Below are 72089 nucleotides of genomic sequence, written 5' to 3'. Positions count from 1 at the left end.
ACATGGACGAAGGCTTTACGCCGAAGGTCCGAAAAAACACCTTCCCTTTGCTAGAATAGCAACATTCACTGACAAGCGGGGTCTTTCAATTTTCAACGCACTTGGCGTATAAATACGGCCATACCGCAAACTCATTTGATACGCTCTCTGGCCAACTGCTCCCACTCACTCAATTTTTAGCTCTTGTGCACTAAGATTTGCTAAGCTTTTAGTTTTGAAGCTTCGGCTTTGAAAATAGTTTTTTAGCATCTCCGAAGATGTCCGAAGATAAGAAGACTGCTGCTGAGACGAAGCTGAGCCTCGACGAAGAGAAAAATTTGGGGTTTCTTATAGCGATGTCAAAGACCAACACAGAAAAAATCACCAAGGAGATTCTGGAAGGTTTGTCTGAGGATACTGGTGACAGTGACAGCTATGATGTGGACAGTGGTGGTGAAGACTCCGAAGATCGTCCCTGGCGACCAAGCCATTCAGTTTATGGTAAATCAACTATCAAAGAAAATCATCTTGTCAATATGAGAGGAAGGTATTTCCGAGATTTGTCCATTGTGAGGGCGGACGAAGGGGAAAAAACTTGCCCACATCCCGAAGAGAATGAAGTCGTAGTGTACCGAAGCTTTTTGAAAGCTGGACTGCGATTTCCCTTGAGCAGCTTCGTTGTGGAGGTGCTGAAAATATTCGAAATCTATCTCCATCAACTTACCCCTGAGGCAATTATAAAGCTGAATATCTTCGTGTGGGCCGTGAGAAGCCAAGGTCTGAAGCCTGATGCAAAAAGCTTCTGTAATATACACGAATTATCATACGAGACAAAACCTTGGGGTAAGGAACAGTATCACAATAATTTTGGCTGCTACAGTTTCGTTTCTCGGTCCGGGTCAAGCTGCCCCGTGCCAACCTTTCGGAAGAGATGGCCCGGCGACTGGATGACAGAATGGTTTTATGTGAAAAATGATCTGACAATACGAGAAGATATTAAAGGTATAATTATGCGCCCTATTTGGCAAAGCTTCGGCCTTCGGAGGCCGAAGGTTGAAATGAATGAAGCTGCCGAAGAATGCCAGAGGGCCTTCAGCGCAGTCTGCTCTTTCATTGGAACGAGAGACTTAGTACAAGAGCATATTGCCTTCAGGGTATGGCCGCTCGCAGAGAAATGGGAAATGCCACAAGAAACCGTAAAAGAGGCCGACGAAGGTGGACTTATCAGGTTGAAGTACACTTTTAAATTTGGAGATAAATTCGTTGAGCCAGATGATGACTGGCTAAAAAGCATTGAAAATTTAAGTGATGAACTGCTTGGGGCTTATTCGAAGGCCGAAGACACTGCAATGTCAGCAGCCTTCGGAGGCCGAAAAAAGAAGAGGCTGAATCGGGTATTTGATGCAATCGGGTTTGTCTACCCTGACTATTGCTATCCCATTCGAAGGCAGAAGAGAAAAAACACAACCTCTGCAAAAGAAGAAGCTGCAATTGCTCCTAGCGAGCCAGAACCGAAAAGAAAAAAGATAAAGGTCCTCACACATCGGCCGCGCTATATTGAACCAGCTTCGGTGCCTGAGTTTACCGGAGAAACTTCTTCGGCCACCGAAGCTGAAAAACCAACCGAGCCAACCTTGCTGCCAGAAGTCGCAGAAACGGCCGAAGTGCCAACAAAGATAGAATTGGAACAATCAAAGATTTTGTTATCAGAAACGAAAGAGAAGGCCGAAGCGCCGTCCACAGAAAAAATGGAAGAGGTAAAAGAAGCAACTAAGGGATCCAAAACATCAGAAGTTTTGAGTCCTGCAGCAAACATTGAGACAGTAAAAAATCAAAAAGTGCCAGCAGTGACTCCGAAAAGAAAGAGAATGGCTAATGTGCTAGATGTACTGGAAACGATCAAATCTTCAAGCACACCTCCGAAGAAGGCTGCTGTCATTCCTGAAACAACAACTGAAATTTCTGGTTCTAAAGCTCCAGAGCAAGAGACTAAAGCCGAAGCTGGGCCCTCAGAGCCCGCAAAGATAAAATCCTTGGAAAGTGAGGCAGAAAAAATAACAAAGCCAACTTTTGTTGAAGAAACCGGTGTTATTGCCCCCGAAGCATCCCTCAAAGTTCGTGATTATATTGTTCGTCATGCTTCGGGGAAAAAACTATCAGAAAAAGAAGAGCAAGAGGCCCAGCACTATGCCCAAAAACTGAAATATCCAAAGGGGGCGTTAATATTCAATGGCAGTGGAGAAGAAGAATTCTTGTATTGTCTCCCCGACAGCAAGGAGATTTCTGTCTGTCGGGAGATGAGCAAGAGCTTCGGATTCCCAACTTTAGAAGACGGGCTCTCGGTGCTGTCGAAGAACGATCTGGCCGACAGCCTGGCTTACAATAGCTTAAAGGTGCGACAAATGAAATCCTTGTATTTTTTGTTGAGTCCAAAATTTTTCGTTTGTTTAAACCTATTGACGCACACATATTTCTCTTTGCAGGGCCTGATACTTAGCAATGCCCTCAGGGCACAGAAAGATGCTGAAGACGAAGGGTGTTCTATAGCCCTGAGCAACCTTCGTTCCGAAGTTATTGAACTGAGGAACGAAGGTCTCGAAAAAGATAAAATATTACACTCATTGATAAATAAAATAAAGGAAGACGAAGCTGCTTTTAAAGGTCAAGCTGAAGCTCAGAAGCGCGAAATTGAAGATCTTCGGAGACAACTGGCCAGAGCCAAGGAAGAACGCATACTTGAAGAAACAAAGCGAGAACTCAGCGACCAATGGGCAGATCACCTAGAAATAACTGTGGAAGAGCTTCGTTCGTCCAGAAAGAGATGCTATAACAAATCTATAGAGTGTGTTAAGAAGTTAAAAGCTAGCTTCGCCAGGGTCGGCGCCTTCTCAAGCGAAGAAAACTTTACGAGAGGCAATCCCGAAGGTCCCATCGAATGGATCGACCACGAAGCTGAGGCCTTCGAAGAAATTTTAAATAGCCGTGGAGATATATGTGCCTTCTCTGGTGCCAGAGGAATTGCCACCATCTTAGAGAAGAAGGGCTGCGAACATGTAAAAATTTTAGCACAATCCGAAGCTGCTTTGTCCTTTGAAGATGCAAGAGATCCTTCGGCCGAAGCTAGTATAATTGGTGGAAATTTTTTTACCGATATCTGGGATAATGGTGGCCGAGAAATGGCCGGAGAAATAATTCGAAGAAGTGAAAAGGGCATTCACGATGCTAGAGAAGTAGCTGAGGCTGCTGAAAAGAGCGCAGAAGCCGAAGGTCAATTAGGTATTAACTAATAGTTTTTATTGTGTTGTAATCTTAGGCTTTAAGATTTGTTTGCGATTTGTAATAGCAATGTAGCCGTATCCTGTCTTACTTCAGATCCTGCTAAAGCGTCTTCGGGCCCTCAGCCGAAAGGAGACGACGAAATTAAAAAGATGGCTGAAGATATTATGGACGAAGTCGTCAATCGGCTCCTGAACGAGGCTGCAGAAGTCGTTTTGAGAGAAGATTAAGTATTTTTGTAAAAAACTTCTGAAATGTAATATACTGTAACATTTTGTAACCCCAAATGTAATATACCTATTTTTGTTAGTCAATTCTTTACGATGCATGAAACTTTACACGTACCGCTTTTGAGTCTTTGACGAAAAAACACCTTCCCTTCTTTTCATGCTTCGTGAAGAAGAATTTTTCTTTGTCACAACAATATCCAATGTTCTGATGAATAATATCCAGGCTTCGTGAAGATATTTTCCGAAGCTACACTTCCGAAGATCAATGATGTATCTTTTTGTGACTATGATTTCTCCCTTTTTTCAAAGCGTTCTTCTGTAGATTAATAATGTGTCCACCTCTTGTGCCATATGCAAAATGATGTATGATGCTTATGCTATGCGAAATGATGCGATGATGTTATGTTATGTGAGATGACGTTTATTCCGAAGATACATACGCATCCCTGCAATAAAACACAATCTTTTATAAGCCTCCCTTAGGAGCTTCTTCGCTTTTTACTTCAGCGGAATCAGCGTTTATTTTTCGCTGTAAGCCTCCCTTAGGAGCTTCTTCGCCTTTTACTTTCAGCGGTATTCGCGTTGACTTTTCGCGCTTCGCCTTTTACTTAGGCGGTATCAGCGTTGACTTTTCGTTGTATGCTCTGCATTCCCTTTGGAACGACTTTGGAGCAGAAAACTTACACTGCGCTCCCTTTGGAACGACTTTTTTTGTGACTTCGGCAAACTTACTCTGCGTTCCTTAGAACGACTTTTTGTTGCTTCGAAGAATTTTCGATAGTTCGAAGGTCCTCTTTATTATCACAAGTCTTTGTCAATAGATGTGCTTTCACTCTGGCACAGTGCTATTGACTGTACGAGCTTCGGACTGCTCTCTGAAGTCCCTCTGGTGTGGAGCATACTGGCTCCCTTCTGGCTGCTGGCCTTGTTGCAACGGAGGTGGAGGCGGAAGCTGTTGCCAGGAAGCTTGAGGCTGACTCGCCGAAGCAACAGAAACTGCATGATGATTGCCCACATATTCTGGGATGTAGGGCGAATGATACGAAGCTGTATGCATGACCTGCTTCGGCTGAGCTTGTTGTGCTGCGGCTTCAGCTATTTCCTTTTGCTTCTGAATAGTAACATGGCACATCTTGGTAGTATGGCCTTTGTTCTCACCGCAGAATAAGCAAAAGATTCTTCTCGGTTGATCGCCAAATCTTCCTCCAAAGCCCCTGGCGCCTCTGCCTCTTGGAGCTGGTGGTCGGAAGGAGCTTTGCTGTTGCCCCGAAGCCTGTGAGGAACATTGTGGCCTTTGCTGTTGGCTTCCTCTATCATCATTTTGTGTAGAGTTATGAATTGATCTCACGTGCCTCGGGTAGAACCTCCCTCCGAAGCCCCTGGTCATTTCAGAAAACCTGAAAGCCTCCTCCCTTCTTTGGCGAAAATCATTATCGGCCCGAATGTACTCGTCCATCTTCTGGAGCAGCTTCTCCAAAGTTTGAGGAGGCTTCCTAGCGAAGTACTGAGCTGACGGTCCTGGCCGAAGCCCCTTGATCATGGCCTCAATGACAATTTCATTGGGCACCGTTGGTGCCTGTGCCCTCAAACGCAAGAACCTTCGGACATACGCCTGAAGGTATTCTTCGTGATCCTGGGTGCACTGGAACAGAGCCTGAGCAGTGACCGGCTTCGTCTGAAATCCTTGAAAGCTAGTTAACAACAAGTCCTTCAGCTTCTGCCATGAAGTGATCGTTCCTGGTCGAAGGGAGGAATACTAGGTTTGAGCAACACTCCTGACAGCCATAACGAAAGATTTGGCCATGACTGAAGCATTGCCACCATACGAAGATACTGTTGCTTCGTAGCTCATCAAAAACTGCTTCGGGTCTGAGTGGCCATCGAATACGGGAAGCTGGGGCGGCTTGTAGGACGGAGGCCAAGGTGTAGCCTGCAGCTCAGCGGACAGAGGAGAAGCATCATCAAAAACAAAATTCCCATGATGGAAATTGTCATACCAGTCATCTTCGTTGGGAAAACCCTCCTGATGAAGATCTTGGTGTTGAGGCCTTCGGTGCTGCTCATCCTGGGCAAGATGACGAACTTCTTCAGAGGCTTCGTCTATCTGCCTCTGCAGTTCAGCTAGCCTGGCCATCTTTTCTTTCTTCCTCTGTACTTGTTGATGAAGCATCTCCATATCTCTGATTTCTTGATCTATCTCGTCCTCTGGTGGTGTCGGGCTGACAGCCTTCCTTTTCTGGCTTCGGGCCTCCCGCAGGGAGACTGTCTCCTGATTGTGGTCCAGTGGTTGCAGAGCTGCAGCCCCAGTCGCTGAAGCCTTCTTCGGCGCCATAACGAAGGTTTATGATCGCCGAAGGTGTTCAAAAAAAACTCAGAGTGGAAGTGAGTTCACCGGAGGTGGGCGCCAATGTTGGGGACTTGTTCTCAAATGCTAGGAGTTAAGAACAAGGCAACATAGAAAATGTTAATTGCTAAAGTCCTTCGTCCTTCGAAGCATTATTTCCCTTAGGGTACAATGATTCTCGGACGAAGGTAATGAAGAGCGTACCTTCATAAATTTATTATACAGTGACGAAGGATAAAATGTAAAGAATATAAAAGGTAACATAAATAATTATATATTACTATCAGACATAGACATAAATATCTTTGAGTTATAAATGTACCTCCAACTGGAAGGAGATGACAATACAAGTGTGACGCAAAAAGCGAATGCCAAGTCAGCGTGAACAGTACGGGGGTACTGTTCTCTTATTTATAGGCACGGGACACAACCCATACAAAATTACATTCATGCCCTTTACACTTGATAATAATTCTATAGTAATCTGTCGAGGTTTAAATAGCCTTTTCATCTATAAGTCGATTTCACTTTTTGCTACCGCGCCGAAGCTTTCCTGCTCACACCTTCGGCTTTGTATCAACCTTCGTATTACTCTGGTCTACTGTGATGCTGACTTGAATCCGAAGATACCTGTTCACACATTATACTCCAGAAATACTGTTAAATCCTGTTTTTGAGGACCTTCGGATGCCGAAGGTCCCCAACAGAAATCTTGGGCAATTATACGAAAAAAAAAGATCAACTGATGACAGCAGCCTTCGGCACCCGGCCGAAACGAAGGTTAAACCGAGTAATGGATGCTTTGAAATTTGAATACCCAGACTACGAAAGGTTAAGCAAATGTGCCAAAGGGCCAAAACAAAAAAGGGTTGTCAGTGTTATGCAAAGACAAGCTGCCAGGATGATAAAAGAAGATGAGAATTTAGCAAAAAAGAAAAAATCCAGTCCTGAGCCGAAGGTGGCCGTGTCGAAGAAAAGAAAGGCTACAGCTCTGAAGCCAAAAGCTGATTTAGAAGAAGAAGTTCTCTCAACACCTTCTGCCACTGGCGTAGAAGAAATTTTAAAGGTAATGACTGAATCTCTATCTAATAAGCTAAGTCCGCTGGGACCGGAACTGATGAAGCTTTTACAGAAGAAGAAGAAGCCTTCGATTGCTGAGAAGCCCGCTGAACCAAAAAAGCGGAGGATTATTACTGTCATTGAGGCTATTGAAGAAACACCGCCATCGGCCTCAGCGCCGAAAATAGTAGCAGCCGAAGCCGGTCCTGCCGAAGCTTCTACTTCCGAAGCAGCAGCAGCTGAAGCCACAAATTTGGAAAACGTACTTACTGATATTGATGAAATGATTTTGAATATGGCTGAGGAAGAAACTGCTGCAGCTGCTGAGGAAACCCCGGCCGCAGTGCCTGAAGAAGGGGAGAAGATGCCTGGAAAAGAGAAGGAGATTGCCGAAGATGCTTCGGAAGAAGAAGATTTCAACTTTCAAAACATAATTGGGCAAGAATTGTCTAAGGCTGAAAAAGAAGAACTGAGGGACTATGCTATATCTTGCGGGTATCAGCCAGGGGCGCTGCTCTTCGGTGGTGTTGCCGAAGAGGGTTTAGGATGCCTTCAGGACCGAGTTGGGGCGAAGGTTGTCAGCACTTTATTGAAAAGTGTTGGTTTTCCGAAGCTCGAAGCCGATCTCAGCAGATATCAACGACAGCATATTGTCGGTAGCCTGTTTTATTCTAACTTTAAGGTAAAATTCTTCACTTAACTTTTTATTGTTTTGATATGAGGATGTTTTCTGATGAAAGTTATTTTGCTAGAGCCTACTACTAAGCAAAGCCTTGAGGATGCAACAAGACCTCGAGGACAAGAAAAACGAAGTTATAATTGAGGGCTTAGAGAAGAAGATTAAAGATCATGAAGCTGCCCTAGAAAAGAAAGACTTCGTGCTTCAAACGATGGAAGGTTCACTGGCAGAAGCTCAAGCCGAGATCACCAGATTGAACAGTGAACTTTCCCTACAGTCAACAAGCTTTGAGCAAGAGAAGAAAGATTTCAAAATAAAACTCGAAGTCGAAGCTGAAAAAAGTTCAACTCTACAGAAATCACTCAAGGATCTGCAGGAAAAATGCTTAGGCTTCGGCACCCGGTGCATTCAACGGTTGAAGCAGGTCTTTAATTCAGTTGGAGCCAGCTCCGAAAAGTTTAAACCTTCAGTTGAAGACCTGCTAGGCACATTTGATCATATCGAAGGTGAAGTTGATGCTCTTGACAAAGTTATAGCTGGACATGGTGACTTTTGTGCTCTACTAGCTTCTCGAGGCACAGCTGTCGCTTTCATGAAGGCTGGCTGTACACATGCAAATATTGTAAACAAACCAAACTTCATCCTGTCACCAGCAGACTTGGATGACATCCCCGGCCTGGCCCGAAGCATCGGAAACAGATTCGTTACTCAAATCTAGGCAAAGGGCGGGCGAAACTTGGCTGGTGACGTAGCTCGAAGTCACCTTAAACCGGTAATAAACTCATACCTTGTGCTTACCTTTTCCTTGAAACTTGAATTTACCTTATAATGCTTTGATATGTATAGGATGACGAAGCCGAGGAGCATTGAGCCGAAGCTTAGCAGACGATTCAAAGCTTAGCAGATGATGATGAAGCCGAAAACCTTGCTGTGAAAAAACTCTAGAAAACTCTTGTATTATCTTTTGTAAAGGATATTGTAATTTGAGAATCAGATACTACTATGTAAATTTGTCTATACCTTGTAATATATTTTTACCTTTCCGTCCATGTATGAACTGCTTTGATGTGGACGAAACTTGTATTTTTTGAGCCGAAGGCAAAAAACACCTTCCCTTCTTTTCGTACACAACGAAGCATAAATCTGCTTCTGAAGTCGTATTCTTAGAGCCGAAGCAACTGTCTATATCTGTATGATATGATGATGATGATCCTATGTATGTCTAAATGAATGTTTATGAATGAAATGTATGATGTAATGTATCGTGCCAATGAATGCCCAAACACACACATATGAAACCACATCCATAACCTTCATTCCCTTAGAAAGGACTGAAGTCTCTTTGCCGTTTATTTTTCGGCTGCACCACTTAGTTTTCGATGTAAGTTCTGCATCTCCTTAGGAACGTCTTTTGAACTTCTTCGCCTTCTATTTCGGCGGTATTCGTGTTGACTTTTTGCGCTTCGCCTTATATTTTGGCGGTATTTGGCTCTGCATTCCCTTAGGAACGACTTTTGAGCAGAAAACTTACACTACGCTCCCATAGGAACGGCTTTTTGTAGCTTCGTCGTGCTCTGCATCCCCTTAGGGACAACTTTCGAGCTTCTCCCTGTTTTTTTTTCTTTTCTCTGCACTCGATGGTGCATGCTCAGATTTTACATTTACATATTTTGGAGGATTTTGCTCTCGTAGAGCTGAATAAGAAAGGAAAAATTACAAACTATGGCCCCATTAAAAACCTTTCTCCCCCTTTGGAAAGGAAAAGGGTGCCATAGGAAAAATGTAAAACATTACATCAATTTATACATAATACCGTCGAAGCTCATCCGCATTCCAAGATCTAGGAATGTCGTTGTCGTCCATGTCCGTTAATCTGTAAGAACCGGGTCTTGACGAAGATACTACCAGAAAGGGTCCTTCCCACTTCAGCTGAAGCTTGCCTACTGTGTCAGGGTTGGCTACTCTCCGAAGCACCAAATGCCCAGGCTTAATGTCTTTCAACCGAACTTTTCTATCATGCCATTTTATTGTTTTGGCTTGATATTTGTTGATATTTTCCACAGCCTGAAGTCTAGTCCCTTCTATAGTATCCTTTGCCACTGAATAATTAGCTTCGTCTTCTACCAAAGCTACTGTTCTTATCAACCCCGCTTTAGCCTCTTCGGGGGTTATAGCTTCGTCACCAAACAATAACTTGAATGGTGTATAGCCTGTTGACCTTGATATAGATGTATTGTGGCTCCACACCACTTTAACCAACTCATCTGGCCACTTTCCTCTGGGCTGATTGAAGATTAACTTCATTATTCCTGTCATTATAATACCATTTGCCCTTTCAACTAGTCTGTTTGATTCCGGGTGCCTGACTGATGCAAAACGAATTTTTGTGCCGATCTGATCGCAGAAATCTTTGAAAGTTTCAGCATCAAACTGCGTTCCATTGTCTACAGTTATAGCCTTCGGCACACCGAAGCGACAAACTATATTCTGCCAGAAGAATTTTTGGACTGTAGCCGAAGTTATTGTAGCCAAAGGCTTTACTTCGATCCACTTAGAAAAATATTCTACCGCCACCACGACATATCTCAAGTTGCCCTACGCTGGTGGAAGTGGACCTAGTAGATCCAGGCCCCATCTTTGCAATGTCCAGGTTGGTTGTATCAGCTGAGTTAATGACGAAGGTTTCTTCTGATCTCTTGCACATTTTTGGCAATTTTCGCACTTTTGAACCAAATCTGCTGCATCCGAAGCTACCTTCGGCCAATAGAATCCTTGTTGGAAAACCTTTCCCAGAAGAGGTCTGGACCCAATATGGGATCCACACAATCCTGCATGTATCTCCTTCATCAGTTCTATACCTTCGGTTCTGGATAAGCACTTGAGAAGTGGGGAACAAACTCCATGTTTATATAACTCCCCTTCTATTATGACATATGGTCTTGTTCTTGCTTCCATTATTTTGTTATAAACCTCATCATCTGAGAGACAGTTACCTTGGAGGAAAGATATAATCTCAGTCCTCCAATCTTCACTATGGACAGGAGATATTGTGAGCACTGCCCTTTCGAGAAGTTCCACCGAAGGTGCTCTTATTGTCTCAAAAAATGCTTCCGAAGGTAGAGGAAGCCCATGTGCCGCTGACTTGGCTAGCAGATCAGCATGCTCATTTTCTCCCCGTGGAATATTCTTAACAGAAAATCCTTCGAAAGAAGCTTCAAGCCTTCGAACTGTGTCTAGGTATTTCTCAAGCTTCAGATCTCTTGCCTTGCAACTCTTGTCGACATGACCAGAAATAACTTGAGAGTCGGTTTTAAGGACTGCCCTTCTTATCCCCATTGCCTTTAACTTTCAAAGTCCCAAAAGTAAAGCTTCGTATTCAGCAATATTATTTGTACAGCTGAAATCAAGCCTTGTTGCATAGCATGTTCTGACTTTGGAAGGTGCAACTAGGACAGCAGCCGCACCTGCCCTGAACGTTCCCCAGGAACCATCGTAGAACACTGTCCAAGCTTCGACATCTTTATTTGCTTCTTCTTCCTGAGCCCCTGGCGTCCAGTCAGTGATGAAGTCTGCTAACACCTGGGACTGAATTGAGGATCTATGCACATAGTCAATACTGAATTCGTTAAGCTCTGCAGCCCACTTTCCAATCCTTCCAGTAGCTTCTCTGTTCCTCATAATATCCTTCGGAGGTTGTGATGAAGGAACGATTAAGTGGTATGCTTGAAAATAATGCCGAAGCTTCCTGGAGGCCATTAAGACAGCATACAACACCTTCTCCAATTCTGTATAGTTTTTCTTTGATAAACTTAGAACTTCGGAGATAAAGTATACTGGGGCTTTCTTTTTAATTTGTCCTTCAAGCTTCTCCTGTACAAGCGCCGCACTCACTGCAGAGTGCGAAGCTACCACATACAATAGTAATGGAGCCCCTGGCGCAGGTGGAGTTAATGTTGTTAGATCAATCAAGTATTGCTTCAGCTCTTCGGAGGCTTTCTATTGAGCTGGGCCCCATTGAAAAACTTTGGCTGACTTTAGTATTTCAAAGAATGGCAAGTTTCTTTCTGCTGGTCTAGATATAAATCTATTCAATGATGCCAGTCTTCCTGTCAGCCATTGGGCCCCTTCTTTGTGCTTGGCGGCTCCATCCGAAGCATAGCTTCGATCTTGCTTGGGTTAGCTTCAATCCCCTTCGTTGAAACTAGACAGCCGAGGAACTTACCCTTCTTCACTCCAAAGACACATTTTTCTGGATTTAATTTCAGGCCAGCTTGCCTGAAATTAGCAAATGTTTCTTGCAGATCAGTAATGTGATTTTCTTGCTTCGTGCTTTTTACTATGATATCATCAATGTATGTTAGCACATTTCTGCCTATCTGAGAATGAAGGACCTTGGCTATCATTCTGCTGAAGCTTCCTCCAGCATTCTTGAGCCCCTCAGGCATCCAAAGATAACAATAGGTGCCACTGGGAGTTATGAAGCTAGTCTTCGGCTTATCCTCCTTCTTCATTCATATTTGATGATATCCTGAGTAGCAATCCAGAAGACTCATAAGTTCTGAAGAAGCTGCTGCATCTACAAGAGAGTCTATTCTTGGTAATGGAAATTCGTCCTTTGGACAGGCCTTGATGAGATCCGTGAAGTCAATACACATTCTCCATTTGCCATTGGCCTTCTTCACCATAACAGTATTGGCTAGCCACTCTGGATATTTTACCTCTTTGATAACACCAGCACTGAGAAGTCTTTTTAATTCATTCCAAGCACCTTCGGCTTTATCATCAGACATTTTCTGAAGCCTTTGCTTTCTTGGCCTGAAGGATGGGTCGACATTGAGTGAATGTTCAATGACGTCTCTGTTGACACCATAGAGATCATTGGCCGACCAAGCAAAAACGTCTTTGTTGTTGAATAAAAACCTTATCAAAGTTTTCTCCTGCTCTTCAGATAGCTGAGACCCCAAAAGTACCTTCTGCTCTGCTATGTCTTCACATAGAAGCATGGGTTTCGGCTGATCAGTCGAAGCAGCCTTCTCTCTTCTGTACTTGTACTGTTCACAAGCTTTGACTCCATCTATATTGTGGATCGCTTTTGAGTCTGTCCAGGATCCTTCGACTTTTCTAGCGGCTTCCTGACTCCCATGAACAGCAATGGGCCCTTGTTCCGAAGGTATCTTCATGCATAGATATGCTAGATGAAGTATTGCTTCGAAAGCATTGAGTGTCCCACGACCAATGATTGCATTGTAGGGGTATTCCATATCAACAATGGCAAACACAACCTGTTCAGTCCTTGTATTGTGGACAAAGCCTAAGGTCACTGGCATCATGATTTTGTCAATTGCTGCAATCTGCCTTCCTCCGAAGCCACAAAGAGGGTGTGTAGCATCATGAATCTTGTCCTCTGGCTCTTGCATCTGTCTGAAGGCCTTAGCAAATATGATATCCGCTGCACTGCCTGTATCAACCAGAACATTATGGACCAGAAATCCCTTGATGACACAAGATATAACCATAGCATCATTATGAGGGTAATCCTTGAGTTGAAGGTCCTCCTGGGAGAAGGTGATTGGGATGTGGGACCATTTTGACTTGATGAAGGGTCCCTGCACCCCAACATGTTGCACCCTTCTCTGAGCCTCCTTCCTCTGCTTCTTGTTGGCCGGTTCTAAGCATGAACCGCCTGTTATCGGGAGCACCAGCTTCGTAGCCGAAGCAGCTTCAGCTTGATTGTTGAACGAAGCCATCAGCTCAACAGTGGAAGTGAGTTCACCGGAGGTGGGCGCCAATGTTGGGGACTTGTTCTCAAATGCTATGAGTTAAGAACAAGGCAACACAAAATATGAAATGTTAATGTCCTTCGTACTTCGAAGCATTATTTCCCTTAGGATATAACGATGTTTGGACGAAGGTCATGAAGGACGTACCTTCATCATCACGGTATACATTAATGAAAGACAAAGCATATGAAACATGGAAAATAACATGAATAATCATATAACATCATTTGTATATCTTTATTATATAATCATGAACAAATGAAGACAATACTTAACTACATTTGTACCTTCGGCTTGACAGAAGTCAAAAATCCAAACGTGGCGCACGAGAGAATACAAGACAGCGTCGACAGTACGGGGGTACTGTTCATCTATTTATAGGCACAGGACGCAGCCTGTGAGAAATTACATTCATGCCCTTTACAAATGGTTACAATCATAATACAAGTTATCATGGGTCGATTGGTCATTTCATCTTTAAGTCGGTGCATCTGGAAGTACGCTACGAAGCTCTCTGATTGGTAGCTTTGGCTTTGCTTCTGTGTCGATCTTCCGAAGGTGTTTCTTCTTATGGGACCTTCGGCGACGAAGCAGACCCCCAACAATCATCATAGTAGAAGGCTCTATTTGTGACACTAACAGATCTGAGCAAATGGAGGAAGGAGTTGAAATAGACTGGAAGCCAAGGGTGGCTAACTCCAACGAGGACTAGGCAAGTATTTCAGGCTCGGTCGAACCTCGGGATAAATCTTTGTGTATGTGTGCTCTGCTCTGTGTTGTGTGCTGTCTCTCTGTCTTAATTGCTTTTTATACTTGCACTTCAATACTTATTTGTGGTACAAGTTGTCTTTAAAGTGCAGGGTATTTTAAGACAGGAACTTCAATTTCGCTATGACCTACTCGAAGGGTCTTTCATTCTACTGCGATCTAGTCTTCGAGTAGAGTAAGAATTTCTAGTTTTTAAGTGTTATTTTTTATTTGCCTATTCACCCCCACCCACTAGGTGACATCAAGTTCCTGTTCCCGGGCAAAGGGAACTTTCAATTAGTATCAGAGCTAGGCCTCTCCAGTGTGGGCTTAGACGTCTAGAGATGACGATGTCGTCACAAGAGGTAACTCTAGAACTTCTTTTAGGCGATGGCTCTAATTATAAATCTTGGTATGTCTCTATTTATAATGCTTTCATGTATATTGACCCTGATTTGAGATAGATTTTTAGTAGAAGTATTTATTACTCTGATATTAGCAAAAAATCCTTCTAGGGAAGAACTAAAATGTTTATCTCTCAATCACCATGCTTGCAACATCTTGGTTGACTCTCTATCTAAAAATGCTTACTTTGCCAATATGACAAGTGATAATGATTTATTTGTTGATGCTCATGATCTGTGGAATAGAATTAAGTTAAAATATTTGAAGTCCATGTGCATTGCTTCTACTCCCTCTGTTGCTTGTGGTACTAACTTGTCCAAGGGAGAAAAACAAGAATAATGGCAACCAAACGATGAAACCACCTCACTAACAGGTTCGTCTCCCACTAGTTATAAATGTCTTGTTGTTAATGATGATAGTGGAGATGAAAGCAACGATGAGGAGGAATATGATGATAGCAAGGATGAATCTACATCATCAAAAGGTACATTTTCCCGTATTGCTGCCGCTAATCATGACGACTGGGAAATTAGGCCGAGGATGTGGGAGAAGAGGAGATTCGCAAGTTCTACACCCATCTCAACAAAGAAGACAAGGTGCTCTTGATTAAACTGTTGAGAAGGAACAACAAACAAGATGAGATGCTTCTTAGGCTGGAGGAGACTCTCATCAAAACCAACAATAGCCTAGAGAAGATGACCAAAGAACATGAGGAGCTAAGGTGCTCTCATGATGATTTGGTCCAACGGTATGATTCAGTTTTAATTGAGCAAAGAAATAATTATGATGCTTTATCTTGTATTGCTCAACTTAAAATTGAAAATGCCATGCTTAAGAGGCAAGTAGAATTGCTAAATCTTGAGAAACTTACTCTTAGAGAAAAATATGATATGTTGTCTTATTCTCATTATAATCTTTTGGATGCAGATATCATTCTTGATGTTTCTCATGAGACTATAATGCAAGTTTAAATTTGTGTGAAACCTCATTATTGCAAATGTGCGCATTTAGACAATATATCACCATATGCTAACCCTTGTTGCTCAAAAGAAAGCCAATCTTTGATTGAGCATCAAGCTGCAAGATCAGAAGAAAAGTTGCTCATAAATAAAGACAGGAACAAGAAAGCAAAGCAACTAAGGAGAAGACGCATTGCTCAACCTCCTCAAGATATCCACGGACACGTGGTGAAGAAGCTTGAGAAGGGAGAAACCACAGCAAGTGTCAAACTCCACAAAAAAAGAAGTTCCTAAAGCAATAAATGAAGCAATCAACATGAACAAGGAAAAAGGTAAAGCTTCAATTAGTCATGTTGTTTGCACTGATCATCTATCTATGTCCTCCAAGAGCAAAAAGGGAAGATGAAAAAGGAAATGCTTCAAGTGTAAAGAATTAGGCCACTTCATTGCGTCTTGTCCACACAAAGACAAGGATGAAAGGATGAGGAGATGCTTTGGAAGCAATGATAAGGGCCATGTGATCACTTCATGCCCGCTCATGAAGAATCAAAGACGTGCATTCCCCACGATGACCCTCACCAAACACAAGAGTGAACAACAAGCGTCATATCAAGCTAAGTGACGCTTCTGCTACAAGTGTGGTGAGCAAGGTCATCTATGAAAGGTATGTAAGAAAGGTAAGGTTCCTAAGCAAATAAATTCATCTCATTCTTATTCTCTTATGAGACCTAAATCATACACTTGTGCTAGACCATTGTTGAGATCACCTAGAACTAGCACAAATTCTATTTGGGTACCCAAGGCTCTTTTAGATGATCGTTATGGACCCATCCCAAAATGGGTACCAAATTGTGCCACCTAGACCATGCAGGTGCCTCTAGATGGATATAGACCTTAGGAGAGCTTAAGATGGTTAATTCAAACTCCATGCTTAAGTTATCAATTTTATTATCTATTTATTGACCCAAAGTTGAATTATTGTGCAACATTATTCCCATGTTCATATCAAGTTAATTAAGTTGTAGAGGTCCTTAATCATTATTGGTGAATCAAGCATACTTTGATGAGGATTTGCAACTTGCTCTCCAAAGGACGGTAACCTTGTATCTTAAGTGCATTATTTTCAATTGGTATTGCTCTTAAGTTGACTTGTCTCGCTTGACCTATCCTAGGAGTAATTATACCTTTAAGATTGCTTGTTGTATAATGTCATTCATTTGGTGTTCTTGCAATCCATGTTTTTCAATATAGTAATCATGCTTGTTGTAACACTATAAAAATCATTAAATAAAAATAATGCATTTTGTTTATTAATGGTATTTATGGTAATAAATTTTATTTTAAGTGTTTGTTATTTATTTATATTTTAAATGATTTTTGATTGCTCATAAGTGATTTTGGATATTGAATATCATTTCTTCTTAAATGAAAATCCTAGTAAATAAAAAATATAATGATAATTAGTTTAAAAATAAATGTTTTATTTAAAAATATTTTTTGGTTTAATTATTATGAATTTTAGGGATATTTAAAAATATGTTTTTGAAATTAGAAAAGAAAAAGAAAAAGAAAAGAAAAAAGAAAAAATAACTAACCTAAAGCCCACCAGGGCCCAACAAAGAGTCGGCCGCCCCCTACTACCCTAACCCTAGCCGCGCCGCCCCCTGCTCCCAGCTGAAGCCGCCGCCGCCGCCAGGCTCTGCCCTTTCCGCTCCCCTTTCTCTCCCACTCGCGCGGGCTCCACCCGACTCTCTCCTCCTCCCTGCCTCTCTGCTCCACGAGCGACGCCAGGAAGCCGCCCAACCGAGCAGCGCCTCAAGCCGCGCAGCCCTACATCCACGACCCGACGCAACCCGGCCTTCCCGACCCTGACCGACCGAGCAACGCCCGCGTCCGAGCCAACCGACGACCAGGACCGAAGACCTTGCGCGTTTTGCGTCCAGCGCGACCCCGATGGCCGCACCACCCGCGCCTGAAGCCCAAGCGACCCCACTGTCCGTTTTTTCGTTAAAGGAGCTTCATTGCGACCGTTTCTTCTCCCATTACTCCCTCCATTGATGGCCATGAAGCACCCGGTCACCCTCTCCTCTTCCTCCCTCTCCTCTATAAAAACCGCGACCACGGAGCTCTCCCTCTCACACCCGAGCTCACCACCATCTCTCATCGCCGCCGTCCGTGGAGCCTCGCCGGAGCTTGTACCTCGCCGTTCCCCGTCCGCCGTTCATCCCAAGGTTGAAGACAACCCCAAATTGTTGATGTATTTTCTAAATCATGTTTTGAATTAATTTATGGATCCTGTGAATTGTTGTTGTAATTGAGATGATTTGGCGATTCACGTGTATGATTTTAGAGATTTCGATGTATATGTGTAGCCAAAATCGAACCCCGCGACAATACTTTGAATATGTATGATTTTATAATTTTAAAAATGAATACCGTCACTATTCACTACCGCGGTGATTTTCATACTAGAAAATGTTTACATATTGAATTTCGCTTTAGTGTGTGTGGAACGATAATTGTTAGTAGTATTTTAAGTATAAACTTATTGACATGAAGAAATTGTAATAGGCACTAAGCCACATATTTCCGGTCAAATGAAGATATAGATTTTACTATTCATGATAAATGTATTCATAAGTATAGCACTTAAATTACTAAGAATTAGTAAGATATTTATCTATGTTATAACAACCATGAATATGTTATTAAAAGTACAATTAGTAATTTACATTAATTCTTAGAATATTAATGTTAGAAGAATTATAAGAAAATAATTTTTATTATACGTATAATTTCTATTTAGAAAAAAAGGAGAAAACAGAAAGAATAGAGTTTTCTAAAGATACTAAAATAATAGAATTGGTGTTCATATCTTTAAAATGATGACCTATCGGTTTGAACGTAGTTTTCTCAACAAATATAGATTTAGTGTTTTCCTAATAGAATGATAATCATTTATTATCCATTCACATAAAACTCATTTAGTCTCATATTTAAGTATCCATAATTACATGCTTTACAATAGAAACATATAATATAACTTTTATAATAATGATATAATGGCTTAATTAAGTGCTCACACCGTCAAAACTAAAATGGTAGTTTATACATAATTTCCTTTCTAATAAATTAGATCATTTGTTCCTACAATAGAATTAAAGATAATTAATAGATTAATTATCCTTTATCATAATTTATTAATCCAACCTATAGTCAATTTGTTCTTAACTAGATTTATGGCATGCTTAATGATTTCATAGAATTTAGTTCACATTATATACGAAACACTTAGATTTTCCTAAAGGAATAAAATAAAATAATAAGAGTTTAAGTTCTTTTATAACTTAAAATGTTACTTTATATATGGACTTCGAATATAATAATATAGGCTATGTGTTTTCTAATGAAATTAAAAGATACTTATTTGTTCATTATCTTTTGCATGAAAATTCACTTAAGGGCCTATAACCTAGCTTTTCATAAAATAAGTGTTTAATAATGATTATATTTCCATATAAAACCTATTTAGACTTATCTCTTAGTTTATCATAAGTGAATGTTTAACAATGATTTATAAGATGTTACATAATGCTTCCAAAATTAATAATGTGTTTTGTAGCCCATTAACCTTAGATATAACATATATCTTTTCTAAAAAGGTTAAAAAGGTTTAATATTGTTATAACGTGCTTTATCGTCTTATAAACCCTTAATCTTAGACATATCACACATGATGTTTTATAAAAGATTAATTTGGTGAACCTAATATTTGTAGATTTTAAATTAAGATATTTTCAAGCTCATGTCTTGTTTTATAAAGTATAGATCACATATTTTTTAAAAGAATACCTTTTTATTATAACACGTGCGTGTAATGTTTTTGAAAAGCGAACGCTCTTTTCGTTAGGCTTTCTTTTAGCTTTACGTATGGTGAATGTTCTATGTTATTGAGTGGTGTTTGTTCTTCTTGTTTGTTTGTGTGATATTTAGTGGTTGATCTAGTAGTTAAAAATCAAGATCTATTCCGATCCATGGAAGAAACTCAAGTTTTCAATAAGCAAGGCAAGTGGACTTATCCCTCTGGATACTCTGTTTGATCCCAAACAATACATTCAATGAAGTTTATTCTTGGATATATATATGCATAATTTGATGGGGTACTTATTCGGATACACTTAACCTTTTCTACCATATTCCTTGATCAAACTTGGGTATTATAATTTACCTTCGTAGCTATGCTATTGCTACAACCTTAAATTTATGCAGTCACTCCTGTTTATGATATTAATGTTCCAAATGGTAAGTTTACATTATTGTTGTTAACCCGATGGTTAAACAAGATTATTGCATATTAATTGGAACATGGAGTGACCACCCGGGAAAACAGTGCTACCATGAGGGTGGTATGGGATGCCCTTGGCTAAATAACTAGGGAAGTCTTATTGTTGGGTGCTAGTTGTGGTCGACCAAAACGGGGGCATCTGACAAGCGCTTATAGTTCTGGCTCAGGCAGATTGGATACGGGCATAGTTCCCAAAGCTTTACCCTGTAGTCTGGACTATAAGTTGGTTACGCTAGGTGTACCTTATGTAGTTGACCATTTCCAACATTTGCATAATGAGGACTCCAGGGAAAAGCCTCGTAGTGAGACCCTAGTCATTCACCTCAGAAGTGAATACGGGTCTAGCTAACTCGGGCTAGAAGGGAATCGTGACTCATGGGTAAAGATGTGCCACCTCTGCAGAGTGTAAAATTGATATATCAGTCGTGCTCACGGTTATGAGCAGCCTGGACTCCTCACATGATAATTAAACTTGAAGATGGAAATAAATCGAGATCCGATGATCTACCAATGGTTTGCTTAAGTGGTTTCACTTAAGTGTTTTTGGTATACTCTTGTACCTTTGTTTAATGGGAATACTTGGGATTCACACTTATTAGTAAGATAGGTGTTGTTAATAAAATGTTGACCAACTAAAATGCTTACTGCTCAATCTTAGCCTCACCTTGTTAAACTTGCATTAGTTTTTCCCCCACTTGCTGAGCCCCGACCATAAGTGAGCTCACCCTTGCTTAAATTTTGATCAGAAGTTTGCAGATGAAGTTATGATGCTAAGCTCCATGGATGCTAGTCTAGTGATACCCCCGATCATCTTCCTGTGGATGGATGTCCTTGTTTCGTTGTACTTTGATGAATAAAGGTTAAGACATTATGTCTGTTCGAAGTGTAATATGTTAATATAATCGTTATTTACGCTTTTATACATTGTTCTTTTGATATATCACACTTGTGATGTCAACATATGTGTGGAAATAGATCCTGGCACACATATGCGATGCACCCGGCTCTGCCCTTAGAAACGGGTGTGACACTTGCTTGATCATCGTTGTGTGCTTTCTAGTTTATATCACTTTCAAATTGGTAGGTTTTCATTTGATATATCTATCTGCCATGGTTAGCTCTCTTGGTATATATGGTTAAACCTGTACCTTTTTGTGTAAATCATGTTGTGTTGTTTTTGATGATTATGCATCAAATGATATTAACCTATGTGCAAGCATGATAGTTTTGTTTAGTCCATGTTCACATCATTTGTTTTTCTTGGTACTCTGTGTATACCAAAACAAGAAAACCATGTCGTGTCTCTAATGCACCCCCTTTAAGCTATGTCGAGGTCATGAGCGAAAGGAGCCCTCAATTGGTGACAATAGGTGCTCTCACTCCACATTACCTAAAAGAGTGGATCTCATAGTATTCAGGTAAAAGGCAAAGGTATGGAGTAGAGAACTATGTAAATCATTGAAAATCTTGAAGTTCCATTGATTATGATCGTAAGTGTTTCTTGCCTTTCAATTGGTACTATCTTGGCTTAGGTGCTTTATGCTTTAATATGTTGATTCCTTTCATTTGGTGTACTTAAGAAAATTTCTTCTTAATCATGGTATGCTTAGATATTTTGCTTTATATGTATGATCTTGCCTTTTTCAATTGGTATATGTGTTGCAATGATCATCATGTGTGTAGCATGCCTAGGTTGCCTTTAAAGTGTAATATCTCTTGAGGCATGTTTGTTTCCACTAGCCATAGGTTGAATAATATCATTTTTTAATTGGTATCTTTTTGTGATGCAATTGATATATTATGCCTAGACCAAGGTATGTTGTGATCCCCTCTATTTCTGATGATGCTAGAATGTGCAAAGAGCAAGTCATTCAAAGACTTAATGCACATCTTTAGGGGGAGCACACATAACTTATGCCTTTTAAGACTAACTGTTTCTTGAGTAATCCTATATAGTCTCAAGATGAAATAGGGAAGATGAGCAAGATATAGAGCAATCAGGACTTGAGTACCTCTGCAAGTCATGTAATTGGTATCTAAAGTTGTGAGTAATTGCATATTTTAAAATTGCTTGTGTTTCTATTGTTTTCTCCATGATGGTTTGTAATCCTAGATGTTTTTTTCAAATCATGGAGCCATTTTAGTGTTTCACCTGTGTAGTGGTAATCCTTCAATTGGTAACCTTGGTAGTTTGTTGCAATTGATGTCTTTTGTTGATCACTAGAATAGAGGTTTCTCTTGTGCCATTTATGCTATAACTTGTTCTAAGTCTAGTGTCTTACTAAAAAAAGATCAGGATAAAGGACCGGCCACAAGTGTGGAGGATCTCCTAGAGATAAATCTGTCAAGGTGGAAATCTTTAATTGATGACATAGGGAACTCCGCCAACTTAGATGAAAAGGACACCATCACATGGTAAAGGTACAAAAGAAGGTATTGACTTTTCTATATTGAGTATTTGTACCTTAATTTCCCTCCAATACTTGTGTTGCATATGTTTAGTGTGTAAGGGGAGTAATGTTAGTGTGTTGCATTTTCCATGCTTCATTCCCTGTTGTCCCTTGACATCATCCTATGTTCTTATTTAAATATGGTTTTGGTGTTTGATGTCAAAGGGGGAGAATTTGTGTATTAAATCTTACCTCGACCTAAGAGGAAAGCTTATCTTTAGGGTGAAGGTGTTTTGTGTAATAAAGGGCTCAAAGCTCAACCATGTGATGAGGATGAGCTAAGGTGGGGTTTCCCTGAGTTTCTTTTGATCTTAAGTGGGAGAATGCTTTAGTTTTGTTAATTATGCATATCATATGCTTCTTATTGTATTATATGGTGATAATGCATAATTAGTGCTTCTGTTGCTAATTGACACTTTAGTATTGATATCATCTTGTGTTTGGTGTGTAAATCGATCAATTGGTATCTATCATACTTGTTGTTTATCTTGTGAAAGATATTCATGTTTTCTGTTTAATTGGTGTTTAGTGGTATATTGATGGTATATAGTGGTAGGTTCATATCCCTGTGGTATATTTGTTTAATTGGTGTTTAACTTTGATTTTGTGCATTTGTATGTCATGCACATCACAGTTTGATTCTTAACACTTTGCACCCCGCGGATGCAAAGTTGTAGTAAAGCCTCGCACTTAGCCTAAGTATGTGCTATTTGGCATATGAGGCCAAAGTTAAGATTTTTCATGTAAGCACACATTTAGGGGGAGCATTCTCTAGCTTAGAATTCAAAGTTGTGCTTTAAATCTTAATCTTGTGTAAGATTTAATTGTGTTGCCATCAATCACCAAAAAGGGGATATTGAAAGCTCTATTGTATGTTTTGGTGGTTTGGATGACAACCCAATTAAAGGATCGACAGGTGTGTTAAGTGTTGGATAGGTGCTTAGTGTAAAGCTTGTAAAGTTCAACACAAGTGTTCAAGAATGAAGAAGAACATTGCTTAAGTGAAACTCAGTGTGTGTAACTCAGAGAGAACTTATGAATCCAAGGATAAAGGCAAGAAGAGCTTCGAGGTACCAAGTGCACGGGAGAAGGTCATGCAGTCCAAGGAACCCAAAGCCAGGGGTGAAGAAGACTTGCAAAGTCTAGGTTGATTGTATTGAGAATATATATGGTGCATCGAGGATCATAACTTAAGAACGTGACTTATAACCAATGAGGTAATACTATGGTTATGTGGTGTAAGTCACAAGGCTCAAGATGAAGCTCAAGAAGTGAACAAGGTCACTAGAAGGAGTAGTGTCAAAGCCAGAACCTAGAAGCAGCCCAAAAGAGCTAAGTTCACTTTGACCTTTAGTTTGTGTTGTTCCTGTGTTTGGATAATGTTCTATGTGACCTTTGCAGGGAGTTGGAGCTCATATATGTCAATCCAGATCAAGTCAAGCTGACTTGATGGTTTAGAGTCCAACATCGACCTCAAACATGCCAAAATGAGTAAAACGATGAAAAAGGTTAAGTATGTAAGGTGTGAGTGTTCAACTATGGTGCATACACCTTTTACTACATGTTTGGTACTATGATTTGCTCTCTAACTATTTCTTTAGAGAAAGTGCCATTTTGTGCTCTGTTTGAGGAGAAACAGAAAAGCTGGGAGAAGAACAGGAAAGAGGTAACTTTCTAGGACTAAGTCAATTGGATTATACTCTAAATGTGCTTGTCTATGTCTCAGGAAAATCCTCCCAAAAGTTGAAGTAAAATGGAGAAAGAATGGAGGAAAAAGCACTTAGTATGCTGTTGGCTGGCGCACAGGACAATGAATAGTAACTTGTCCAGTGCACAGGACAGTGAATAGTAACATGTCCGGTGCACATGTCAGTGAATAGTTACATGCCCGGTACACACAGTTCAGTGACTAGTAACATGTGTGGTGCACAGGGTAATGAATAGTAACATGTCTGGTGCACCGACGGCTAGCCCTTTTAGAGAAGGAAACTGCCAATCAGATCTGCAGGCGACCGTTATTGTGTGTTGTCCGATGGCGTAACGGACAGTCCGATGCACCCGCAGACAGGGTAGGTTGGGAGCTTCCAAATGAAGCTCCAACGACACCTAGGCCCCTTGGGACTATAAAAGGGACACCTAGGCGCCTCCATCAAGGGTACAAATGCAGCCAACAAGTCCATACATCATTGTGATCAATTTTCTCTCTCTTGTGTATCTCTCTAGTTTGTGTTGAGGTGCAGTTATAAGCCTATAGAGAGAGGGGAGGTGCTGCTGAGAGCAAGGGCAAGATCTTGAGCGTTGTTACTCTGCAGGGGTGATGTCAAGAATATTGTAAGCAGCCACGACATCGTTGTAACCATCATCAACATAGTGGAAGGCTCTATTTGTCAAATTGACAGATCTGAGCAAACAGAGGAAGGAGTTGAAATAGACTAGAAGCCAAGGTGTGGCTAACTCCAACGAGGACTAGGCAAGCCTTTCAGACTTGGCCGAACCTCGGGATAAATCTCTGTGTATGTGTGCTCTGCTCTGTGCTATGTGTTGTCTCTCTGTCTTAATTGTTTTTTATACTTGCACTTCAATACTTATCTATGGTACAAGCTGTCTTTGAAGTGCAGGGTATTTTGAGACAGGAACTTCAATTCTGCTATGACCTACTCGAAGGGTCTTTCATTCCATTGTGATCTAGTCTTCAGGTAGAGTAAAAATTTCTAGTTTTTAAGTGTTATTTTTTATTCACCTATTCACCCCCCTCGAGGCAACATCTAGATCATGTTCCTGTGTAAAGGGAACTTTCATGGAGGACAGGCTCAATCGAGCAGCCGAACAAAGCTCCCTGACTCGAGCATCACGGACGGTCCGATGCTCAAGAAGATGGTCCAGCTGACTCAGCTGGACAGTGTGCCCATGACCAGAGGCGTTGGCCTCCACTTAAAGCAAAAAAGGGGACACAGGGGCAAAACACAGTTCACATATGGTCGCCTAGTCAAAGTCGGCCCTACTTTTGATCAATTGTTCTCCAAATATGCTAGCAAGAAGGCCATTCTACGCGATCGGTCAATAAAGAAACACTGGTCACCCGCTAAAATAAAACGACCGAATAAAACGGCTCGAAAGGCGACGCAACGAGAATCGCCTATTCATCCAGTAATGTCAGTATACTTTCCACCCGCCTACTCATCGTCGATATATTGTCCTGTTCAAATGTTGAATGGTACGACGATGAACATGTGGTACATGCATAGTCTCTTTGCCTATTTAGGCTGGGGGCGGCTTCATTCTATACCTTTTGATCCATTGATCAGATGGTCATGCTGAGAAAGAATCAATCCAAAATGGTCTTTATGCGCTGAATAATCACCGTATTAGATTGAAAAGTCAATGACTTGCAACAGACTTGGTTCATACTTCGGAAACAAAGTAACTTGTGATAATGATTGTTTTCGATGTATGCTGATAGTGCATATGCTTTTGGTTTTTCAATCTTCACCAAAACTCAGGGATCATATGTTGAACACCAAAACAGATTGTGCGGACGGTCAGTGGTCCAGATTGTCTGTTGTAGCGGCGTGGACCGTTCACACGTGCGCAGAATCAGTTAAGGTTCCAAATTCCTTGCGAGATTTGTTAGCAAAATCTGCAGGATTAACTCGAGAACCGACTTGTAACGTGTCCAGACCTCCACCCTTTATACAGATGAAGGGGCACGGCCGATTGAACCCCATAATCGATCCAATCAAATCTACTTATCAAATTTATCTTATTTGTACTCTTCTTTCCATTCCTTAGGAGTAAGAGTAATCTAGCCCCAGTTTAGATCTAGTTTAGTCTTCCACAACCATCCCTCTTCTACTCTACACCGATTAGGGACGCCCCGGTGGCCTGCCGACCCTGGAGAAACCCTTGGAACCCTTCTCCTGATGAGATCTACTCGAACGCGAGTTCTAGGGTTCTTCACGTAGAAGAAGACCCTGCGCCATCATGGACAGTCCGGCTCCAGGCGCAGACCATCCAAAAACGTGCAAAGGAGGATCCGCTCCTGCGTCCAGGTCGTGGACCTTCTGGCCTAGGGTTGCGGACCGTCCGTGCCGCTGCAGAGTACACCGCTAGGTGGTTCATTCTAGTGTTTGACGCCTAGATCGGCACCAACAGATGAGTTTTGGAAAGTTTACGCTAATCAATTATATAGTTGTCTAGTCCATGCTCCCTACCGTTCCAGGTAATTATCTTTCAGGCAAGGCTTCTTGTTAAAAAAAATCTTCCGGTCAGGAGCCAAGTCAACCGGATCAATACACTATGTTCCTCAAAGCTTATTTTTGGCGCAAGGAATGCAGAGACGAAAAAAAAATCCCTGCATCAGGAACGGCTGCAGCCTGCAGGCGTATTATTACATAATAGCTCCAACATGAATGCACTCCAAACTGAGACATATACATATAATTTTATGATCAACCAGCCCTCAATCAGTTCTTAGGTCTAATCTCAAGGCCCTGAACAATAAGCCCTTTCTTCCAGTTGCCTCCAAACCTGGCCTCCTTCACACTGGCACGAACCACTAGGTCGTCGTCGCCTCCATGGTTGTACCAGTCTCCTAGCTCCACCTCCATCCAGCCATCAGGCCTCTCATGTGGGAGCCTAGGTGGAGCTCCTTCCTCGGTTACGCCGTTCTCTTCGTCGCCGACGTGGTAGCTCTGTAGTCTGATCCAGTGGGCCGTTGATGTGCCCCCCTCTCCGACGCTGACCGATGCCTCCTGAAGAGGAGAATCCAGGCCAAAGCAGTCATCGGCCATCTTGAATACCAGGTAGGCTGCATAGCGCGTGTCACCTGACAGCATCCTGCATGGCATGCAACCGGAGATGTCCAGCCAACAAACCGCTAACAGTTCAGCGCATGTCGAGAACCTGTATGATTTTAAAACGACACAATTCAGTTCATTTGATTTCATTTTCACTCCAGCCATGTTAGATTACGGGTGCCGATGCAAATATATGTCACCCACAGGGCATGAATACAACCTTGAGACTGTCCGTGCTGGCTGCTAATTCTACTGGAGATGCAGCGCCGTCTCACACGGTCACACCACACCCTCCAGTAGCATCGGGTGTGCCACCGCCTTGCCCCACGCCCCCACGGCCCCCACCGCCCCGTGCACCGTCATGGCACTACCGCCCAGGCCCGCCCGCGCCGCTAGATCGCACCGCCACCGAGCCCCTGCGCAGGCCGCGCCAACCCCGGCCGCCCCTTAGTTTTTAAACGTTAACGTATCATTTTAATTTGTAAAGTGCTAATTTATGTCGGACATGGCGAAAATTAGTTGATAAATGTAATTAGATGATTAATTGTTTAGATAAATTAGTGATTCAATTGAGTTTATTAGAGATTAAGGTAATCAGTTTATTAGATACTATTGCTTAGATTAGTAAACAATGCCTCGATTAGTATATATTGCTTAGATGCTTTAGTGAATTAGCAATTGTTCTTGGATAAGTAGTTATTAATTTAATTATGTAGTTTGTATTATTTATTTAATTTTTTTATTTAGTTTACTAAAATAATATATTGATTAGATGATTCTTTTGTGTGATTTAGAAAATTTTCCAATATTAGGCAATATTTTAATAAAATTTACAATTGTGATTTAGAATTTTTTTTTTATCTCAACGCTATGGTGGTCGTGGGGATGGGCTGGCTGAGGTCGCGTCACCGTGGTGGTTGCTACGGCCGAGAGAGAGAGGGTCCATCGTGCCCTCTAGGAGCTTATCATACATATATTAATATTCAAATTACACTCTACAAACAGTGTAATGTATAATACAAAACTATGTTTTTTAACTATATATATGGATGCAATGTACAACAGTTCACTCATATGATAACCAAAAACATTATTTTTATTATATATTACTAGAGAGCAGTTTGAATATGTGTATACGTATAGTAAACTAAAACTGCTCGAGATAGTCATTAGTGCAGCCACTCTTAGGGCTGATTTGGTGAACCGGGATCCCGGTAGGATTGGAGGGGATTGAGGGAGAAATTAGTTTATTTCTCCCTCAATCCCCTTCAATCCTCCCGTGATCCCCTTGTCACCAAATCAACCCTTAGGATCTCCACCTATGTTGCTAATGTGGCTACCGCGAACAAGGGTGGCAGACTGCACTGGAGACCCGGCCTAGTTCAGCAGCCACAACAACCTCCTTGGCTGCAGCAAAAGGCCCATGCTCGTGCAACCTAGGAGCATGAGCCCATCATGCTGCGTGGCAATGGTGGTGACCGAAGTGGAGTGGCTAGTGTCGTGCCCACGGTGGAATCTATTGGTATAAGCACCAAGATTTTGTTATGCATGAATTGCCAATTTTACTCTTTTTAGGATTTATCATTATCCATGTTACTAATTAACTGCTTAGTTTAGCTATAGATGAAGATGAACTGTTTATCATGTTGATGAACTGCATGCCTAGTTGGTATAAACTAATCTAAGTTGATAATGATGAACCACAAGAATTGTTAATAACTCCACCCCGTAATCAAGCTTACCCGTGAAGCTCTCCGCGAATGCCGCTGCTGGCGAGCTTGAACCCACCTCCGATGAACCGCGCAACCCATGCCTCTCTGTCGCCAAGGTTTGCACCCGGGAGGACTATCGCACGCGAAGACACGAACCTCCCCACTGATCCTTATCCTTGAGCTCCTGCGTCGTTCGCCACCCAAGCTGGTTCGCCGCCGTCGCCGTCCCGGATCTCTTACGCCCCCTCCGTTGTAGATGAACACATCCGGAGGAGTGCAAGCTCATGGCGAAGCTTCACGTGCGAACCCAACATCGTCTTGTCGTCAGTGTCACCTGTGCGACGCACGCCGGCAACCCCTTCTCCATCGCCTGCCATCCTTCGTCGTCGAGCACCTTCGCCACTCGATCGATACCGGTGTGCAGGCATGCAGCCAGATAGTTTCGCTATAATGTTCTTTTTATCGTATCTTCTTCGTTATAGCTCCATTTGGACCTATTCTATTTTGCATTGCGTCCGTCGTGACCTAAATTACACGCTAGAGGAATCGTTTTACATCGTTCATGTTTGTAAAAATAAATTTAATATTAATTTGGTTGATTGCCTAATAAACATGCTTTGTTTAATGGAAAGCGACATAGAGGAGTTATAAGTCGTTGCTGCTGGTTCGTGTTCACGTTTTCTCTGAAATTTAATTTCACCCGGAAAAATTAAACAAATATGCCGTGGGTATCCAAAGTACTGCAAAAGCAATAATGTGAGAGAAATTCTCTAATATACCTAGATGTGTGCTAGAGTAGACACATCGTACTAGTTTGAGAGTCTAAAAAACTAGAGAGGATAAGAGGTACTAAAATCCTTTTTTTATTTAAAATTTAATAAGAATTGAATTTTAACCCATCCAATCTATTCGGTTTTGTAGCTCTTAAACTAGCTTGAAGTGGTGTTGTGTCGCCGTCCGTGATTATGCATGTCGATCTACGTGTACTCTGGCTAGGTTCCTCGAGACCTCGAAATTGCTTTGCTCGGTAGAACAACTTAGAAGCATTAAACTATAGATGCCGGACATAAGCAAACCTTGAGTCTTCGCGCACTATCCAGCGCCAGTAGTCCGGCGTGTCGACCCAGATAATAGCCATAGCCCTGGCCGCAATCATATAGGACTTGGCGCCGGTCTCCCTGTCCAGCCACGCGCTCTGCGAATCAGACTCACTTGCTCAGCCTCTCTCTCTTTCTCCTCTTTTATGTTTGTTTGTTTCTGATATATGAGTCAGCACAACCTACCATGAGGCCATCTTCAACGAGGGCATGGGTTTCAGAGAGGCGAAGGAAGAGCTCCTTCTTGGATCTTGGCGGAGGCGTCGGGTAGACGAGCGGGGCGAGGTCAGCCGGGAGGAAGCGTGACCACACGGTGTCGGAGTCGGCCGCGGCGCGGAACGCCGGCGACACCGTGGCGGCGATGCAGGCATCCCTCGGCCCCGCGGCGGCGCGGGAGATCACCGACACGAGGACGTCCGCTGGCAGCTGCTGAATGCCTTCCATCGGTTGCAGGTCTTGGTCGTCGGCGGCCGGTTTCGGTGCTTTATTACTTGGACAGGACAGGAGAGACTTGGTGGGTGGAAGAGTTTTGCTCTCACCAGGCCTTTTCAGGAGAGACTTGGTGGGTGGTTGGTGGGAGAAGACACTTGTGTAGACATGACACAATTTTACTGTAAATTTATGCACCGATGTCTCATAAACAGAAATACTTATGCCATTACTAGTAATTTTATATATGGAAGCTAAAGATTGCTTTGTAATTGATATGGGAGTTACAAATGTTGCTTTTGTGAACGTAATGAAATAATTATTAGACACCATTTTTTTTATTGTTAGGGCATGTACAATGGAGAGACACCAAAACGGATTTTCAAGCACTAGAGACAATTGAGAGACTTTATTATACAATAGAGTGTTTATAAATATAGTCTATTAATAAATGTATAAATGAATGTGTCTTAGAGTATCGGATCGATAGAGAAGACGAGGAATTCGTAACAAAAGCAAGTGAAGGCGTCTGTTACGATTTGGGTTACGAGTCAGACGTCTCTTCACGGAGAGATAGCTCCACGATTTTTTTACCCTTTTAGACACCTCAAGAGCCATCTATATTAAACATCATTGTAACTTTGTAAGTGCCCTTACCATGCTAGGATAACTTGAAGAGTTTTAAATATATGTACTGAGTTTTAAATATATGTACTGGGTTAACTGGTAGAGAATAGAAGAAGTTTGATATATATCTTCACAAGGAACCAACGGAGAAACAATAATAAACTTTGATTTCGATTTTCTTCAAGAAGTTGTTGAAATATAGTATTTGTTATTTCTATTCAAGCTGAATTTACTGTACAAACTTAGGCCGCCTTTAGAACAAAGAAAAATTTCTTGAATCGTACGTTTTTTTTTTGCCTGTCGTTCCAAAGAAGCGCTTAGATGGATGCGGACGATCCAATTTTTCTTCAACCTCCTTACAATTAATTGAGGCCGCTGCTTTTTCTTGTGTCTGGCGGTCCTGTGACCAAGTTGTCTCCCCAATCAACTTGGCAGTAGGTGATCTTTCGCTGTTTTGACAAAATGGATATGACTGGCCATCTGCTGATCCAATAATTCCTTTTTAATTCCCGCCCTCCTTCGCTCGCACTCGCACACTACTGGAGGGGGGCAGGGCAGAGCAGAGCAGAGCAGCCGCAGCCATGGTGCATGTAGGGGAGATGCTGGCCTCGGCCGTCATTAAGGAAGTTGTTCGCAGGCTGCCTGCGCTGCTCCAGGCTCCCGTCAAAGGTCCGGCAAAGATGATCCGGAGCTTCAGGGAGGACCTCGACGAGATGAAAATGACGCTCGAGTCCATCAAGGCAACCATGGCGGAAGCAGAGCAGCGGTCTATCAACGACGAGACCGCGCGGCTGTGGCTCAAACGGCTCAAGAGGGCAGCCTATGATATCTCTGATATGTTTGATGAGTTCGAACACGGCAGCCCACCGGGCAAGAAGCTGCAGGGCCCTAGTTGGTTCGAGGTATGCATGCACGCACGCACGTATTAAACCTATACATATACTGCGGTATATACATTTGTAACCCTTGGATCTGTCTATTTGCATATGCATGCTTTCACGCCAAAATATGTAGACTTGGTAACTTGATGAATGAATTGTTTGAACAGATAATGTTTAGCCGTGACATGGCTAAGAAAATGAAGAAAATGAATAAAAGGCTGAAAGAAATAGCAGAGCAATGGAAAAATTACGGCGGGATTGGCCGTGTATCATGTGAGCCCAAAAATGATGCTGCTGAGGAACAAGAAACAACTTCAAGTTCATCATCAGCCGTGGTTGTTGGTCGTAGAGCTGAGAAACAAGCAGTCATTAATATACTGCTTAGCTCCAATAACACATACCCTCAAGAAACTATTAGTCACTGTACTGTTATCCATGGACTTGGTGGTGTTGGTAAGAGCGAACTGGCAACATCAGTGTTCAATGACGAAAGAATCAAGGAGGCCTTTCCTCAACGGGCATGGGTTTGGTTGGGCCAAAATTTCCGCGAAAAGGATATTGGAAGAGCTATAATCTCTATAGTTGAATGTGGATCTTGTAATCTCGAGATTCTTGAATCTATATACCAACATCTCAGAAAGGTGCTCCTGGGTAGATGTCTCATTGTATTGGACAATCTCTGGGATTCAGTTCACTTAGCCAAACTGCAGGGTGAACTAGGAAGCAATGTTTCGATCTTAGTTACTTCACGCAGAGAAATTCAATTGAATATGCCCAGATCGACATTATTCCGCTTGGATCCATTGTCAGAAAGATTTAGCCTTGATTTAGTTAAGGAAGTTGCATCCTCATATTTTCCTGCAGGTGATATTCCAGAAACTGCAATGGAAGAAATTGTAAAGATGTGCGGAGGTGTACCTTTGGCCCTTAAATCTGTTGCGTCACAACTGAGACCAGAAAGAAGCGTTAAAGAGCTGTTGAGTTTAATAAGAGCTATCTCTCCGCCCAAATCAGATTATGGAACAACGGATATCCAGGACCGTGTTCTTGCATCCCTTAAGCTGACATATCACTTAATGTCCCCGAGTCTCAAGTTATGCTTTGCTTACTGTGCAATTTTCGCTAAAGGCGATGAAATTGATCGGGAAGGCTTATGCCACCAATGGATCGCTCTTGGACTAACTGAAAAGATGTATGCAGAGGACAGAGTCCGTGACTTATTGACCATGTCATTTCTTCGGGATCCAGAGCCACCTGCGGTGAGTTATACACCCTCAGTTACATGATTGTAGAACTCAATGAAATAGTTTTCATCCTTTCTTCCATCGGTTTAAAGTAGCCATTGGTTAAAACTTAAAAGTATCTAATACTTCGATTTTCTCTAGGACTTTTTATACAAAGACAAACTGACCCACTAACTAATTACTCCTTACTACAAACACTTGAGTTCTCAACCCATCTTATACTGCTCAGGTTCTGTATTCAGAAAAGGCATTGCTTAATCCATTTTTTTGGTATTAATTTTTTGAGGAGTAGACAGTTAAAATTAAAAATCTTATCTTAATGCTGAAACTGCACCTTTTCTCGACTGCGAACCTTTTTAATTTTGTGCACTTCTATCTCGCAAATATTTTTTGATATGTTGTTTTGGATACCAAGCATCTTGAAATTATTTGCACAAGCCAACTATTTTGCATGGCTAAGAATAACAATGGAAATTTATAGTTATGACACTATCCTGTGCTATTATAGGGACCTTCGCTTGATGATTGAAAATTATTTTATTGTTAATTCATAATAATTTTATCTGTCCTATTGACAGCATTGATTTTTGTTACACTGACATTAACCCTTTTTTTTATTTATAAGGCTATTCGTTTCGTTACGGAGAAGTCTTTGATGAAGAATGACTCTTTTAACATTTCAGTTACATGATACAAAATTATAATTATACTAAAGTATTTTTCTAGTACGAATCTAGTGACATCAATGGTGTATGGCAAAACTTATGTATTGAGTCATTTATGGCAAAGGATTGTTCTATTGAACGAAAATAAGCATATAATTCCAAATGGAGGAAATAGTAAGATATCTGTCATTGAATTTCTCTGTGAGTATTTCCTAGTATAATTTGAATATTCAGCATAGAAAAATCATACATAATAAGACAGATTAATTTCTCTGGAAATTGTATGAATTAGAAAATGTTTGGGAAATGTATGAAATGGAAAAAAGTTAACTATTGTGAGAATGACTTTATATATAAAAGTGTATATGTGTCAGGATTTATGCTATTTTCCAATCTCCATAGTATCGTGAATTTCATAGCATATATTGTTACAAAGTACATTGCCTCAGTCCTTTTTTTATCTAGATGCAACATTTGGCATATAGACATATCTATGGGGGGCAATCTCACAAAAGGTATAGTAAATAACGATATTGCACTCATCTCAAAGAAACTAGATATTTTAAGTTAAAACCAAGATTGCATCATGCAAATTTCACCAAGATAATCTTAATTGAGCAAGTGATTTCATTGATCTGATGTGTTACTTTTTTTAGATCACGAGGAGCAGTTCTGGTGGTTCATCCAAACTTAAGATGCATGATCTGGTACACGACCTTGCTATGTTAGTTGCTGATGATGAATTGCTAGTTATCAATCAGGAGTGTGTGGTATTTAAATCTGATTCACCTCGTTATGCCATGGTTTTTGCATGTAAGTTGGAAAACTTGCATAAGAATAAATTGCTAGCCGGGTTAAGGGCTCTTCATATAAAAGATTCTGATGGACTGAAATTTAAATGGTACAATTTCTCGTTTGTCAAATGCCTGCGGATCATGGATATTAGTGGGCTATGCACTGAGAAGCTTCCTTCCTCGATTGGAAATATGATGCAGCTGAGGTACCTTAATGCTTCAGGAATACAATGCGAAGTGCTCCCCAAAGCCATTGGCAGTTTATCAAAACTGCAATATCTCAATCTACATGGCAGTAGAATTTCAGCACTACCAGACTCAGTTACCAAATTGGGCCAGTTGATGCATCTGGACATTTCGGACTGTGTGCATCTGCAGACATTGCCCAACTCGTTCTGCAATCTCGAAAGCCTGTGTTTTTTGTCCCTAAAGAACTGCTGTCGACTAAGTTCATTACCTGACGATCTTGCCAGACTAGAGAATTTAGAGAAACTAAATTTGTCAGGATGCTCCTGTCTTGACACTTTGCCAAAATCCCTTGGTGAGCTGGACTCCTTAAAACTATTGGACCTATCAGGTTGTATGAAACTCACCATGCTCCCGAAATCTTTCATTAGCCTTACTAGTCTACAATACCTGAACATCTCAAGCTGTTCTGAGTTAGACATACCTGTCGATGCTCTTAACAAGCTCACAAAATTGAACTATATAGACATGTCATGTTGTCCAAAACTTGTAGGCCTCCCTCAAGAATTTTGCAGCCTTAAACATCTCCACACACTGAATCTCTCAGACTGTTCTAAATTAGCATATTTACCAGAGAAGCTGGGCCAAATGGAAAGCATCAAGTTCATTTTGCTTGATGGTTGTACGGAATCGGTGAGGAAACCTATTCTAAAACATAGGCTGGGTGCTGGTCTGCAGTCCTTACCAGCATTTGTCGTTGAAAGAAAGGCTGACAGCATACGGAGCAACATTTTCCAACTCGAACAGGAGAAGTTCTCTGAGCTGGAACTGTATCGCCTCGAGAATATACATACAGTTGATGAGGCTAAAGCACTGAAGATGCCTGATAGATCAGGACTACGTAGTTTGGGACTTATGTGGACATTAAATGTTGATCGATTCGTGGAAGATGAAGCACTGCTTCAGGCGCTTGAGCCACATGAGAATCTTAAAAAACTTACGGTGCAAGGCTACATGGGCGAAAGGTTTCCTAAATGGAAACTAGAACTTGGTTCCTCCCGCCAGGGCCATCTTCACGAAGTTGGATTAATGCATTTTCCAATGTGCAGCAGTTTGCCACAGCTTGGGCAGCTTGCAAATCTCAAGAAGCTTTACCTGTCCAGGATGCCAAAAATAAGGAGACTGGGAAGAGAGTTGTCTGATAACACTGGAGGGCTCAGGAATTTGCAAATCTTCACTTTGGAATATATGGAGAACCTGGAAGAATGGTGCACAACTATGACATCAGCTACGGGCCAGCAGCAGCAGGAAGAATTCATGTTTCCCGCGCTCCAAGAACTGACCATATACCATTGCCCTCTGTTAACGATGCGTCCCTGCCCTCCAAGAAGCATAGATTATTGGGAAGTAAGAGCAAGCAGTGGTGCAGCACAACTGCTTCTTCAGAAGGACGGCATGATGCAATCCGTGGCAGACTATATGGGCTTGCAGTGTCCCTTTGCTTACACCAGCGAGCTGCATGTTAGTGGCTCCAGCAGCAGTTCCACACTACTTCCTACTGACGGATGGAAATTCAATGGTTCTCTCATCACTCTAAAGGATTTGACAAGTGATTGCTGCAGTTTGATAGACAGATTGCTAGCCAAAGGTAACAGCATGCAATGTTTAGTTAACCTAGAGGTTTCAGGCATCAAAAATACAAATAGCTTACTGGAAGAAGTTGAATCAGTTGCATACTACACCCGATCGAGCCTCGCTAAATCATGGCCAGATTGGTTTTTACAGGAACAAGGCATAAACAGAGCATCACCACATTTTATAGTAACAGGTTATGCAAATTGTGGAGTCGATGGCTGGATTCATAAGGTGACCTCCTTTCTTGGCAACCTTATACGGATCAACATGGAGAACCTTCCTATGTGCGACTGCCTACCACCACTTGGTCAGTTGCCAATGCTGCAGGAACTGCGACTAAAAGGGATGCCTAAAATAAGAAGTATTGATCGAGACTTCTGTGGGAGTGGGAGTGGGAGTCAGCAATCGTCACACACATTGTTTTTCCCAAGGTTAACAAGGTTTGTTTTGAATGATATGCCAAACCTAGAAGATTGGGTCACTAAGGTGTCAGGTGCAAGTGATCCGTATGGCCAGGAGGAATTCATGTTTCCCAAGCTTGTCAAGTTGACAATTTGGAACTGCCCCAAGCTTAAGCTGAAGCCATGCCCCCCAAGAGCAATGGAGTGGGATATAAATAACAGCGATCAAGTAATAGCGTCAAACTATGATATAAACAGTGGTGGTTATCTTGTGACTATGCTGCAAGTATTGTTATGCAAAGTTCCACCCAGCAATTGGAAATTGCTTCATCAACTCCCTGGGATCCAAAGCTTGGCTATTGTAAGCTGCCACGGGATGGAAGCTTTGCCAGATAGCATTCAATACCTTTCCTCACTCCACTCGCTAACTGTAAGCAAATGTCATGGCCTGAAACACCTACCTGATTGGTTGGGGGACCTCACCTCCCTTGAGAGGTTGATGGTTGTGAGTTGCCCCCTGGAGTTCTTACCAGGGAGCTTGAGGCGCCTCCCTTTCCTTCGGTCGCTCACTCTGAGCCGTTGTGACCGACTGGCAGCACTGCCAGGGTGGATGGGTGATCTCAAATCACTCGTGACGATCACAATTGAAGAATGCAAGAGCCTTAAATCTTTGCCTAAGCTTTATCATCTGGAACATCTACACATTCAGTGTAATGACGAACTAGAACGTTGGTGCAAATCAGAGGTGAATCAGCATAAGTTTTCTCAAACTCTAAGGAAGGTATAGTTTTCAAGCGTATACTTTTTGATGTATTTCAGCAGTCAATGTTATTGTGTTTTCAAAATGAGATGCACAGTGTTTCACCATACTAATCAAACCAATCAGTGCCCCTACACGTGCTAGCAGTTTTAAGAAATCTAATTATTAAAAACATATAACTATTACTCCCTCCATCCCATAATATATATATATATATATATATATATATATATATATATATATATATATATATATATATATATTATAGATACTTCTAGCATTAAATTTTATCCTATAATGTATGTAGGGTGATAATGGATCATGACCCTAATTCACAATCCAACTATGCCCTAATTATTTTTAGTCCAAAGTTGTATAATATTATTACCTGGTCCTTATTGAGCTCGACCCTTAAATTTTCTACGCTAAATTAGAGAGCCCTTTACCACCTCTAAGGCTAGTTTGGGAACACCATTTCCCAATAGAAAATGAACTAATTTCCCTTAGGAAAATAAAAATACCATAAGAAAATATGGTTCTCAAACTAGCCCTAAATGTATCTACTTTTGAGGTTAAAGCGGGTTCTTTAGTATGAGAGGTATAAAATGCACTCCTGTAATAAATCTGCATGTAAATCATTTGTACATCAATTCTGACATGTAATAATAAATCTGCATGCAAGCCTCCCACTAGTTAAATAGGAAAGGTATACTTATCATCTTAATTAGCAAATGGAATTTAGTGAAAGGTATAAATATAGACTTTTAATATTCATCCTTAATATGTCCGAAAAACTCTATAAGTAGCAATTGTTAGATTGTCTCCATAGATCGTGCATATGGTCGCACAAAATACCGTTTTGCAGTGTAGATGACATCGTTCACATAGTATAGTTTGAAATAGGAGATGATGGACAAACTGTTGGAGATAGCTTTATAGTTGTTCGTCGATAAGTTTGGTCAAACAACCAATTTAAATTCCTTAGAACATCATAACTCTATAGATACCATAAAAAGTTCTCCTTTCCATCATCATCCATTCCTATGTATTTGATAGCTACTACATTGACATAAATATGCACCATGTTTCATGAGATGTTTAAATCAGTATATAAAAAACTAATATAAAGTAGCATCATACATAATTCATTACCACAGTGTATTAAATATTTTTGTTTGGATTATTATTTTCACTGATTCATAATTTCTAACCATGGAAATCAATATGCATGTATACATGATCTTCATGGTTAGATTTTATCTTTCTATATATTAATAACTAGATGGAATCCTGACCCATGGGAATTTCAACAGAATAGTATATTAGTACATGATGGTAAGATAAGAAGACTTAGTAAAGTATATTTTTGTTAGCAAGAGAATTTTGTTTACATAAATAAACAAATTTGAATGAAGATAAAATAAATATATGTGAAATAGCACACACATATTTAAAATAAAAAAGAGAAATAAATAGTTGTGATGACATGACATGCTGCGGATGTAGCTTTATAGCAATAGTCATGTTAGTGGCCTACACACACAGAGGATGACATGAGTGCATAATCTACAAGTGTATATATGGGATAGTTTATGATATTTTCTTCAAAATAGCAATGATTGGTAGCTAGATTAGATGAAAAATTAGAGGGTTAGTTTAGAGTTTTTAATAATTATTGTATGAGGCAAAGTTAGATGCAGATTTGATACATTATATTATTACAAATTGAAAATTAATAACATATGTGAATAATTATGGGGTGTTTGGAAGCAAAGTATTTTTTGGAGTTTTGAGCCAAAACCATGGTATTGGAGAATACAATGATATTTTTAGCTAAGAGGTGTTTGACAACCGTGTAAAAATTATATTTTCATACCATGGTTTTGATACATATTTTTGGAGTATTAGAAACTCTACTACAACCTAAGTTTCCATGACAATGCTAGCTTCCTGCATGTGTTCACTAAATACCATGGTTTAAAATACTTTGTTTCCAAACAGGCCCTTAATATATAGATTTAAGTGGCCCCTTTAGTTGTACAAATGTGAATAATTAATATTTTTTTTCTATCGTGTGAGATCATATTGCTTATCTTGAAACAACAATTTTGATGGCATTCGTATGCAGGGTTTCTTCCTGGAGAGTCCTATGGGGACCAACAGCTGCATCTTACCAGCTAGATCGTTGAGTATACTTTGGGGACAGGATGACAGATACTGGAGGTTGAATTCTATTCCTGAGTCCAGGTACGATTTACAAAACTTAAAGGAGCTGAATAATTCTTAATTTAGGTTCTTGGGTGCTCTTCTTGAAATGTTAAGCTACACAAAGTTTGGAAGAAAACAGATGTTTATAAAATTAACAAGAGTTTGTTACCTTACGAATCCAATACAAAGAAATGTAAGATGATTTCATAAAATTAACAAGAGATTTTGGAATGTAATAAATGTAAGCTGATTTTCTTTGTTATTATTAGGTTCGCATTATCGATGGAGCTCATAGCAGTCTGGTGGCTCGAGATTGAGGGATGGGTCCCTTTCGAGTTCCTCTCCACCGACACTAGCTATGATATATTCCTTGTCTACAAGCTGGCAGATGAGCATGATGGCCTCAGATGGGGGGAGTCCTACGTAGCAGTGGATGGAGTACACACCACTGATGGCGTTGTTTCCTTTGTAGACGAAGATGCCGTGCGTGTAGATCGCGTGGCTTACCCGGTTACCCGTTCAGAAGGTTGGATGGAGCTCTGGCTTGGTGAGTTTTACAATAAGTATGTTGATAGAGAGGTAAAAGTGAGTGTCTGGGAGAAAACCGATACCTATGCCAAGATAGGGCTCATCATTGAGGGCATGGAGATCAGAAAGAAGAGCGGGAGTATTAGCTAGGTAGGTACATGTTAGTAATGAACCTGATCTTGGGGAACTTGTCACATACTTAGGTTTTGCTTTTGCATGCCATGAATTTCTACAAGAGATGGCCAAACGGGCCGCCCGGCCCGGCCCGGCCCGGGCCCAGTGAAGCCCGGCCAAAAACCGGGTCGGGCCTGCTGTGCCAGCGGACTTAATTTTCTGTCCAAGCCCGGCCCGCAGCGGGCCTAAACGGACCGGGCCGGCCCGTTTAGCACGAAAAAAACAGGCCGAAAAGCGGACTAAACGGACCGGTAAGCACGTTTTAGTGTAAAAAAACCGGACTTAATGGGCTTAGAGGTAAACGGGCCGTGTCGGGCTAGCCCGCCGTGCCTAGTTTCCTGTCCAAGCCCGCCCGCTTATTCTACCGTGCCGGGTTCGGACCGGGCCAAAAAGCGGGCTTCGTGTCGGGCTCACGGGCCTCGTGCTTTTTTGGCCATCTATAATTTCTACCTTCAGTGCGATAGTGTATGCCTGCACTAAGTAAGAAAATATCCTGATTAGTGCGCATTGTCGCCCTCATACAAATTAAGGCTGTCTCCAGCAACGTCCTTTATATCCATCATCTATATCCGTCATTTACAATGTACTCTAAAAAAATCTATCTCGTATATCTTCTTGCTCTCAACAACATCATTTAAATCACGTCCTCTATACAATATTAGATATTTTTAAAATTTTAATTTTTGTACAAACGTATTTGTCATATTCTCAAATGTATTGTACATATTTTAATTTTGCTAAACCGGTTGTCTAAAAAGTATTCAAATGGATAGAGAATTGTTTAGAGAAACTCTATACATATAGAATCTAGCCTCTAAATTTAGAGAACCATTTAAAGGACGTTGTTGGAGCGAGTAGATGTCGACTTCATCCTCTAAATTTAGGGTATAAGACCCTTTACCGATCCTGGTTGGAGCTAGTCTAATGGTCTGTTTGGTTTTCTATCTAATACGCCACAATCAACCCTTAGTCGATTGATTTGAAGAACTAAGCTTATTAGGTAGACAAAACCAAACAACCCCTAAAACTGGATGGATATGTCTAAGACCTTGTTCGTTTACATCGGATTGTTCCCGGAATCGTTCCGGCTAATCAAAGTTTATATAAATTAGAGAAGCAATCCGGCTCGGAATCGTTCCGACCCACCAATCCGACACAAACGAACAAGGTCTAATGGTATATATTATCCATCCCTTATTTTCCACTTCTATCGTTTCAAACAAACGACAAATGGTCAGTTATGCAATGGCTTCGTACATGAGCTCAGCAGTTATCCTCGCAGATATGGTTGCAGCACCGTGTCAGCGTTTAGCGCATATGGTCAATGAATTTTTTGATCAGATATGGTGACAGTCTAGCCTCGGAATTCAGAATTGATGGTGCACTTTTTTTTTCTTGCTTTCTTTTTTAAGACCGTTTATCCATAGTTTACTAAAAAGTGTTGTTTTGCATTATTCTCTACTGTAGATTACACTATATAGTTTAAATATAGGTATGAGAATGTGTAAGCTATTAGAGATAGTCTAAGGTTGTGCCCTCCTCGTACCGGTAGGATTGGGAGGATCTCAAGGTTTTTTTGTCACTCAATGTAACAATCTTGATTTGATAAAGCTTCCCTTATCGAATAAAAATGTCAAATGGTAGCAGCTAGACGAAACTGACACACCCATGCGCAGAGATTCGACAGCTTGTAAAAAAACTGGAAAGATCACATAGTCAAGGGGTTTCAACTCTTTTTGTTACTGTTCTAGATTGGTTGTGGATGCGCATGCACATATAGTCGCAACATGAAACGAACTGGATTTCCGTGAGTGCTCGGGCAGGACCTTCTCCAGCCACTGCGCCATCTCGCCAAAGTGCTCGGGCAGGATTTCGGTTTCTGCTATTTAATTTCTTCCTGGGACACGTAAAGAAGTTTGAGTTAGCGTAGGAGTAGCAAAAAGGGAGAAAAAAAATATAGCTCATAAAGGGGTTTATATATAGGTAGAGCTCGTATAAGAGTTGGTCCTTATACTAAACGGTCAACCTAGGTTTACGCGCTACGGTCAAGCTCGGCTCTGCTAACAGCTGAAACGAGGTAATAGAGGAATGATACATATGTTGGCGCTCATCTAGGCGCCAGACACTAGATCGAACCACCTGGCGGTGCTCTTAGTGGAGGCGCAGACGGTCTGTGGCACAGAACCTAACGGTCCACGACCTGGAAGCAGGAGCGGCTCCTCCTCTGTGTACGTCCAAATGGTCTGCGCCTAGGCTCGGACGGTCCGCGATGATGCAGAGGGTCGTCTTCTTTGCAGTAGACCTAGATCTCGCCTCCTAGGAGGGACCCGTCGAGAGGAGAGATCTTAGGATATGTCTTGGCGTCGGCAGGCCACCCAAGACGTCTTTAGTCGACGTAGAGCCGAAGAGAGGTGGAGATTTGAGATAAAGGGAGGCTAAACTAGGGGCTAACTAGAGCTACTCCTAATGCATAAGGTAAAAACGATAAGCATAGTTGATTGGATCGATTGTGGGGGTTCAACGGCCCTTCATTTATATAAAGGGGAAGGTTTAGACCTGTTACAAGCCGGTTCTCGAGTTAATCCCGTAGGTTTAGCTAAAAAATCCCGCAACAAATCTAGAACCCTAACTAATTCTGCGCACGCACGCACGGTCCATGTCGCTATGCATGGCGGATAGTCCAGACCGTGGACCGTTCGGCCTCAGAGCCGGACCGTTCGCTAGGACATTTTTGGTGTTCACATATGCCTCCCTTCCTTTTAGTGGAGGTTGACGAACAAAAAGTATATGCACTGCCAGCACCTTTTGAAAAAAATAGATCTCACAAGTCATTTTGTTTCCGAAGTAAGAACTAAGCCTGATGCAAATTACCGACTTTTCATACTAATAGGGTGATCATTCAATAGAGCTCTAATGCATAAAGGTCGTTTCAGATTGCATCTTTCTCGACCATGACCTGATCAACGAATCAAAAGGTATAGAATGGAGGTGTCTCTAGCCTGAATAGACAAAGGGACTATGCATGTACCATGGGTTCATCGTCGTACCATTCCATATTTAAATAGGACAATATATCGACGATGGTAGGTGGGTGGAAAGAATCCTGGTATCACAAGATGAATAGGCGATGCTTGTTGCGTTGCCTTTCGGGCCGTTTTATTCGGCCGTTTTATTTTAGCGGGTGACATGGGTTTCTTTGTTGACCGACCGCATAGAACGGCCTCCTTGCTAGCATATTTGGGGAGCAATTGATTAAAAGTAGGGCCGACCATGTGTGTTATGTTGGCTTTGCCCTTGTGTCCCCTTTTTTCTTTGTGTGAAGGCTGACGCCCCTGGGTATGGGCGGACTGTCTGGCTGAGTCAGCCGGACTGTCTGTTTGAGCATCGGACCGTCCGCGCGCAGGTGCTGGACCGTCCACGATGCTCGAGTCAGGGAGCCATCCTTGGCTGCTCAATTGAGCCTGCCCTCCGACGCCTCCAAACTTATTAGTCTTCTTGTCTGGAGCCTTCCGAATAATCCCTCCTTGCGATATGTTCGACATGCAAGGATCACCAACGATGATGCTTTTGCCCTTGCCTTTATCGGCCATTTACGGCCGAACCAAGAGTTTTTTGCTTGTGGATTCTATTATATTGATAGGAAATGGTTGTGTGTCCACTTGCATCTCCTAAAAAACCAACCGACCCTCATTTATGGCCAATTATATATATCGACGAAAAACATTACAATCATTAGCGCATGGGAAAAAGAATTATGCCACTTGTATTAAGCACATCTCTTTAATTGACCCATAGGAGGAATAATATGTGTTAATGTAATGTTTCCATTTTTACTAGCTTGTCAAATATTTTATCGCATTTGGCAACATTAAATTTAAAATTGACTTATTTTTGCCGATTCTTTTGAACTGACTGCAATGAAGAACTAGCAGAAGATTTGGCTTTCATTGGTCAAACAAGATCAGCGGTATATACATTTGCAGATTCATCATATGAACTATCACACTCTACTAGATGTATAGTACGGGTGTCTGATTTTGATGTCTCTTTATATTGTCTTTCACATGCCAAAGCCCGCTGATGTAGCTGAGCTATTAACAAGAACTGAGTGCCATCTAATTTGTCTCTTAAGTAGGATAGCAACCCATTAAAAGCCAGCCCTGCTAGTTGGCATAATGACCGGCCTGTCCACATTTGAAGCATGACCTATTTGTGGATGTATTAGGAGCAATAGGTCCAGCTGGTTGGGTCTATTGAGTCTGTTGCCCGGAACTGCCACGAGCGGGTGTGCCTTGAGGTGTAGCATAACGGGGGCGAGTACTACTTCCAGCTTGTCCCTGATTAGTAGCCTTTCTCTTCTCTCCTAGCTCAACTCTCTTGTGTTCCAGAGCGATAGCCTTGTCTAGCAGTCTCTGGAAGGACGAGAATGTGTGCGACATTAGTTGGTATTGAAGTGGCTCGATCAAACCCTCTAGAAATAGCTTCTGTTTTTTCTCGTCATCATCAACTTCCCCAGGAGCATATCGGGATAGTTGGATGAATTTGTCTCTGTATTCGTTTACTGACATCCCTCCCTGTTTGAGGGATAGGAACTCCTTTTTCTTGATCTTCACGAGACCAGCAGGAATATGGTAATTCCTGAAGTGAGTGGAGAATTCTACCTAGGTAATGGTGTTAGCAGCAGCATGTGCTGCGCAGTATGCATCCCACTAATCCACAGCGGGGCCAGTAAGGTGACCCGATGCATAGAGTACTCTCTCCCTGTCAGTGCACTGGGCTATGTTGAGCATCTTTTCTACGGACTTTAACCAGTCATAAGCTTGTAGTGGGTCCAAGGAGTTAGAGAAAGTAGGTGGCTTATGACTCATAAACTCCCAATGCTTATCCCTAGGCAGAGCTGGTGGTGGTGGAGGTGGTAGTTGTTGTCGTTCCTGCCATTCTTGACACATTTCTTGGCGTTCTTGTTGCATTTCCTATCGTTCTTGACAGATCTGTGCCTCTATTTCCATCATGTTAGACATTTGTTGCAGTAGTCACATTTGAGCAGCTGCCATGTCATCAACAGGCGGGGGATTCAGAGGAGAATTCATTTATGGTTCTGGATTAGCTACGGCCCTTCTTCGACGAATTCGTGCGGGTAGATCAACACCTCCTCCCCTTCTGATATTAACCATCTGGGTTAGAGACATATGGTAAGATAGTTTTGCAAGGGAATAATTTAGTAGGCAGAGTAGATAGCCTAGTAGCTGGTCATAAACTAATGGATCTTAGGCAGAGCTTTGATCTATTGTTTTGTGTCTATGTCGGGATAACTATGCTTATAAGATGGATCTCCAAGGATAAGATAGAATAAGTTAAGTTAAGATAGATATGTGATACTAGATATATTTTAATGGGGGATAATCTAGGTTGGCTAGTTATCTTATAAACACATTTTTATGTCTATATGTATATGCAGATGCAATTGTGGACATTACTTCACAACTCATCACACTCAATCGAAGAACCAAATCAAACAGTTATCATAAGAACAAACATTCAAGTGTATAGATACTTACAAAAGTAGTTTTGTTTTTGTTCCTAAGATTAGGTCTCCTATTCCTAAAGGTCATTTTAGGTACATGATTTCAAAGTGTGAAATCCACTTTTGTCTTTAGATGTGAAAAGGTAAGAATAATCAGAGTAAAGCAGCAATAATGATAAAAGATTAAGAAAAGTTTTAGAAAGAATCAGAGTAGCAAAGGTAAGTAGGTAAGGTTATCCAGTTGTATCTAGGTTTCATCCTACAGTCAACATTCCTCTAATACCACTTCTTGAGAGAACCTAGAGGGGGGTGAATAGGTGATCCTGTAAAATCAAACACTAAATGGCTACAAGACTTAGTTTATTAGAGAGTTAGTGTGACTAAGTAGCTTTGAAGCGAGTTCTAGTGAACACAACAATCACAGAGAAAGCAACACAAGAGGCACGTGATTTTTATCCCGTGGTTCGACCAAGTAACACTTGCCTACTTCCACGTTGTGGCGTCCCAATGGACGAGGGTTGCCCTCAACCCCTTTCAAGTGATCCGATGATCAACTTGAATACCACAGTCTTTTCCTTTAGAGTCTTTTCCCGTGTGCGAGGAATCTCCACAGTTTGGAGTCTCTCGCCCTTACAATAGAGATCACAAAGAAAGCACAGAGTAAGGTCGGGGAGAGCAACACACGCAAGACTCAAATCTGCAGAACAACCACGCACATAAGTCACGACTTGAGCTCAAAACACAACACACGGAGTTCGCAACTCAAATGGAGCTCAAATCACTAACACAGAGAATCAAATGTGTGGAGTCAGAGTCTAGGAGTCTTAGAATGTTTCTTGAAAGCTTGGTTTTCTCCTCCATGCGCCTAGGGGTCCCTTTTATAGCCCTAAGGCAGCTAGGAGCCGTTGGAGACAATCTTGGAAGGCAATTCCTGCCTTTTGTCGAGTGGTGCACCAGACAGTCTGGTGCACCACCGAACAACCACTGTTCATGTCCGGTGCACGATCTCCTTCCAAATCAGGCGCATCCGACTGTTGCTCCTCTGGGCCCGTTGGCACACCGGACAGTCCGGTGCACCAGCTGACCGTTGGAGCAGTCCACGTGTCGCCAGCAGATTGCGCGTCCGATCGTTGGCGCTGGTGACTGTTGGCTCACCAGACAGTCCGGTGCACCACCGGACAGTCCGGTGAATTATAGCCACATCGCCTTTTCCGTTTCCCGAGAGCGGCGAGTTCGTCGCGGATGACTCACCGGACAGTCCGGTGCACCACCGGACAGTCCGGTGAATTATAGCCGTACAACTCTGTCGATTCCCGAGACCGGCTACTTCACCGCCGGACAGTCCGGTGTGCCAGGCCCGAGCAGATACTTGGCTGTTCACAACCAAGTCTTTTCTAGTGTATTCCTTCTTTTGTTGGCCCTGTTTCTAGCACTTAGGCAAACACATTAGTGTACAAAATAATATACTGAGTCTAGAAAGATACCTTGTATATTGATTTGCACTTTTCACCCATTTAGCACATAAGTGCTCAATTAGTGTGTTGGGCATCTAATCACCAAAATACTTATAGAAATTTCCCACGGGTCCAAAGAGGTCCATGTGAAGAAGCTCCAGTGGTCTTGATGTTGTCATCACATTCTTGCTGTGATGAGTGTTTCCCACCTGTTTCCCTGCCTGACATGCTGCACAAGGTCTGTCTTTCTCAAAGCAGACATCAGTTAGTCCTAACACATGATCTCCTTTTAGAAGTTTATGAAGGTTCTTCATCCCAACATGTGCTAGACGGCGATGCCAAAGCCAGCCCATATTAGTCTTAGCTATTAAGCATGCATCTAGATCGACATTCTCTTTCGAAAAATCAACTAAGTAGAGCTTGCCATCTAGTACACCCTTAAAAGCTAGTGAACCATCACTTCTTCTAAAAACAGATACATCTACATTTGTGAATAAACAATTATAACCCATGTTACACAATTGACTCACGGATAACAGATTATACCCTAGCGATTCAACTAAAAACACATTAGAGATAGAATGCTTGGATGTAATGGCTATTTTTCCTAGTCCTTTGACCTTGCCTTCGTTCCCATCTCCAAAGATGATCGAATCCTGGGAATCCTTGTTCTTGATGTAGGAGGTGAACATTTTCTTCTCCCCCGTCATGTGGTTCGTGCATCCGCTATCGATAATCCAGCTTGAGCCCCTGGATGCATAAACCTGCAAGGCAATTTACGCTTGGGTTTTAGGTACCCAACTCTTGTTGGGTCCTACAAGGTTAGTCACAATAATTATTGGAACCCAAATACAAGTCTTGTCTCCCTTGCATTTGGATCCCAACTTCCTAGCAACTACTTTTTCGTTCTTACATGAAAGTACAAAAGAAGTGTTGCAAGCATAAAAAACAGTAGTGGGTTCATTGCACATTTTCCTAGGCACATGAGGTACAACATGATTTCTTCTAGGCCTACTTCTACCATGAACAAAAGTAGAGCTAGAGGCAAACATAGCATGTGAATCACAATAAGCAGCATGATCATAACATCCATCATTATAAGTATTCCTAGAATATTTCCTATCATAAATATATGCATGATTATTTTGGGAACTACTAGCCATAGGGGCCTTCCCTTTCTCCTTGTTGAGAACGGGAGCCTTTTGGCTTGTTAAGTTCTTGGTTTCCTTTCAAAAACCAAGTCCATCCTTAATCGAGGGGTGTCTACCAACAGTGTAGGCATCCCTAGCAAACTTTAATTTATCAAAATCAACTTGGCAAGTCTTAAGTTGAGCATTAAGACTTGCCACCTCATTGTTTAATTTGGCAATAGAAATAAGATGTTCATCACAAGCATTAACATCAAAGTCCTTGCATCTATTGCAGATAACTACATGTTCCACACATGATCTAGTTGCATTTGCTTCCTCTAGCTTAGCTTTTAATTCATCATTTAAATTCTTTAAACTAGAGACATATTCATGGCAAGTAGACAACTCAGAGGATAGCACTTCATTTCTTTTAATTTCTAGAGCAAGAGACTTTTGAACACTAACAAACTTATCATGTTCTTCATACAAAATGTCCTCTTGCTTTTCTAAAAGTCTATCTTTTTCATTTAGAGCATCAATCAATTCATTAATTTTCTCTACCTTAGCTCTATCTAAACCTTTAAACAATTCAAAGTAATCTACTTCATCATCAGAAGATTCTTCATCACTAGAGGAAGTGTACTTGGGAGTGTCCCGAATACGTACCTTTTTCTCCTTAGCCATAAGGCAAGTATGGCGTTCGTTAGGGAAGAGTGAAGACTTGTCGAAGGCTGAGGCAGCCAGTCCCTCATCGTCGGAGTCAGATGAGGAGCAATCAGAATCCCATTCCTTTCCAAGATGAGCCTCGCCTTTCGTCTTCCTATAGTTCTTCGTTTTCTCCTTCTTCCCATATCTTTCTTGTGCCTGGTCATTTTCATTATCGGGACATTCAGCAATAAAGTGACCAGTCTTACCGCATTTGAAGCAGGAGCTCTTTCCCCTTGTTTTATTGTTGGGGTACTCTTTGCGTCCTTTGAGTGCGGTCTTGAAGCGCTTAATGATAAGCGCCATCTCATCTTCATTGAGCCCGGCAGCCTCCACTTGTGCCACCTTGCTTGGTAGCGCCTCACTGCTGCTGGTTGCTTTGAGAGCAACGGGCTGTGTCTCGTAGACAGGTAGTGGACCATTTAGTGCATCGTCTACGTATCGGGCTTCTTTCACCATCATACGCCCGCTTACAAATTTTCCAAGAATCTCCTCGGGCGTCATCTTGGTGTACCTGGGATTTTCATGAATAAGATTGACAAGATGGGGGTCAATTACTGTAAATGACCTGAGCATGAGTCGGATGACGTCATGATCCGTCCATCTTGTGCTCCCGTAGCTTCGGATCTTGTTGACCAGGGTCTTGAGCCTTTTGTAGGTCTGAGTTGGCTCCTCTCCCCTTATCATAGCGAACCTCCCCAGCTCGCCTTCCACCAACTCCATTTTGGTAATCATGGTGGTGTCATTTCCCTCATGAGATATCTTGAGGGTGTCCCAGATTTGCTTGGCGTTGTCCAAGCCGCTGACCTTATTATATTCATCCCTGCAAAGAGATGCTAGCAACACAGTAGTGGCTTGGGCATTTTTGTGAATTTGTTCATTGGTAATCACAGGGTTATCAGTAGTATCAAAATGCATCCCATTTTCGAGAATTTCCTAAATACTAGGATGGAGAGAAAATAGATGACTACACATTTTATGGCTCCAAAATGAATAGTCTTCTCCATCAAAGTGTGCAGGTTTTCCAAGGGGAATTGATAGTAAATGCGCATTTGAATTGTATGGCATGCGAGAGTAATCAAAAGAATAGTTTTGATTAACCGTCTTTTTCTTTGACGAAGAGTTGTTGTCGTCATTGTCGTCCCTTGGTGAAGAAGATGATGCATCACTGTCGTAGTAGATGATCTTCTTGATGTGTCTCTTCTTCTTTCGTCCTTCTTCTTATGACTTGAGCCTGAGTCAGTGGGCTTGTCGTCTCTTGGCTCGTTGAAGAGGGACTCCTTCTCCTTATCATTGACCACCATCCCCTTACCCTTAGGATCCATCTCTTCGGGCGGTTAGTCCCTTAGATGAAGAGTACGACTCTGATACCAATTGAGAGCACCTAGAGGGGGGGGGGTGAATAGGTGATCCTATAAAATCAAACACTAAATGGCCACAAGACTTAGTTTATTAGAGAGTTAGTGCGACTAAGTAGCTTTGAAGCGAGTTCTTGTGAACACAACAATCATAGAGAAAGCAACACAAGAGGCGCGCGATTTTTATCCCGTGGTTTGGCCAACTAACACTTGCCTACTTCCACGTTGTGGCATCCCAATGGACGAGGGTTGCACTCAACCCCTTTCAAGTGATCCGATGATCAACTTGAATACCATGGTCTTTTTCTTTAGACTCTTTTCCCGTGTGCGAGGAATCTCCACAGTTTGGAGTCTCTCGCCCTTACAATAGAGATCACAAAGAAAGCATAGAGTAAGGTCGGGGAGAGAAACACACGCAAGACTCAAATCTGTAGCACAACCAAGCACACAAGTCACGACTTGAGCTTAAAAGACAACACACAGAGTTCGCAACTCAAATGGAGCTCAAATCACTAACACAGAGAATCAAATGCATGGAGTCGGAGTCTGGGAGTCTTAGAATGTTTCTTGAAAGCTTGGTTTTCTCCTCCATGCGCCTAGGGGTCCCTTTTATAGCCCCAAGGCAACTAGGAGCCGTTGGAGACAATCTTGGAAGGCAATTCCTGCCTTCTGTCGAGTGGTGCACCGGACAGTCCGGTGCACCACCGGACAGCCACTATTCATGTCCGGTGCACGTTCTCCTTCCAAATCAGGTGCATCCGACTGTTGCTCCTCCGGGCCCGTTGGCGCACCAGACACTGTCTGGTGCACACCGGGCAGTCCGGTGCACCAGCTGACCGTTGGAGCAGTCCACGTGTCGCCCGCAGATTGCGCGGCCGACTGTTGGCGCTGGCGACCATTGGCTCACCGGACAGTCCGGTGCACCACCGGACATTCCGGTGAATTATAGCCACGTCGTGTTTTCCGTTTCTCGAGAGCGGCGAGTTCTTCGTGGATGACTCACTGGACAGTCCGGTGCGCCACCAGACAGTCCGGTGAATTATAGCCGTACAACTCCGTCGATTCTCGAGATCGGCTACTTCACCGTTGACCAGCCTGGCGCACCGAACACTGTCCGGTGCACCACCGGACAGTCTGGTGTGCCAGGCCCGAGCAGATACTTGGTTATTCACAACCAAGTCTTTTCCAGTGCATTCCTTCTTTTGTTGGCCCTGTTTCTAGCACTTAGGCAAACACATTAGTGTACAAAATAATATACTAAGTCTAGAAACATACCTTGTATATTGATTTGCACTTTTCACCCATTTAGCACATAAGTGCTCAATTAGTGTGTTGGGCATCTAATCACCAAAATACTTAAAGAAATTGCCCAGGGGCACATTTCCCTTTCACTTCTGTCACACCCGGATTTAAGGGCAATCCCGGACGCGAATCAAATGTGTGCTAGGATCAAGTCTCACACATATAATGACTCATGGTACAAAACGAATGTCACATCTTTACTATATAATAGGAGTTTTGTATAAAATAGCTAAATAATTACATCATTTGCAGACAACGATACTTCGCAACCATTGTTGACTGGGAGACAACAGCCTAAACCTCTCATGAACTCATCGCGACATCCTTCATGCTCCTCATCTTGGCGGTACCTGTTCTTGACCTGGGGGTGTGAGTACAGCAAGGGTGAGCTCACATACGTTCATCGCTCAACAAGTTGTAGGGAATAATGTGCATGAGCTCACTTACCGTGGGGGCTCATGTAAAGTGTAAGGCTTACCAAAGAGAATGGTTAAGGCTGAGCGTTGCTTTTAACAAGGTGGTCAAAATTTTATTAGCAGTTACTAAGTATAAGTAGATATCAACCCAATTAAATTAGAGATCAAAATTAATAATAAATCTCACAATGTAATGCAAATGACATATTAAATTTAATTCCATAAATTAATCATGCGAGAGTCCTGAGTCGCTCTTGACCATGAGCACGGCTGATATAACAGTTTTACACTATACAGAGGTTGCACCCTTTACCCACAAGTCGTGTATCCCATCTAGCCAGGGTTTGCAAGGCCCTTAGGTACTTTCGAGGTGAATGGCTAGGGATCCACTATGAGGCCTTTACAAAGTTCCACTAGCTTCAGAAAACCCGCTACAATTTCTGAGAAGGGCAATAGAGGAATCCCTTGTCCAAAAAGCCATCGCAGCATGATCGACCCGATAACCTCGCTATAAGCAGCTCCTCTACCGCCCTTGCCCCTTTCGGGTAAGGTAGTCCACCACTAGCTTTCCTAATTAGTCAGCCAAGGGCGTCCCATTCCACCCTTGTGGTAGCACAGATATCTCAAGTTAAGCTCCATGTTCCAATTAACACAATGATCTTGTCATGAACAATAATTAAAACAACAACATAACTGGAACATGACCATAATATAACATTAATTTCCCAAATCAGGTAGAGCAATAGCAAAACTACCCAATAGTTCATTTGTCTGCAAGGGGTGGGGTAAACAAGACTAGGGAAACCTATTAGGTCCCATCAAATTAACCTGAGCATGTCCCAGTGATTAACAGGAACATTATTAGGTAAAGAAGAGTGAGCAAGGGCACAACTTGCCTTAGACTTGAGATCCCCAGGTACCACACCAACTTGGTCTTCAAGTGACTCGTAACCTTACTGCTACTCGTAGCAATACAAACAAACATGGTACAGGCAAAATTAACATCACACCAATAATGAGAACATATTGCATAGTAATGATCTACATAACGTAAAGAGGTCGTAGGTTCGAGAACCACTAAATTCGGAGTAACAGTTATAAAGTTATGATTTTGCGAAGGTTTAAGTGTCTACTATAAAATAAATGAGGTATAAGATTTTAACCATAGGTTTCATAGTAATACAAGATTACTAGAAGATAAACAATATTAGTATGAGACTACTGCAACTAGAATGGATCAAAAAGGAGTTAAAATAAATTACTTATAAATTAAACAATTTTATGGAATTATTTTTATACTAAAAACCATTTCTCTACTAATCCTTAAGGGTGGACGGAGGGCGTCCACCACCCCACTGAAAGGGAATTAGGCTTACACCTAGTTCCTAAATAATTTTGGTGGTTGAATTGCCCAACACAAATATTGGACTGACTAGTTTGCTCTAGTGTATAAGTTATACAGGTGCAAAAGGTTCACATCTAGCCAATAAAAAGACCAAGTGTTGGATTCAACAAAGGAGCAATAAGGCAACCGAGGGCACCTCTGGCTGGAGGCACCGGACTGTCCGGTGTGCACCGGACAGTGTCCGGTGCGCCCGTAGACTTCGTTTTCTACCCTTCGCCAGAGGACTTCGACTTCAACCCTTCGCCCTCGGGAATTCGCGGAGGCCGGCGCGCTATAATTCACCGGACTGTCCGGTGTGCACCGGACATGTCCGGTGCGCCAACGAACCGCGGCCTCCGGAACTCGTCATCCTCGGGTTTTCACGACAGCCGCTCCGCTATAATTCACCGGACTGTCCGGTGTGCACCGGACTGTCCGGTGTGCCAGCGGAGCAACGGCTCTCTGCGGCGCCAACGGCTCCCTGCGCAGCATTAAATGCGCGCGCAGCGCGCGCAGACGTCAGGGCTGCCCATACCGGTGCACCGGACATCAAACAGTGCATGTCCGGTGTGCACCGGACACCTCGGCAGGCCCACAAGTCAGAAGCTTCAACGGTCAGAATCCAACGGCAATGGTGACGTGGCAGAGGCACCGGACTGTCCGGTGTGCACCGGACTGTCCGGTGCGCCATCGAACAGAGGCTGCCAGCAACGGTCACTTTTGGTGGTTGGGGCTATAAATACCCCAACCACCCCACCATTCATTGCATCCAAGTTTTCCACTTCTCAACTACTACAAGAGCTCTAGGCATTCAATTCTAGACACATTCAAAGAGATCAAATCCTCTCCAATTCCACACAAAACCCTAGTGACTAGAGAGAGTGATTTGCCGTGTTCATTTGAGCTCTTGCGCTTGGATTGCTTCTTTTCTTTCTCACTTGTTCTTGAGATCACAACTCCATTGTAATCAAGGCAAGAGGCACCAATTGTGTGGTGGCCCTTGCGGGGAAGTTTTGTTCCCGGCTTTGATTAGAGAAGAGAAGCTCACTCGGTCCGTGGGACCGTTTGAGAGAGGGAAGGGTTGAAAGAGACCCGGCCTTTGTGGCCTCCTCAACGGGGAGTAGGTTTGCAAGAACCGAACCTCGGTAAAACAAATCTCCGTGTCTCACTTGCTTATTCGCTTGGGATTTGTTTTGCGCCCTCTCTCGCGGACTCGTTTATATTTCTAACGCTAACCCGGCTTGTAGTTGTGTTTATATTTATAAATTTCAGTTTCGCCCTATTCACCCCCCCTCTAGGCGACTATCAATTGGTATCAGAGCCCGGTGCTTCATTAGAGCCTAACCGCTCGAAGTGATGTCGGGAGATCACGCCAAGAAGGAGATGGAGACCGGCGAAAAGCCCACTACAAGCTACGGGAGCACTTCATCGGAAGAGTCCCGCACCAAAAGGAGGGAGAAGAAGAAGAGCTCCTCCAACAAAGGGAAGGAGAAGAAATCTTCTTCTCACCACAAAGAGAAGAAGGAAAAATCTTCTTCCCACAAGCCGCATCGGAAAGGCAACAAGCACAAGAGGATGAGGAAGGTGGTCTACTACGAGACCGACACTTCATCAACATCGACCTCCGACTCCGATGCGCCCTCCGTCACTTCTAAGCGCCAAGAGCGCAAGAAGTATAGTAAGATCCCTCTACGCTACTCTCGCATTTCCAAACATACGCCTTTACTTTCCGTCCCACTAGGCAAACCACCAACTTTTGATGGTGAAGATTACGCTAGGTGGAGCGATTTAATGCGATTTCATCTAATCTCGCTCCACAAAAGCATATGGGATGTTGTTGAGTTTGGTGCGCAGGTACCATCCGTAGGGGATGAAAACTATGATGAGGATGAGGTGGCCCAAATCGAGCACTTCAACTCTCAAGCCACAACCATACTCCTTGCCTCTCTAAGCAAGGAAGAATACAACAAAGTGCAAGGGTTGAAAAATGCAAAGGAGATTTGGGATGTGCTCAAAACTGCGCACGAGGGAGATGAGCTCACCAAGATCACCAAGCGGGAAACGATCGAGGGGGAGCTCGGTCGGTTCCGGCTTCAAAAAGGGGAGGAGCCACAACACATGTACAACCGGCTCAAGACTTTGGTGAACCAAGTGCGCAACCTCGGGAGCAAGAAGTGGGATGACCACGAAGTGGTAAATGTTATTTTAAGATCTCTCATTTTTCTTAATCCCACTCAAGTTCAATTGATTCGTGGTAATCCTAGATATACTAAAATGACCCCCGAGGAAGTTATCGGGCATTTTGTAAGTTTTGAGTGCATGATAGAAGGCTCGAGGAAAATCAACGAGCTTGGCGACCCATCCGAAGCCCAACCCGTTGCATTCAAGGCAACGGAGGAGAAGAAGGAGGAGTCTACACCAAGTAGACAACCAATAGACGCCTCCAAGCTCGACAATGAGGAAATGGCGCTCGTCATCAAGAGCTTCCGCCAAATCCTCAAGCAAAGGAGGGGGAAGGACTACAAGTCCCGCTCCAAGAAGGTTTGCTACAAGTGTGGTAAGCCCGGTCATTTTATTGCTAAATGTCCTATATCTAGTGACAGTGACCGAGGCGACGACAAGAAGGGGAGAAGAAAGGAGAAGAAAAGGTACTACAAGAAGAAGGGCGGCGATGCCCATGTTTGTCGGGAATGGGATTCCGACGAAAGCTCAAGCGACTCCTCCGACGACGAGGACGCCGCCAACATCGCCGTCACCAAGGGACTCCTCTTCCCCAACGTCGGCCACAAGTGCCTCATGGCAAAGGACGGCAAAAAGAAGAAGGTTAAATCCAACTCCTCCACTAAATATGAATCTTCTAGTGATGATAATGCTAGTGATGAGGAGGATAATTTGCGTTCCCTTTTTGCCAACCTTAACATAGCTCAAAAAGAAAAGTTAAATGAATTAGTTAGTGCTATTCATGAAAAGGATGACCTTTTGGACTCCCAAGAGGATTGTCTAATTAAAGAAAACAAGAAACATGTTAAGGTTAAAAAGGCTTATGCTCTAGAAGTAGAAAAATGTGAAAAATTGTCTAGTGAGCTAAGCACTTGCCGTGAGATGATTAACAACCTTAGAAATGAAAATGCTATTTTAAATGCTAAGGTTGATTCACATGTTTGTAATGTTTCAATTCCCAATCTTAGAGATGATAACATTGACTTGCTTGCTAAGATTGATGAATTGAATGCATCTCTTGCTAGCCTTAGATTAGAGAATGAAAATTTAATTGCTAAGGCTAAAGATTTTAATGTTTGCAATGCTACTATTTCCGACCTTAGAACTAAGAATGAAATGTTGCATGCTAAGGTTGTAGAACTTAAATCTTGCAAACCCTCTACATCTAATCTTGAGCATGTTTCTATTTGCACTAGATGTAGAGATATTGATGTTAATGCTATTCTTGATCATATGGCTTTAATTAAACAACAAAATGATCATATAGCAAAATTAGATGCTAAAATTGCCGAGCACAATCTAGAAAATGAGAAATTTAAATTTGCTCGTAGCATGCTTTATAATGGGAGACGCCCTGGCATTAAGGATGGCATTGGCTTCCAAAGGGGAGACAATGTCAAACTTAATGCTCCTCCAAAGAACTTATCTAACTTTGTTAAGGGCAAGGCTCCCATGCCTCAGGATAACGAGGGTTACATTTTGTACCCTGCCGGCTATCCTGAGAGCAAAATTAGAAAGATTCATTCTAGGAAGTCTCACTCTGGCCCTAATCATGCTTATATGTATAAGGGTGAGACATCTAGCTCTAGGCAACCAACCCATGCTAAGTTGCCTAAGAAGAAAATTCCTAATGCATCAAATGATCATGCCATTTCATTTAAAACTTTTGATGCATCTTATGTGCTTACTAGCAAATCCGGCAAAGTAGTTGCCAAATTTGTTGGGGGCAAACACAAGGATTCCAAGACTTGTGTTTGGGTACCCAAAGTTCTTGTATCTAATGCCAAAGGACCCAAAACAGTTTGGGTACCTAAAGTCAAGAACTAAATTTGTTTTGTAGGTTTATGCATCCGGGGGCTCAAGTTGGATACTCGACAGCGGGTGCACAAACCACATGACCGGGGAGAAAAGGATGTTCTCCTCATATGAGAAAAACAAAGATCCCCAACGAGCTATCACATTCGGGGATGGAAATCAAGGGTTGGTCAAAGGTTTGGGTAAAATTGCTATTTCACCTGACCATTCCATTTCCAATGTTTTTCTTGTTGATTCATTAGATTACAACTTGCTTTCTGTTTCCCAATTATGTCAAATGGGCTACAACTGTCTTTTTACTGATATAGGTGTCACTGTCTTTAGAAGAAGTGATGATTCAATAGCATTTAAGGGTCTGTTAGAGGGTCAGCTATACTTAGTGGATTTTAATAGAGCTGAACTCAACACATGCTTAATTGCTAAGACTAACATGGGTTGGCTCTGGCATCGCCGACTAGCCCATGTTGGGATGAAGAATCTTCACAAGCTTCTAAAGGGAGAGCACATTTTAGGATTAACAAATGTTCATTTTGAGAAAGACAGGATTTGTAGCGCATGCCAGGCGGGGAAGCAAGTTGGAGTCCATCACCCACACAAGAACATCATGACGACCGACAGGCCGCTTGAGCTACTCCACATGGATCTATTCGGCCCGATTGCTTACATAAGCATCGGCGGGAGTAAGTATTGTCTTGTTATTGTGGATGATTATTCTCGCTTCACTTGGGTATTCTTTTTACAGGAAAAATCTCAAACCCAAGAGACCTTAAAGGGATTCTTGAGACGAGCTCAAAACGAGTTCGGCTTAAGGATCAAGAAAATAAGAAGCGACAACGGGACGGAGTTCAAGAACTCTCAAATTGAAGGCTTCCTTGAGGAGGAGGGCATCAAGCATGAGTTCTCCTCTCCCTACACGCCACAACAAAATGGTGTAGTGGAGAGGAAGAATCGAACTCTATTGGACATGGCAAGAACCATGCTTGATGAGTACAAGACACCGGACCGGTTTTGGGCCGAAGCGGTCAACACCGCCTGCTACGCCATCAACCGGTTATATCTTCACCGAATCCTCAAGAAGACATCATATGAACTCCTAACCGGTAAAAAGCCCAACATTTCATATTTTAGAGTTTTTGGTAGCAAATGCTTCATTCTTATTAAAAGAGGTAGAAAATCTAAATTTGCTCCTAAAACTGTAGAAGGCTTTTTACTTGGTTATGACTCAAACACAAGGGCATATAGGGTCTTTAACAAGTCCACTGGACTAGTTGAAGTCTCTTGTGACGTTGTGTTTGATGAAACTAACGGCTCTCAAGTAGAGCAAGTTGATCTTGATGAGATAGGTGAAGAACAGGCTCCATGCATCGCGCTAAGGAACATGTCCATCGGGGATGTGTGTCCTAAGGAATCCGAAGAGCCTCCAAGTACACAAGATCAACCATCCTCCTCCATGCAAGCATCTCCACCAACTCAAAATGAGGATGAGGCTCAAAATGATGAAGAGCAAAATCAAGAAGACGAGCCACCTCAAGATGATAGCAATAATCAAGGGGGAGATACAAATGATCAAGAAAAGGAGGATGAGGAAGAACCAAGACCGCCACACCCAAGAGTCCACCAAGCAATCCAACGAGATCACCCCGTCGACACCATCCTCGGCGACATTCATAAGGGGGTAACTACTCGATCTCGGGTTGCTCATTTTTGTGAACATTACTCTTTTGTTTCCTCTATTGAGCCACACAGGGTAGAGGAAGCTCTCCAAGATTCGGATTGGGTGGTGGCGATGCAAGAGGAGCTCAACAATTTCACGAGGAATGAGGTCTGGCATTTAGTTCCACGTCCTAACCAAAATGTTGTAGGAACCAAATGGGTCTTCCGCAACAAGCAAGATGAGCATGGTGTGGTGACAAGGAACAAAGCTCGACTCGTAGCCAAAGGGTATTCACAAGTCGAAGGTTTGGATTTCGGTGAAACCTATGCACCCGTAGCTAGGCTTGAGTCAATTCGCATATTATTGGCCTATGCTACTTACCATGGCTTTAAGCTCTATCAAATGGACGTGAAAAGTGCCTTCCTCAATGGACCGATCAAGGAAGAGGTCTATGTTGAGCAACCTCCCGGCTTTGAAGACAGTGAGTATCCTAATCATGTCTATAGGCTCTCTAAGGCGCTTTATGGGCTCAAGCAAGCCCCAAGAGCATGGTATGAATGCCTTAGAGATTTCCTTATTGCTAATGGCTTCAAAGTCGGCAAGGCCGATCCTACACTCTTTACTAAAACTCTTGAAAATGACTTGTTTGTATGCCAAATTTATGTTGATGATATTATATTTGGGTCTACTAACGAGTCTACATGTGAAGAGTTTAGTAGGATCATGACACAGAAATTCGAGATGTCGATGATGGGGGAGTTGAAGTATTTTCTAGGATTCCAAGTCAAGCAACTCCAAGAGGGCACCTTCATTAGCCAAACGAAGTACACTCAAGACATTCTTGCTAAGTTTGGGATGAAGGATGCCAAACCCATCAAGACACCCATGGGAACTAATGGGCATCTCGATCTCGACACGGGAGGTAAGTTCGTGGATCAAAAGGTATACCGGTCGATGATTGGTTCATTGCTTTATTTATGTGCATCTCGACCGGACATTATGCTTTCCGTTTGCATGTGTGCAAGATTCCAATCCGACCCTAAGGAATCCCACCTTACGGCCGTAAAACGAATCTTGAGATATTTGGCTTATACCCCTAAGTTTGGGCTTTGGTACCCTCGGGGATCCACATTTGATTTACTTGGTTATTCGGATGCCGATTGGGCGGGGTGCAAAATCAATAGGAAGAGCACATCGGGGACTTGCCAGTTCTTGGGAAGATCCTTGGTGTCTTGGGCTTCAAAGAAGCAAAATTCGGTCGCTCTTTCCACCGCCGAAGCCGAGTACATTGCCGCAGGACATTGTTGCGCGCAATTGCTTTGGATGAGGCAAACCCTGCGGGACTACGGTTACAAATTAACCAAAGTCCCTTTGATATGTGATAATGAGAGTGCAATTAAAATGGCCGACAATCCCGTCGAGCATAGCCGCACTAAGCACATAGCCATTCGGTATCATTTTCTTAGGGATCACCAACAAAAGGGGGATATCGAGATTTCTTACATTAATACTAAAGATCAATTAGCCGATATCTTTACCAAGCCACTTGATGAACAATCTTTTACCAGACTTAGGCATGAGCTCAATATTCTTGATTCTAGAAATTTCTCTTGCTAAGCTTGCTCACATAGCTCATTTGAATACCTTTGATCATATCTCTTCTATATGCTATGACTAATGTGTTTTCAAGTCTATTTCAAACCAAGTCATAGGTATATTGAAAGGGAATTGGAGTCTTCGGCGAAGACAAAGGCTTCCACTCCGTAACTCTTGCTTCGCCATCACTCCGAGCAACTCTCTATTCCTTAGGGAGAAATGAGCATCAAAGAAAAGGACTCTATCCTTGGGGGAGAGAATAAAAGCTCAAAAGCAAAAGGACCGGACTTCATCTTTGGTATAATCTTAACCCATTTATTTATGACCAAAGAGGAAGATAGCACCAAGAGGGCTCTAATGATTCCGTTTTTGGCGATTCATGCCAAAAAGGGGGAGAAATGAGCCCAAAGCAAAAGGACCGCACCACCACCACCAAATTCAAAAACTTAGTGCTTTCCAAAAGTCTTTATCATTTGGTATCCTATTGTGTTCAAAAGGGGGAGAAAGTAGTATTTCAAAAATGGTATATCAAAACCCTCTTGAACACTAAGAGGTGGATCTCTTTTAGGGGGAGTTTTGTTTAGTCAAAGGAAAAGCATTTGAAATAGGGGGAGACAATTTCAAATCTTGAAAATGCTTTGCAAACTCTTATTCATGTACCTTTGACTATTTGCAAAAGATCTTTGAAATGGATTTACAAAAAGAATTTGCAAAAACAAAACATGTGGTGCAAACGTGGTCCAAAATGTTATATAAGAAAGAAACATTCCTTGCATATCTTGTAAGTAGTTATATTGGCTCAATTCCAAGTAACCTTTGCACTTACATTATGTAAACTAGTTCAATTATGCACTTCTATATTTGCTTTGGTTTGTGTTGGCATCAATCACCAAAAAGGGGGAGATTGAAAGGGAATTAGGCTTACACCTAGTTCCTAAATAATTTTGGTGGTTGAATTGCCCAACACAAATATTGGACTGACTAGTTTGCTCTAGTGTATAAGTTATACAGGTGCAAAAGGTTCACATCTAGCCAATAAAAAGACCAAGTGTTGGATTCAACAAAGGAGCAATAAGGCAACCGAGGGCACCTCTGGCTGGAGGCACCGGACTGTCCGGTGTGCACCGGACAGTGTCCGGTGCGCCCGTAGACTTCGTTTTCTACCCTTCGCCAGAGGACTTCGACTTCAACCCTTCGCCCTCGGGAATTCGCGGAGGCCGGCGCGCTATAATTCACCGGACTGTCCGGTGTGCACCGGACATGTCCGGTGCGCCAACGAACCGCGGCCTCCGGAACTCGTCATCCTCGGGTTTTCACGACAGCCGCTCCGCTATAATTCACCGGACTGTCCGGTGTGCACCGGACTGTCCGGTGTGCCAGCGGAGCAACGGCTCTCTGCGGCGCCAACGGCTCCCTGCGCAGCATTAAATGCGCGCGCAGCGCGCGCAGACGTCAGGGCTGCCCATACCGGTGCACCGGACATCAAACAGTGCATGTCCGGTGTGCACCGGACACCTCGGCAGGCCCACAAGTCAGAAGCTTCAACGGTCAGAATCCAACGGCAATGGTGACGTGGCAGAGGCACCGGACTGTCCGGTGTGCACCGGACTGTCCGGTGCGCCATCGAACAGAGGCTGCCAGCAACGGTCACTTTTGGTGGTTGGGGCTATAAATACCCCAACCACCCCACCATTCATTGCATCCAAGTTTTCCACTTCTCAACTACTACAAGAGCTCTAGGCATTCAATTCTAGACACATTCAAAGAGATCAAATCCTCTCCAATTCCACACAAAACCCTAGTGACTAGAGAGAGTGATTTGCCGTGTTCATTTGAGCTCTTGCGCTTGGATTGCTTCTTTTCTTTCTCACTTGTTCTTGAGATCACAACTCCATTGTAATCAAGGCAAGAGGCACCAATTGTGTGGTGGCCCTTGCGGGGAAGTTTTGTTCCCGGCTTTGATTAGAGAAGAGAAGCTCACTCGGTCCGTGGGACCGTTTGAGAGAGGGAAGGGTTGAAAGAGACCCGGCCTTTGTGGCCTCCTCAACGGGGAGTAGGTTTGCAAGAACCGAACCTCGGTAAAACAAATCTCCGTGTCTCACTTGCTTATTCGCTTGGGATTTGTTTTGCGCCCTCTCTCGCGGACTCGTTTATATTTCTAACGCTAACCCGGCTTGTAGTTGTGTTTATATTTATAAATTTCAGTTTCGCCCTATTCACCCCCCTCTAGGCGACTATCACCCACCGTGCCCCCGCCCGCGATTTTGGACCCCCGCGCGCGTCTTCCTCCCGCCCGCGAATCACGCCCGCGCGCGTCGCCCTCGCCGTCGGGTAATCCCGCCCGCGCCAGGCACCCCACCCCCTCCCCCGACGCGCCGTGATGCCCGCCGTCGGGTAAGTGAACCGCGCAAGCCACCCCGCAACGCCCGCATGCCTTCACCACGCCTCCGCCCGCCCTCGCCCTCCCATCCGCGACCTCTGCCAGTTTCTTCTCGCCCGCGCCCCCGCCTGTGAGGTCGTGCCCCCGCCGGAGCGCCCCCCGCCTGACGTTCCCCTCTCCCCGCAGCCCACGCCGCCAACGCCGCTCAACTAGCTTTCGCGCTCCCCCTGCCCCCGCCATGCCCGCACTAGATCTGCAAAACATCCGCTGCTGGCACACTCCTCAGGTGCGGCGGCTGCACCTGCATAGCCGGTTCGTCACCAAGCTCGGGGGGAGTGGCTCGTGGCAGTCGCCTCAACGTCGTCCTTCGTGCCGTCCGGCGAGGTGTCATCACCCCAGATCTGGATCCCGCCCCCGTCATCGGCGCCTCCTCCCTCGCCCGCTCGAGACCCGCTCGTCGATGTCGCCCAATCCGCATCCCTCGCTCCGCCCGCCTCGACGCACGCGGGTTCGCCTCCGACGCTGACCTGACTCGCTCGCCTTCACCTCTGCCCATGGCGCCTTCAAGCCCCCCCATGGTGGATGCGCGACGCAACACGGAGGTCTTGCAACGAGCCAGTGTGTTCGTTCAAGGACGAGAGGGAGAACAGCGGATTCATCCCCGCCAGGCTTCAGGTCAGGTGCGTGCGCATACATCCATCTGCCACCCTTCACCCGCTCTTCTTCTACCGGCGGTTCCCTCCACCCGCTCTTTGGTGGTTGCGATGTTTGTTTTGGTTAGATCACTCTGTGTATTGTTCTTCTGTCGATTGGACATGTCTCGCCTATTCGAATTCCATTCTGCATATCTCCCCTCTTCGAATTCCAGCGTTTAGGGTACATGTTTCGTCTAGATCTGACCCCTACAAATGGTTCCCTTGTTTTACTTGTGCGCTGTTGATTCATGCTTATGTCGGCCCTGTAATTGTGCCTGAGCTCCAGAACGTAGATCAGATGCCTCATCTAGCTCAACCTCAAGGAGCAGCCAGAGGAGTGAAACTGATGATGACAGGATGAATTGCACTCTGAAGATTCTAATGGCCCTCTCTGAAGAAATGAGCTTTTCTCATGATGACAGGATGATTGCAATTCATGGTCACTGGTGGAACCAACGGCATCGGTGAGATACCAATATCCCTGCTCTCAGTTCTAGCATTGTGTAGCATTTTACTTGTTAGAAGTAAATATTTCGTGTTGAATTGCGTCGAGACAGAAAAGCTCATTTCTCTCTGAAGGTGACTATATCTTAGTGCCAATTACCGTGTTTAAAACATGTGAACTATTTTATGTCCTAGCTCAGGAAGATGCTACTGGAGGCAATTAAACTGGTAAATCGAGCACAGAAAACACATACTTTGGCTCATCTGCTTATGTGCAGATCATAGTATAAAAATCCATGAATTGCAAATTCTTGCAGGTGCAATGGAAGTGTCATCTAAAACAAATTTATCTACTAAATCTGGATATTTTAAGTCAATACTTGCAGTAGTATTCATCTACTTATGTGCATATCATAGTATCAAAATCCATGCATTGCAGATTGTGACTTGCAGGTGCAATGGGAGTGTCATCTGGCACTCGACTCCCTCCCCGAAATGGCGACGCCTTAGGCCGTCGGCGCCGCGTGCCTCCTCCTCGCGCCGCCTCCTCGTGGTGGCACCAGCGCGTGTTGCGCCAACGGTGCGTTGCGGAGCTGAGCAGGTAGGGTCCCACGCCGCGCCCTTTGCCAACCGCGCTTCGGGCGTCCCCGCTCATGCCCGGCTTCCTCGCGCCGCCGATCGTTCCCATGGGTGGAGCCAACATCGACACCACCGCCCGTGCCCAATGCCGATCTGGAGGATCTCAGTCTCGAACCTGAAGGTCGAATTGTGTTCAAGTATTATCACTATGAATTGTTGTACAATGCGATCCAATTCTATGCATTTGTACCGGTACCCCACAGGAAATCTTGAAATTTTGTTTCAAACTTTTGGCATGTTTATGCTTTTTCGTTTTCTATCGCTTTCTGCTATCAGTTAGAATGGGGGTCCTTTGTCATTACCTCATTGGTGTGTCTGCCTTTGCCTCTCTGTCTGCAGGAGATACTGTTCTGCACGACTCAGAAGGCTGTACAAGTCTCTCAAGTTTTTGCATGGCGGAGGTAAATACAACAAAAGGAATATAACCGAGTCAATAGTCACAGATGTGAGGTGTGGTCCCTTCTGCTGATAATATGCTATATAGCATGTTGCTTTTCTTCATAATTCTCTTTGCAGTCTTATATAAACCTTGTCTGATGTTTTGAGCAAGGACTATTACAATTTGTTTAAACCTAGAGAGGACTTCATGAAGCAATTTAACATGTGATAGCAGGTTTCTCCATGTAGTGTTTTATATGGCCGAGCGAGCATGGAGTCATGCCATGGAGAAGAAAACTTCTGGTACAAATGCAAAAATAGTGTATCTACATGTTGGATCGATTTCAGAAAGCAGTTAAATGGGCGTCACTTTTCACAATTATATTCTGTAATAGGAGATTCTAGGACATCTCTAGAAGCTTATGTATATTTTCTTTCACTTTCTATCAACTGCATTTTTAATAGTATTTAAACTATTTTGAAGACAAATCTAAAAATTTTTCACCAAAATGCAATTGTTTCTCAGGCATATGCTTCATATATGAAAGGTGCTTTATTTTCTGAGCAAGACAAGAATATAGATGCCACAATAATAAATTTCAAGAATACAAGGTTTGTGTAATTCTGCTTGTTTTGTCAGAATATATGATCATTACATCATGTCGTTGTTTATTGTGTGAATATTTTTATTATTGTTCCTTTTTGAATGAGTAATTAGGGTGAGTTTTTTTAATGATTTTGAGTAATATATTACCTGTTTCTCTATAGGGCTATATATGAGGAGTCTGGGAAGTCTGGCAGTATAGAAAATGAACTTTTATGCTATCAGTGCATTGAAGAAGTGGATCCTATGATTGATTTATGTTCACATAAACTAGGTGGATCATATTTACAAGCACATGAACTCCTGGATACTGCTAATGATCTTCTCAACGAAGATGAATGTATTTATTTTCTTACTGCACCTCTGACTTACCTTGATTTCCTTTTAAGAGTTAGTTAGGTAGGGGCTCTCACATATTGCAATGGACCATAAACTTAAATGTTAGTTTGATATGGTTTTATCTTGAAGAGTCATTTTTCGGAATCAATTTTCTTATCGTTCTTTTAGTGGTTCTGCATAGGAGCTACAAGGTTGGAGAGAAGGGATTTTATACTTGCATTGAAGAAGGGATTTTATACTACACCTATAAATGACAGGTGCATCCCCCCATGTGTCATTGATACAAGCAATGTCATATATAGATTTCAGGGACTATTCCATGATACACACAGAATTTCACCAAAATAGAAATTCTTTAGCATGTACTTAAACTCTGATGCACTTTAGTGTACTTAGCTTTAGTGTAGTGTTTTATCATTGTATTTGAGCCAATAGTTGGTTGGTTTGTGCTGGCTTTCTTCAGCATATACTTAAACTTTTGGGAAACCTGTTTTACAGGCCCACAACCTCATTGGGTGTTGCCTTCAGCTATATATGAACCAGAAAGAAGTGGTGGACACCCTATCTCTCCAGGCAAAAAAATGCAGGTGACTGTACCAGAAGGATCCCTTTCCAACCTAAATCTAAGATAAATGGTGTTCAAGAATACTAAGGTGTGTACATGAATGGTTTTACTATTTAGATTGAGTCGTGATTTTTTTAAGTCTGATGCACTTCCTCTTTCCCCTTTCTTTTCTGTCTACTTTGTTAGCACATGTTTATTCTTAGTTCCCGAGAAGTCAAACAGTTTCAACTTAAATAAAAAATATATAAGAAAATATTAAAATTTATGATGCATAATTAATACTGTTCGACTGTCACTTAAGTGGCGTCTGTTTTTAAGTGCATCATAGCTTTGTAGCGTAGAAGAAATCGATCACACCATGACTATATTTGTATCATCCATATTTATCAAGCACAACCAGCTATTAGCATTATTATACATAATGACTTGTTGTGTTGATATCTTCTGCCTTTCTGCAGATCAACAAAAAAACTCACTATGAACCAAGTTATGTGGCGCCAGACACTAAGAGATATAGAAAAAGGTGTGTTTGATTTTTGCAAATAGGAAACAATTTTCCAGGAGGAGCTCGCGGATGCGCTTGGGCCGTCCCCAAGTTCTACATCATCAGCATCTCCCTTGGCTGCCATGCCGTCTGGGGCGCCCTCAAGTACATCCCCGACAGGTGAGCAACCACATGCATTGTGTGTGTGTGTGGAAGAAAGGAGAAGGTCCAATGTGTGTCCAGTGCCCACCCCCTATTCACAAAGCTCTCTGCGTGTCTCCCTGCATGATCGCCGGCGCGACGATGATAAAGTCGGTGGTGAACTACTGTTGGTCGGGGTTCCCGCTGAAGCTCAGGACATTTTCTCGCCATCCTGGAATCTAGATTATGATTCATATGTTAACATTGATACTTGTCTGCAACACTGATATATAACACTAACTATATAACCTTTAGGTGTTAATGTACATTTAATGTTAGCATTTATAGTTAGTTGTCTTCTCAATCATGTGATTGTTGCATCCTTCATAATCTTACACTTCGCCGTTATCTTTGTATTGAACTATTTGATGCATGGCATCTAATAAGATGTTTGCAAAACAATTATTTTTACCATGCTCATATTGGTGTTGGAAGTCTGTAACTCACATGTATTTGCCATTTTTTCTCTATAGGATATCCATGCTGAAGCTGTCAAGAAGAGGCGCTGCCCCACCAAGAAGCCATACTCCAGGTCAATTGTGGGTGCTTCCTTGGAAGTGATCTAGAAGAATAGAGCTGAGAAGCCAGATGTTTGCGGTGCTGTTAGAGAAGCTGCTCTTTGGTATGTTTGCCAAATGTTTAATAAAGCCATCATTTATGCCAGTGATAGTGATAGCCATTTGTTTGGTATAACCAATAAAATCGGCTTTGTACTCTCAAATTATTTTTTACAGAAATGCAATAGATACAGATGCTCGATACCTCTCAACTCATTTGAATTGTCATGACCTTGCAGCAAGATCAAGAAGTGTGTCAAGAAGACCAAGGATGAGAAGAAAGCGACGAAGGCAAAGGTGACCAATTCCTTGAAGACGCAAACAAATGGCACAATCCAGAAGGGTTCCAAGGCCCCAAGTCGGGTGATGGCGTAGGAAGCACTATTTTCATTGTTACTGTGTTTTTTTATCCAATGTTGTGATTTGACTACCTCAATGCTCGAGTTGGTTTGTGTCCCATGTAATTAGTCAAATTAGTGGAAAATGTGCATAAGTTTTACCTTTTTTAATGTAGAAGATAGATTCATTTTTTGAGCTTCTAATGCCACAATACAGTTGCATTTCTAAATTCCTACAACTGCACTTTGGATTTCAATGTCTGCCTGCATCGGAAAAAAGAAACAACATCCAAATGCTTTGCATTCTACCATTTTATCGATAGATTGGTTTCACATCTGAATTCCTATAACTGCACTATGGACATGGAAATCCTTCATTGAATCAGACCAGTGGTGGTTAATTGTAATCTACTGCTAGATGCTAGAATTTGGACTTTTAAGCATAAGATAAATTACTGGGACAATTTTATATTGTCTCTAAAATTTTATCGAATATCTATGTGTCGTAGCAACGCACCGGTATATACATATCATATATAGAAGTCTGTATGGTACTGATGATTGCAATATAGTGGTAAAATAGCCAGACTAAAATAACAAAGTTTATGTATAGCTAGGATTATAAATGGATTATAAAACATTTTCTCGTAACATTGTAACTCATTTGTACATAAGTTGTTGTGGTAATATGTTTCCGTTGCAACGCACGGGCACTCACTTTCATATATAGAAGTCTGTATGGTACTGATGATTGCAATATAGTGGTAAAATAGCCAGACTAAAATAACAAAGTTTATGTATAACTAGGATTATAAATGGATTATAAAACATTTTCTCGTAACATTGTAACGCATTTGTACATAAGTTGTTGTGGTAATATGTTTCCGTTGCAACGCACGGGCACTCACCTAGTTCTATATTAATTTACTTAATTTATTTAATCTCTGGATTGCGCGCATAAATTCTAGAAAACTCGGGGTTTTGTTCATAAATATCAAGACTTAGTTGCAATTACTTTCTAACTGGGTTGGATGGCGGGTTGATTCGGGAAAAAGACAGGGTCTCTTTTACAAACTAGCAAGGCCGAATAGGTATCGTGATGCATCTAAGTTATGACCGATCCTGCACCCACCGATCCACATCCAGCGGTCAGGATCACGACCAGAGGAACTTTCCCCATTCCTTAATCGTGTCCACACGATGGCGGATCTACGACTGACGTGACTCCACTTCCATATGCTCTCAACGACCCAACAGGCTACCGGAGAAGTCACCGGCCACGGCGGCACTTCCATCGGAGCACACAAAACTGGGTCCCTAGGGCTGTATTCCATACAAGGACGAGTGCTACACGAACTGCGGGACTAGGCGAAGTAGTTAAGGGAAACCTTACCGGTGTTGAAGCGGCCCGACGAGCTAGCCACAACGTTATGCGGGTCTGCGGACCACAAGCGACAGCGAGCAATTGCCCGGACGCCGAGGGTCCTATGGCGGAATTGATGGTCGTGAAAGCTCCTTGGCACTATGGCGCTGCTCCGGAATACCCCACTGATGCTCGAGCGCCCACGATTCATGGTTTCGCCGGCGACAGATTTTCTCTCCCTCACGGCTACACGGTACCATGGTATTCGTCGTCGCACGGTGAAGGGAAAGGAGGAGGACATGATTCGACTCCGCTATTTATAGTTGCTAGCTGTTGGTTTGGGGTAACAACCCTGGGTCAGCTGGAATCTCGCGTGGCCGCCTTGGAGTCCGCGCTTATGTAACATCCTGTTTTTGAGGGTATAAAATTTTCTTTTATGTACTCTCAAAATTCATGTGTTACCCTCTCTCTCTTCTTTTCTATTCTATTCTTTTTATTAATTGATAGAGAGTTATTTGTATTATATATAAGCATTAACCTTTGATTGTTGCATTCATACTGTTGCATAGTGTTTTCAAGTACAAAAGATGTTTGAAACATATTAGCGTACCTCGTGGAAGTTTAAATGATTTTTTTCTATATTTATATGAATAATTCTCTCTTTTTTTTAAAAAAAAGGACAAATGTAGTTAAGGACACTTTAAAATATTTTATAAGCTCTAAATACTTTATTTGAGTTTATTAATCTAGAAAGCATGTCTGGGAGTTTTTAGACTCTTCTAAACATTTTTATGCATTAAAACTATTTTTGGTATTACTTATAATTAATTAATCCTTGCTTCGTTTCGTACAATTACTCCATCCACCTCCGGTCGTCGAGCGACGGTTTCCCAATCGCTTTGTATAATTCTCCTCCCTTATCTCGAGAGATAGTTCTAGAGCGCTCCATATTTCTCCTCCCCTTACCCTTCGTACGTCAGTTACCCAGACGATGTTTTTCATCTTTGTAGCAACCGAGGAGTTGGAGCCGTCCCTTCTGTGCTGCGCCTCGCTGCATCCTCAACCGCACCGCTACTGCCATCCGCTAACTGCTTGTGCCCACGACGTGCCTCTCTCTTTCTCTCGCCCAAAAAACACGCCAACTGTGCTATAGCTAGCCTCAAGTACCGTTCGTGTGCAACCCATTCAAGCACCTCGACGCCCTCCCCCACTCTCCCTCCTCTCTCCAAAACAACCACCACACTTGCGCCCCCTGCCTTCGACGCCCGCGCAGCCAGCACTCGGAGCCACCCCGTCCGGCATGCGCTAAGCGCGTTGCTGCGCCGTGCGGAGGAGTCCCCGCCGCGCACGCCATCATTCGTCGCATGTCGTCGAACTCTCGCGCCCAGAGCCCCACCGAGCCACCTTCGTTCGAGCTTGCCCCAAGGTCTACGTCTACCCCCTCTTCATCTTCGTTGTGCGCGGCATGTCATGGCTAGGCATTGGCTGAGCTCTACTCTCCCCTGCGCGCCGCCTTGCTGCTCCGTTCCCGGTCAGCGATCTCTGCCCGCCCCGGCAAGCCGCCCGCGCAGTCTCGTCGCGCCGCTCCGGCGAGTTCTCACACCACCGCCCTACCTCCCTCGTCGGCGAAGCCCCACCCCGCCATATGTGATGTTGCACGATCCGCTTTTGCCGGCATGCAATAGAGGAAGAAATCTGCATTTGTGTCTCTTCCATCTTGGCCATGTGTCCACGTTTCGTTGGCTGCATGTGTGGTCCTGTTACAGCACATGCGTGAGATTAGGAAAAGAAAGAACCGCCCGTGACTCCCATCCCGTGCGTGTGTGTTTCCTGGAGAAGAAATTGTCTTTCTCTCTCTCCCACTGATGGTCACGTGACATTGTTTCATTGGCTCGCAGTTCGCTGTTCTGTGTTCTTGCCTACACTAGATCCAGTCTATTGCACAGGATGTGGCTACGCCCCTATGTTCTTTGTGTGGTCCTAGAATCAAATCCACGATTAAATATGTGTTAATTTTTAAGTTAGGCGTCCGATTATTCTATCTTCAGTTGCGTTAGCTTTGTAATAATGTCGTGTACACGTTAACAATATTATTTTTATTGTAGCACATGTTTTAGTTAATTAATTATTTATTTATCCGATGGTTATTAAAAT

The 72089-nt window shown here is 42.7% G+C and overlaps 2 protein-coding genes and 1 long non-coding RNA gene across 3 annotated transcripts; 2 read left to right on the top strand and 1 right to left on the bottom strand.

Annotated features, from left to right (window-relative positions):
• Positions 1-26605: 26605 nt before the first annotated feature.
• Positions 26606-30374, bottom strand: LOC100283810 (ATPP2-B12). Its single transcript, NM_001156708.1, is given in 3 exon segments — positions 26606-27155; positions 29838-29956; positions 30045-30374. Coding segments are annotated over 3 exon segments (816 nt in total). The 5' UTR covers positions 30303-30374; the 3' UTR covers positions 26606-26716.
• Positions 30375-31445: 1071 nt separating this feature from the next.
• Positions 31446-40437, top strand: LOC100275648 (uncharacterized). The gene is made up of 5 exons (NM_001353763.1): positions 31446-31816; positions 31963-33054; positions 34361-37501; positions 39609-39727; positions 39958-40437. Exons 1-5 carry the CDS (start codon positions 31496-31498, stop codon positions 40364-40366), a joined length of 5082 nt encoding a protein of 1693 aa, NP_001340692.1. The 5' UTR covers positions 31446-31495; the 3' UTR covers positions 40367-40437.
• A 25006-nt stretch (positions 40438-65443) lies between these two features.
• LOC103654630 (uncharacterized) lies at positions 65444-65797 on the top strand. The gene is made up of 2 exons (XR_002750493.1): positions 65444-65556; positions 65720-65797. It is a non-coding gene; the product is annotated as an uncharacterized lncRNA (long non-coding RNA).
• The last annotated feature ends 6292 nt before the right edge of the window (positions 65798-72089 follow it).

The sequence above is a fragment of the Zea mays genome, chromosome 4, assembly GCF_902167145.1.
Source record: "Zea mays cultivar B73 chromosome 4, Zm-B73-REFERENCE-NAM-5.0, whole genome shotgun sequence".
In the NCBI taxonomy this organism is placed as follows: Eukaryota; Viridiplantae; Streptophyta; class Magnoliopsida; order Poales; family Poaceae; genus Zea; species Zea mays.
This window is presented reverse-complemented; position numbering and strand designations above follow the sequence as displayed.

What these genes read in the sequence shown, in the direction of transcription:
- LOC100275648 (NM_001353763.1), top strand. Translation starts at nt 31,496, where the DNA reads ATGGTGCATGTAGGGGAGATGCTGGCCTCGGCCGTCATTAAGGAAGTT. An exon ending in GGGATCCAGAGCCACCTGCG is followed by an intron (nt 33,055 to 34,360) that starts GTGAGTTATACA and finishes TACTTTTTTTAG; the next exon opens with ATCACGAGGAGCAGTTCTGG. An exon ending in TTTCTCAAACTCTAAGGAAG is followed by an intron (nt 37,502 to 39,608) that starts GTATAGTTTTCA and finishes ATTCGTATGCAG; the next exon opens with GGTTTCTTCCTGGAGAGTCC.